Source organism: Primulina tabacum, chromosome 14 (assembly GCF_025594145.1).
Source record: "Primulina tabacum isolate GXHZ01 chromosome 14, ASM2559414v2, whole genome shotgun sequence".
Lineage (NCBI taxonomy): Eukaryota > Viridiplantae > Streptophyta > Magnoliopsida > Lamiales > Gesneriaceae > Primulina > Primulina tabacum.
Window position 1 is genome coordinate 28,098,769 of NC_134563.1, and position 72,089 is coordinate 28,170,857.

The 72,089-nt window shown below is 36.8% G+C and overlaps 2 protein-coding genes across 2 annotated transcripts; both read left to right on the forward strand.

Moving 5' to 3' along the window:
* Positions 1-10,679: 10,679 nt before the first annotated feature.
* On the forward strand, positions 10,680-13,780 carry LOC142523896 (uncharacterized). Its single transcript, XM_075627630.1, has 3 exons — positions 10,680-12,492; positions 12,997-13,134; positions 13,482-13,780. The coding sequence occupies exons 1-3, from the start codon at positions 10,680-10,682 to the stop codon at positions 13,778-13,780; spliced, it is 2,250 nt and encodes a 749-aa protein (XP_075483745.1).
* Positions 13,781-41,452: 27,672 nt separating this feature from the next.
* On the forward strand, positions 41,453-42,430 carry LOC142524744 (ATP synthase subunit b', chloroplastic-like). Its single transcript, XM_075628828.1, has one exon. It carries the CDS (start codon positions 41,575-41,577, stop codon positions 42,220-42,222), a length of 648 nt encoding a protein of 215 aa, XP_075484943.1. The 5' UTR covers positions 41,453-41,574; the 3' UTR covers positions 42,223-42,430.
* The last annotated feature ends 29,659 nt before the right edge of the window (positions 42,431-72,089 follow it).

Below are 72,089 nucleotides of genomic sequence, written 5' to 3' on the forward strand. Positions count from 1 at the left end.
ATGAAGCAAATGCTCACAATCAGCCAAGAAACCACTTGCTTTCTTCATAGAAGAACCAAAATTACCCTCAAGTTTACCACTAGGGACTTCAATATGTGAGGCTCCCTTTTCGGGTGTAGTAGATCTACAATCAACTTCAGTGGATTAATCACCATCGGAATCCTCTGTACAATAATTTTATTACTAGGTTTTTTAGGAAAAGGAGACGATGACCCGAGGATAATCAGATCATTAAGTATTGGTAGAATGAGAAATTATCCTGGCCGAAAGCTGGGTAAGGCATCGACGATTGAAAATTTGAAATCTTAGTGCGCACTTCTTTGTCGAGGTAGCTTTATGTACAACTTTCACCATAGGAGAATTGAGATTCGGTGGCACAATGACTGGATCCTGCTTATTTTTCACACTTTTTGGGGATTCCCAAAGCTTCGGGCATTTTTGGTATCAACATTCACAAGTTTATTAGTAGGGGGTATCCTCTTTCTTAAATCAAATCTTGCTTACGAGCACCAGAAAAACACCAAGGTAATATGGAAACAATGAACATGGGCGACATTTAAGCTACTTAGACATAAGGTCATGTGGAAAGATACATGACAATACCAGGGTGTCGAAATACTGATGGAATCATATCAAGGTATTGAGACCTCCACCAGACAACGAATGAGTCAACCACTTTCTGGTTCAGTTTTACAATTTGACTCACAAATCTTTGGGGCAACGTAGAGAGTAGTTGCACATTGGCCTTAGAAAATTTCTTGGATACAATCTATGAGGCTATATGTGTTAAATCCACCTGAAAAACTAAAGTAGCGTGAGATTGTTGGCGAAAACCAAAACTAGTATTCGTACAAAGAAGGGTTGTAAAACTCGAAGGACCAACTTGATTTGTTCTTGTTTGGCGAACGGGTTGTAGAAAAATCCACTATTATCAATCAATTATGGATATATTGAGTTAAGAGCAAGACTGAAACCTCATCAACGGATCGGCCATGAAAATGAAGGTAAGAACAACCCAGAAAGGCTGTGTCAAGCAAGAAATACTAGGCCATGGGGGTAGGTTGAGTAAATCAATTGTAAGCTGCTGTAAGTAGTTCATTAACTCAAAGGCCGAGAGAATAAAATAGCTTCTCATCAGGGAAGTGGTACGCAACATAGTGTGAGGACTTGCAATAACGTCTATCAATCTAGTAAAATAGGAGAAATATCATATTTGAAAAACCATGAGATTCCCCCAAGTTTGGGAATGAGGTCATGTCAGACACATTAGTTTAGGCTATGATATACAGACCACAGAAGAACAACCGCCAAGTTATACACTCGGTCAATGCTAAGAGAGTAGGCTAATAGAAAATATTCGGAAGACAGCTTGACAGAGGAGGGACAAAATATGTAATGACATATTAATTCCCAAAAGACATGGTATACTAGATAACAGAAGGAATACCAGAACGTGAGGACCACTTTTCAATCACAACCCGATAGGAAGGATATCAATAACAAGTATGAGCCAGGGGAGGGGCCACAAGATCATCAACAAAGTAAGGGGAGCTAGTCCCTACTACAGGCAAGCCGAAGAACATAGATATAGCATAGAGAGTTATATACAATGAACTAAAATGGAAGATAAAATCCTTGTAAGTGGGTGACTAAAACCTGAGAAGTGAGCCAAATAAGACAGTTTGTTTAGTAATTTTCATCTTGAAAATCATGATTAGTGGCCATAAGCCCTGTTGGCACCATTGTCATCCAAAATGTGGTTCTAAACGATCTACCCATTCGACCCAATCTTCAATGTTCCTAAAACAAGATTTAAATTGAGAGGGATCACTATGCGGCAATAAGGGCCGAGAAAGTAACAAGTTCCTATAATGTAGCAAGGGCAGAGGAAAGAGCAAGTTGTGGATCGATGGGGGAAATTGGTTGTCAGAATATAAAGTATGTCACACGGGGCCAATGGTGGCAGAAGCGAGGAAACTTGAAGCTTTTGTCCTGCAGTCCAAACAACATATAGATAAGAACAGAGCAATACAACAAAAAACCAGACATCCATGAATCAAAAAGAGTTTATACCCATACTTTGTACTAGCAGGAGATTTGTAAGAAGCTCCTGACCCGATTAAAGGTTGGCTAGAACTGAGTACACCTACAATAAATACATTGGCATATCAAATTCCCTTGTCAGATAAATGAACTAGAAGCCAAAGACATACCCGTTACAGTAGGTGTGAGAGGGTGAGCCATGGGAGTGGCTTAAACCAAGGTAGGGATAGAGGTTGGGACATCGGGAGTACAAATAGGAACAATGGCAGGTACATATGGAGCAACTGAGGATGGAGTCGGCATATCAGATGTGGTCAAAGACGGGAAAATTGCAGTAACTGGCAAACTGTAAGCCAATAAAACCATAAGCAAAGCCATTCTCCAAACTTTCTTAGGGCTAAGAAACCACAGACCTGTTCTCTTCACTACCCGTAGAGATGATGTAAGGTTTAGGAAATTCAAATTACGTAACCCGACTGCATGCAATCTATGATTTTATAAAATATGTGTTTAATGATTTTTATGAATTTCATGCATGATTATTGCATGGTTAGGGTTTATTTCATGATTATTGTTAAGTTTCACGCATTAGGGTATTTGAATGCATTTCGCGCTAGAACGAGTAACAGAGACCGTGGGATAATCAGGAAAATATTTTTATTAAATAATTATTTTTTAATTATTTACTATGGGGTGTTTTTTTAAATATGATTTTGAGAATGGGCCTTGGTTGGGTATTTTTACTCGTCGGGTCATATTTTTAACGAGTACACAATTTTTTACGATTCGGAGGACTTTTTGAGGTTTCGTGCAATATTTTCAGAAGCGTACCAAAAAAAAATATTTTTCATGAGCGTTATTGGGCTTGATGAGTTTGTTTTAATGCTTAATGGGCTCAAAACCCTTTAAATTTTAATTAGGGCTCATTAGTACATGTTTTATTAACTTAAACCTAACCTAATAAAATCCTAAACCTAATACACCCCTTGGCCGCCCCCTCCCCGTATTCAGCAGCCTCCATCCCCATGTTTTACAGCAGAAATCCAGTAGTAAGCTTTGGACCTCATAGTTCTTTCAAGCAAGCATCTTCCCCGCCTCTCCGTTTCACGTCCCACACGCGTATCTTCGAGTATTTGAACTCTTAAACGCTAAGGCACACCATGTATCTTTATTTTTGCATCATTCATACTGTATTTGTGCTGATATTTGTGCTATATATGTATAATGCTCGGTCCTTACATGGTTTTATGATTATGCTTTCGGTTGGGGGTCGAGAACAAGCGAAAGTCATAGGGTTGGTCTTGTATGCGTGAGTCAAGGGTGGCTGGATCGGAGGATTGGAGCGAGCCGGCGGTGCAAGGGATGTTACTAGCCTTAGACCAGACCCTGGTGGGTCTGAGTCATGGTATAAGATGGCTCGAATGCTGTTGGACTTGACCACAAATCCGATCGAGCGAGTAGCCGTCAAGTTTGGTCGTGGTTGGGACTCTTTCGGTGATTCTCGGGTGTGTGTGACTTACAGCGTGCATGATGCTAGGGTTCTTGGTTAGATTGGTCCAGGAGGTTCCTAGGGTGGTCTAGGAACTGTTGGTTCTAGGCTGGCTCGGGTTAGTTGGGAGTAGGATAGAAGGTGGCATCAAAGTGTTTGGACGTTTTTCTGTCGCAGGGTTAGCGTCGTGGCGCTGCCCTTTAGGCGCAGCAACGCTTGGTCTTCGAACATGTAGCGCTGCAGCACTGATGCCAGGCGCCTAGGCGCTAACCAAGCGCCACAGCCCCACAATGTCAATGTCTAGGCGCTAGTCCAGGGTTTGAGGGGCTTTGGTTTTTAGCGCTATTGTCTAATTAGGACGTTTATACGTTGTTATGACTAAGCTTAGTGAGGATTAGGTTGGATCATATGAGGCTTGATTAGGAAACTTTGAATTATGATTTAAGCGCGGTCATCTTCGGGTTGAGTTAGTAGTCTTGGCAGCGCCTTGAACACAAGTTTTCATTTTTTAAATGTTTATGTTATCACATATATGACTTTATATATAATTATGAAACAAATACATTGCATGCTTGATTTTAAGAAAAATTTACATATATGCATAGTTTTATTAAGTGATGAATATGATGACATGTTTTGAAGGATGAGAGTTGGTTGTGACTAATACGATGACACGATGACATGTAAGGCCAAGGCTCAGTGGATGGGTAATGCTGTCGCTGATGTCCCCGTCGTCGGGCACCATGTTTACACGTAGATAGATCCATCGATTGATACGATGATACGAAGTCACAACTAATGAACGGAATTCAAATTAAGAAAACGAACACGTATATGCGGATATGATGTGATATGTCATGAAAATATTTATGCTTCGACATGTTATTATTATGCGTGTGACTTTTACGATCATGAAATGTATTTTCATTACAGTACTTTTCACTATTGCTTGTTATGTATATGTAATTGCTATAACGTTACAGGTGTGTTGAGTCTTTATACTCACTAGGTGTGAATGATGCAAGTGAGCATATCGGTGAGGAGACTGGAGGCACCGAAGACTGAGTAGGCGAATATGCGCCGCTAACCCGAGGACCTTATGTTATTTCTTCCACACATCATGTTTATGAGATAAGAATTATTTGGATACTTTTACGCTATCGTTTTATATGTTGATGGTTGGCAGGAACTTTACACATATTTCATATTTGATTTATTTTTGAAACGTAAGCTTAGGGATGACGATTTGTTATGGATTTTTTGAACTGCAGTATTTTTCTTGCTAGTTAATTACTGGTATTTTAAAAAATGTGAATTTTCAGCAGTATTGCATGCATGCATTTAAATAAATATTACGAGTATTAGCTTTTTTAAAAAAAATTCTTGTATTATAATAGGCAGTAGACGTTTCAGATGATGTCAGCGGAAAGTTTAAAACTAGTAATTTAGTTGGGATTAAAAACCACTGCATGTATACAAGAAATATTCAAGGCGTCAGGTCTCCGCAAATAGATAAAGTGAGGCTAAACAATGGTCATACCATCACAATCACAAAGAAAAATTCAACCAATAGCTATCTTTTCACCACCACATCAATGAACAAAGCCAAGGAACAATGAAATTGGCACACATAAACATACAATTTCAAGGAAAGCAATACAAAAAACTACCGCAATTGAAGCAAGACAGAGACTTGATGGTCCTAGGCAATCAAGACGAACCAAAATATGGCCAAGACTGTTCTGAGATCCGAGTGGAGCGAGATTGAAATTAGAAAAGCAAGAACTATGAAGCACACAAAGCATATCATTGAGTATGTTTCCGGTTGGTCAAGAATTACAAAACACCACTTGATTAGATAACCTACCGTGCATTCATATTTTACATATAGTTAGAAATACAAAGAACCGAGACAGGGAGCACCCAACTCCACTCAAAGTACCAAATGACTCCATATAAACTCATTGACCAAGGGATCAAATACTAAGATAGAGTCCAGAGAGGGACATGGAATTTACCGAGGGACGTAGAGGATAAAGAACTCGCATTGGCATTGGGTTGAATAGAAACAGCTGGGGGAAGATCTAGACTTGCCATGGTAGCAATAAAACTGTAGCTCTCACTGAGGGCAGTGGCCATTTCTGTTGCAAGAGGCGAATGGAAACCCGATTGAAATCTGGTAAAAAATCCAGAAATAACAATAAAAGGGTTGGGAACAGAAGCAGAACTAACAAACACCACTGATGGAGGAACTGAAACGACAAATTGGGTGGAAGAACCGCACACGTATTCGATTCAAAGAGGTGCGCTGGCGAAGGATCTTGGGCTATAATGTTTTTTTATAAAAGAAATCATGGATTTCTACAGAGATGGAACCACCGGTTTCTGACGAAGGTGGCCGGGAACGCAAGAGCGGCGAACGTCGTTGGGTAGTAAAGTGCTATGATGTCTGACAACGGTTAGCAAAGATGGAGAAGAGAACAAGGACACGAAGACCAGGAAGTTATGTGGAAGGTTGAGAATTAGGACGTTGGATTTGGGGAATGAGGGCTTGGATTTGCATAAGAAAGAAAAGGAGGAGACAAATGATGAGGGGGAGACTGCTTTCGGCTTAAATTTCAATGGGGGTAGAATTTGCCTACTCGGCCCACAACAAATTGCCCAACTCACAAAAATCAATTTTGGGGTTCTACAAATGGATAGATTTATAGGGCCTATATGCAAGCATCTTGTCCCTACGGACCAATGGTTGCTGAGACATATGTTGGGGCTATGTTTTAATTAGGCCCAAGTATGGTCGAGCCCAAATCCCAGAAGAAAGAGGTGAGAAGATTGGATAAGAGCCGATCAGTAATTTGAATTTTTTTTGAATGAATCAAAGTGCGTACAAACAGGTGGAGATTGTGGAGAGATAATGGGCAAAATCATGCAGCAGTGAGGGAGTGGGAAGAACTGCCCAAAAAATCAGAAGAAAATAAGGAGATCGGGAGAAATAGGGCTCAACACAAAATTCTACAAATTCTCTACAAATATTTTCATAGCTTTACTCTCAAAATTTCAGCGTTATTTAGATTTTAGTGTTTATCAAATTCCATAATTCAACATATTTATTATATTATGTTCATGTTTTAATGAATTCCTATAGTTTTGTAAATTCAAAATCATGTTGAGGATTTGTTTTCATCAATTTCCAGCATTTTTTTCACAAATTATCTTTATTTTGGTGCATAATAGTTGAGGAGATTAGAACTAATGATCAAATTTAGGATTCAATTTTATTTTATTCTAGAAGTTAAATTTTTGCGTTTTTTTTTACTCATATTGGTGTATCTTTTCACCTGACACGACCGCATCATAGAAATATTGTGCAAACATATACATAACCTTTAAGATGAATTACTAAGTGTATTTAGTATAAAGCTATTAGTTTAAGCCTAAAAATAACAATTTTAGCCAACGTAACAGATGTGCTGTCATTGTGATGCGACTCTGAAGGCGTGTGAAATGATGTTGCTGAAGATGTAATGAGTTGTAAGTTTATTTCCATTTGTTGTTGCAACCACTTCAATCGATTCTCATTTTTTTATGGTTAGTTGAAATGATGTTCAGAAATAATTTCAACCACTTCAACCATTTGATGCGACTCCGAAGGCGTGTTGAAATGATGTTCAGAAATAATCGAGTAGTGTACATCCACAAATTATCCCCTTCTTAAATTCCAAACATGTTGTCTAACACCTGTAAACATTCCTGGATTATGAATTGCCATGCGCCACCAGTAAAAGCTCGAAATGATGCAGATTCATTTTCTATTGTATCAACATACGCTCTAGTCACTTAGCAATATTCTCAGCTACTGACATCTTCTTAAATTTCTTATGAGAAATACATGCGGAAAACATTTCATGTATCCTCCTAGACCCTCCAATTGGTACAATTTTTGTTTCATTTTGTGGGATTTCAGAAGTTCCAGTTGTTGGACTAATGTCGGGATGGTTAAAATCATTGTGTTGAACGTGAGAATCATCCATTGGCTCATCTTGCAAATGTGGTTGAAACAATCCAGATCTTGGGACCCATGCACTTTCCCCGGTTGCTAAAACATCCGAAAATAAAATTTCCTGCTCATTAGCAACAAATGTCCTTGTTCTCTAAAAGTTGGCTGCTTCGGGCAATGCCTACAAAGTAAAAATAATTAAGCACGAGTTTTTATCATATTATGAAATATTCTGCAATTATTATGTAAAATCCAAGAATTTTAAGTTTTATCACGATAGTATATTTTGGATACCAGGATTTATCTCATTTTAGGGTGTGAGATTTGTAAGATTTTACCAAGATTGAGTGAATAATATTATTGTGTATATTATTTGAAATTGAGCAGATAAAAATCCAAGAATTGAGTTGATATTGAGATACCGGGATAAAAGATCAAGCAAGAGATAATAAAATCCCTAGAATTCGAATTAAACGGTGTTTATATTTGCAAATTTCGAAATTGAGGGGGGATAAAGATTTAAATTTCGAACAATATCACGAATAGATCATGATTTTAGATGAAGATTTGATTCAGAGTTCAAATGCAACTATAAATCTTGATCACGATAGCAGCCAACCCCTATAAATAGGAGGACCCTATAAGCTCAAAAATCACACCTCATATCACACAAAATTTCGAAATTCTCCCTCTAGTCTCCTTAGGAATTTTCGAGCACATCGAAACCCTGCCGCCGTCCAGCCAGTGAAGTAAGAATTTCGAAGAACCCTAGCATTTTTCACGTTTTTTCATGAATTTAAGGTAAGTGGGCAAATTTTAAAATTTCTTAAATTTTCGGTTATGTGTTTTTTCAAAAGAAAAATTCGATCGAACACCGTCTACGTTGTTTTTTTTTTAAAAATCTTGTTGCGTTTATACGTTGGCACTGTGAGAATTCCCTGAAAATGGGTGGAATTCCAACATATGGCCCTTAACAGTGGGATAGAACTGTTTTATGGCCTCGCCCCCTTAGAGGATTAAAACTTAGGGACTGATATCAGTAAACCATGAAAGGTGAAAAATCGCAGTGTTACAATGATATGAATACGATTTTACGATTATGAAAAGCATGCTGTAATTTTGTGTTATTTTCGATAATATTGAAAAATTTTATGTTGTGTTCGATATCCTCCACTTGCGGAGTATTCCCAAAATACTCACCCTTTATACCCTTCCCCAGATAAATCCGAAGAACAGGTCGAGGAAGAAGAATCTGAACAATTTTGTGGCTGGTGAATAAGTGTTATTTTCGAGATTGGCTAGTGAAGGATTTTCGAATTTTAGCATCTTTAAATTTTATGTTAGACGTTTCCGCAAATTTATTTTAATTCAATTGTAAAGACATTGGTTTTGAGAAATTATGATTAATAAACTGGTTTTCGGTTTATACTATACTACGATGCTAATTGTTTTCAATTGTGTGATTGTTAAACGACGCCGGTGTCAATCCCGAGTTTCGGGCATGACATTTTAGTGGTATCAGAGCCGCCAGGTTCATAATCCGAGTCGGAAAAATCGATTTTCAAAAAAAAAAAAAAATTCGGGAAATTCCGGCCAAACAGGGCCTTCGCGCGCGCGCCTCGTTTTCTCCGATTCCGGCCGCTTCCGGTACTTTTTCTTCGATCGGCGACCAGATCTAGGACCGCCTCGATGAGACGAACAAAAGCCCTCAAACAATTTCGGATTTCGTCTTCGGGTGCAACCGGAATTTCGGATCTACGGATTTAGCGTACGAACCCTAACGCCGAATTGTATTTTGTCCAATTACCCTAACAATCCTACTCCGATTTTCAATTCCTTATACCCAAACAATCTATGATCCATGGGTAACTTTTTCCAACAATCAATTTTGAGTTCGGATCACCCAATCGGAAACGCCCAATTTCATTGAGTTAACCGAGTTGCGCGAGTTCCCCGCCAAATTAGGTAGTTTTCCGACCGATTCTGGCCGTGCCACCACCGGTTCCGTGATCCTGACCCCTTCGCCGACACACGCCTTTGCTCCGACCTTACTCCGGCGAGTCAACCCGGCGAGTCAACTCAGTCGATTCAACGAGTCAACCCGCCACCATGCACCCTCTCGACACGTGTCTATCTCAAAACTTTCCATTTTTGGAAATTTTCAAAAATTTTTAATTTTCAGTATCTTACTCTATCCTGATATTTTATTCTGTCATATTGATGATATTCTGAGCATTTTCCTTTTTATTATTTTTTTCCAGGAAATGTCTCCCCGATTCCGCACTCGTGCCCAAGCTGCCATCCACATGAAGCAGCTTGCCATTGATAATCAGTCGCGCCTAATAAAGCCCCTTAGAGCCAGACTAGGTGAGAGAAGACGGGAGAATGCGACCTTAGCCACAGAGAAAGAGGAAATTCGGACCCAACTTAACAATGCAATCTATCAGGGAGAGTTGGTAAGAGGAGATAACATGGATTTGAGGGATGGCATATAGCACGGCTTGTATCGAGAGAAAAAGATGCAAGAAGATATCGACCGATACCGTACAGAATTGGAGGAAGAAAAACAGCATAGTGCCAGGAACAAGAAGCGACTAGAGAATTTAAGTGAGGCTATAAGCAGTATTGCAAGGGTGAACCAGCATCTGGCTCATCAGGGTGAAGCGCTGAAGAACAAGATCAAGCAGAATAAGAGGGATTACGAACTGCGCTACCAGCTTACCATTGATATGTTGGACGAGGCAGAGGCAGACGTTCAGGGGTGGAAGACACAAGTGGCCCAACTTAATACAGAGAAGGCCCAGCTCACTCATATGGTAGAGCTACTTCAGGAAGAAGAGCCGGAGGAGGAGCCGGAATAGGAAGAGCCCATAGAGATTGAGGAGCCGATAGCAGCCATTGGGGATGGAGAGATAGAGGATTAGACTAGGATATCTTAGTGAATTTGTTCTAAGAGTTTTATTTTACTTTTTCCGTTGTTGCTATTTTATTCAGTACGACTTTTGTTTCCTTTAGATTGGTCATGTTCTTTCTTTTAGAAATCAATAAAAATTTGTTCTATTTGGTTCATTGATTTCAATTTATTTCAGCACAATCTATTGTATGAACTCTACTCGTACAACAAATTCTTAAAACTTGCAATTGTAGAAAATGACCGGTAGACCCCCAAGACAAAACCGCAACCCGCGTTACGCTAATGCCAACCGTGAAGGCGGACAGGAGAACGAGCAAGGGAATGGACCCTCTCCTGCAGTCAACTTAAGCCAAGCTGATCTTATGGTCATAGCCACCATTGTGGCGACAACACTGCAAGGATTGGGAAACCAGAACGCCAATCAGCCACCACCACCTCCACCACCTAATGGAATTAGGTTCCACTATGAATCGCTTCGCAAGAACAGGTGTCCAACCTTCAGTGGAGCTGCAGACCCTGAAGTTAGCCAGAGTTGGCTGAAAAGTGTAGAGACGCAGCTGCGACTATTGGAAGTCCCCAAGGCACTGAAAGTGGACGTGACCGTGCCGTTCCTGGAAGATAAAGCAGGAAAATGGTGGGAAGCAATCTCGCCAGCCATGACAGCTGCAGGACCAATGACTTGGCAGCGATTTCGAGAAGCCTTTCTGAAACAGTATTATCCAGCCGAGGTCAGACTGCAGAAACTGAGTGAGTTTGAAAACTTCACTCAAACTCCGGATATGTCGGTTGTGGAATACACCTCCCAGTTTAATGCCCTTGGATCTTATGCTCCGGCAATCATGGGGGACGAAGTTTTGAAATTGCACCGTTTTAAAAAGGGATTGAACAGCAGGATCCAATCAGCCCTAGCAGTCTACCAACCCGCGAATTTTTCAGATCTAATGGGTGCAGCTATCCGAGCTGAAACTGACATCCAGCGCAGGGGGAAGGAATTTAAGAACAAAAGGCCCATGAATAGTCAATCCACACGTAGCAATCAGAATTTCAAGAAGCCTAACCAGTTCGGTGGACCATCTAAAGGGCCTTCGCCTACCTCAAGCTACCAGGATATTAAGCCTTGCCCAATTTGTCACTTACGACACCTGGGAGAATGCCGAAGAAACAGTGGTGTATGCTTCGGATGTGGGAAAGCGGGACACCGAATTGCCGAATGCCCTACTGCCGCCAACCAAGCAGCCGGGCCCAATAAGGGAACTGGGACAAATTCAGGAGCTAACCCCAACAAGCCAAAGGAAAGCAAGCCTAACGCCAGGATCTTTCCTATTACTCAAGAAGAGGCCGACGACGTCAATGAAGTCGTGTTAGGTACCATCTTAATTCAAAAAATGCCTGCGTATGCGTTATTTGATTGTGGTGCTACGCATTCTTTTGTATCTAAGAGATTGGCTAAGAAACTAGGACTTAAGCCTGAATTATTAGCCGAACCTTTTCGAATAGTCACACCTACAAATAAGGCCATCGAAACTCACGAGATTCACAGGGACTGTTTAATCAGTATCGGTAATCAGACTTTCAGTGCAGACTTGATACAATTAGTTATGGCCGACTTCGACATCATTTTAGGAATGGATTGGTTAGCTAGAAACAATGCAATAGTGGATTGTAAAAGGAAAAGAGTTAAGCTCCGAACCCCAAATCAGGAAGAGATCGTGTATCATGGTAAATCCAAGGAACGGAAATCACTTCTTTCCGCTTCCCAAGCATGGAAGGCCATGAAATCCGGAGAAGATATCTGCCTGGCCATTATCAGCGAAGTACAAGGAGAAGTCGAACTGAAGATAGAAGACATCCCAGTAGTATGCGAATTCCCGGATGTTTTTCCAGAAGAACTCCCAGGGATAGTCCCGGACCGCGAAGTTGAGTTCGAAATTAATCTGGTCCCTGGTGCAGCACCAATTTCGAAAGCGCCTTACAGGATGGCGCCAGCTGAACTCAAGGAGTTAAAGGAACAACTCCAAGAATTGCTGGACAAAAAGCAAGTGCGACCCAGTGTGTCACCATGGGGAGCACCAGTACTCTTCGTAAAGAAGAAAGATGGGAGTATGAGATTGTGCATCGACTATAGAGAACTGAACAAGATCACCATCAAGAACAAGTACCCCCTCCCGAGGATTGACGACCTATTTGATCAGCTTAAGGGAGCCGCAGTATTTTCTAAACTGGATCTAAGGACAGGATACCACCAACTGAAGGTCAGGGCGGAAAATATCCCCAAAACATCCTTTTCGGACAAGATATGGCCATTATGAGTTCACAGTGATGCCGTTTGGGTTGACCAACGCGCTTGCAGCCTTCATGGACCTAATGAACAGAGTCTTCAAGCCATTCCTGGATCAGTTCATAGTGGTATTTATTGACGACATCCTCGTCTATTCTTCTAACGAACATGATCACGAAGAGCATCTCCGCATTGCACTTCAGACTTTGAGAGAGAAGAACTCTATGCTAAGTTTAAGAAATGTGAGTTCTGGTTAAAGAGTGTATCCTTTTTAGGACACGTAATCTCTGAAGCAGGAGTATCAGTGGATCCCAAGAAAGTCGAGGCAATTACAGAGTGGCCAAAACCTGAGAACGCCACAGACATCAGGAGCTTTCTTGGACTGGCAGGGTATTACAGAAAGTTTGTCGAAGGTTTTTCCTCAATCGCCATACCACTGACTAAACTCAGAAGAATTCCAAGTTCGTCTGGGACGAAGGCTGCGAGAAAAGTTTTCAGACATTAAAAGAAAAGCTCCCATCCACGCTAGTACTAATCTTACCCACTGAAGATAAGGAATTCACCATCTACAGCGACGCATCTAAGGAAGGTTTGGGATTCGTACTCATGCAAGAGGGAAGAGTAATAGCCTACGCATCAAGGCAGTTGAAACCACACGAGCAAAACTACCCTACGCATGATCTAGAGCTAGCAGCAGTTGTCTTTGCCTTAAAAATTTGGAGGCACTATCTCTACGGTGCCAAGTGTGAAATTTTCACAGATCACCAGAGTCTCAAGAACCTGTTCACCCAAAAAGAACTGAACATGAGGCAAAGGCGGTGGATCGAACTGCTGAAGGATTACGACCTGACTATCAGTTACTATCCGGGTAAAGCGAACAAGGTGGCCGATGCTCTGAGTCGGAAAAGTGAGAGCAAGATTACTCTGGCCTCACTCTCCGCGAGACTATGTCTGCAAGAGACCGTCAAAATAAACCAGGATCGAGACCCTGAGCTAAAGAAACTTAAGGGACAAGTCGAAAGCGGGAAGTCTCAAGATCTACAAATTGATGACAAATGAGTCCTCTGAATGAAAGGACGACTGTGTGTACCAGACAGCGATAACCTTCGCCAAGAAATATTGTCAGAAGCACACAAGTCCAAATTTTCAGTCCATCCAGGGAGTACAAAAATGTACAGGGACCTTAAGATGAATTTTTGGTGGAATGGAATGAAAAGAGACGTGGCAGAATTTGTCTCTAAATGCCAAGTGTGTCAACAGGTCAAAGCAGAGCACCAATGACCTGGAGGATTATTGCAACCTTTGGAAATACCTGAATGGAAATGGGAGCATATCTTCATGGACTTTGTGGTAGGGTTACCAAAGTCGAGGCAAGGTCAAGACGGAATATGGGTAATTGTAGATAGACTTACAAAATCTGCACACTTCCTACCCGTCCGTATGAACTACAATCTGGACAAGTTGGCGACACTATATATGGACAATATTGTACGACTTCATGGAGTACCAGTGAGCATCCTGTCTGACAGAGACCCAAGATTCGTCTCACGTTTTTGGAAGAGCTTTCAAGGGGCCATGGGAACTAAAGTGACTCTTAGTACGGCCTATCACCCACAAACCGATGGTCAAACCGAGAGAACAATTCAAACCCTGGAAGACATGCTGCGAGCCTGCGCCCTAGAATTCAGTAGCAATTGGAGCAATCATCTACCATTGATCGAGTTTGCTTATAATAACAGCTATCACGGCAGTATTGGGATGGCTCCATACGAAGCCCTGTATGGGAGGAAATGCCGATCACCTTTATATTGGGATGAAGTGGGAGAAAAAGCAATAGTAGGACCCGAGCTCGTGCAGATAACAATAGACAAGGTTACCGTAGTTCGAGAAAAACTCAAGGCAGCTCAAGATCGACAAATGAGTTGGGCAGATCTGAAAAGAAGGCCAGTGGAATCCAACGTTGGTGAGAACGCCTACGTAAAAGTGTCACCTATGAAAGGAGTTCTCCTCGTAAAAGTCCTTTCCAATGTCCCCATTCCCTTCTCAAGTTATCCCGACGATTCTTTGATTTCATTCTGGTGCACTTCCGATTTGTAGTCGTCATGAAATCATGCAAAATGCTCTCCCAACCAAGTCTAATGAATTGTTTGTCTGGCCTATTTCCAGCCTGAAGTTCCTCGATACATATCGTAATAAATAACTCTATAGTTGTAGGATCCCAACTTACCTTCTCCAAATCATTATTTCTAACTGGTTTTCTTCTACCACCGTCAAAGCTTTGAGTAGGTTGTGAATGCCTTTCTGCAATTTTAAGGTCACAACTTGTCCTCTTTAGAGAATCATTGCTTCTAACCATTTGTCATCTACTATTATCCATGCTTTAAGAAAGTTGCGAGTATTTTAACCAAGGCATTCATGAATCCATAACTACATAAATACAAGTAACCAATGAAACAATATAATGGAAATATTTGTACACATTATCAACTCTACAATCACAAGAACACTTAAAAAATTTGGAGCTACTGTAAGAAACAAATTAATAAAAATCACTCTCAACTATATCTCTCACTTCATCGACCAAAATCGATTCAATTTACCAACAATCATGTTGTCTTGTATCGGTCAGATTCATATCAAAAAAGATATATACAAAAGGACCCATGTCAAAGCAATTGTGTGCTACTGTGGTTACCACATCTGATCATAATCATCACATAACACAACTATATTCACATTTAAATTGTTGTTACACTTCTTTCTTTTACTATATTTTCCATCCGATCCCCAACTTCGAAAGAATAATAGGAAAGGTATGCCCAAATGTTATAATGAGATTGATGAGCATGAATATATCATACCTTTAATTGATGAAGAACCTAAAAAAACATAGACGATGTGCTCTATCATGTCCTTCGAGTAACAAATGATTGAATGGAATGGAAGAATGAATGGAATCAATGAAGTCAAACAAATTTTGGGAATTAATCGAATTTCCACATGTGCGTAAAGATATTGTGAACAAATGGGTTCTCAAAATTAAGCGAAAGTCTGATGAAACTATAGAGAGGTATAAGGCTTGACTAGTGGCCAAAGGTTAAATTTTTTATATTATTAATAATTGGTTCATTTAATATCCCGACAAAGTCCAGAACTGGAACTGGTCCTTACTGGAAGACAATCGCCTTGCTCTATTTATTAATGGATTCGGGGCAGTTCTGGTACCGGTTCTTCGATACCAGTCCAATTCCAGACTTTTCGAGATTGTTTGGATTTTGTTTCGGGCTGAATCGGCCCATTAAGCATGCCTAGCTTTAGACACAATTTTGTGTATATCAATGTACATTCATCCATGTCAATCTACGATGGCAAGCCACAGAGCAAATGGATCCCTACAATCTTTGAGTTCGAATCCGTGTATAATACCGAATATCTATTGGACGTGAAAAGGTAGACCTGGCCGAGGGCCGGGTCTGACCCAAACCCAAACCGGCCCATTGTCAATTGTTCGGTTAACCGAGTTTTAATTTGAAGATCAACGGTCATAGTTTAGTCACCGGCCCGTCGGATTGACCATTTGATAATTTATTTATTTTATTTTCGACTTTGAATCAACGATCCACGATTTTTTATCCATTGATGATCAATGGCCATGACTACATGGTCGTTGAAAAACCCGAACTCAGATCGGCTGGTTGATCGTTGAATTTTTTTTCTAATTTTTTCCCTATAAATACCCCCCACCACTTCCTTTTTCATAACAACTTTCTCTCAATATCTAAGTTTCAACTCTTTTTTGATTATCAAAACATCAAGTCTCGATTATTGGTTTATTGTCTATTGTTAATTTATTTTCATAATTACTTCAATTTCATATTTATACAAGTGACCGAAGCCAAATCAAATCGTAGAGTTTGAAAAGGAAAGTGAAAGAGCATCATGCCACCCGAGTTCGAGCGTCGCAATTTCCCTTCATTCAACGTTGACGCTATGATATTGATTTTTCCTATGAGGAACCTCAAAAACAAGAATAAGAGGCTCAACAAACACATCATCATCAAAGTCAAGAAAAGTATGAGCAATTTGACGGCACCTAAAAGTAAAACTAGAGTGGTGCCTCGCCCGACATCCGATATCTCCACCAAAAATTTCAAAAAAATGACACATCTCTCCGGTGATTTGCAAGACAAATGCAAATACTATTCAAAAAGTTACAAATATCAACAAAGAGGTGTTCATAGAACTTTAATACAGTACGACAAGAAAGATCATCAGAAAAATAATCCAATATGAATTGGTATCGATCTTTCTCAAAATCAAATTTAGACGCCATCTTCTCTATCGACTAACTATTCTCAACTTTTTAAATTTTTCGAAGCTAAATTTAGAGAAGAAACGACTTAATTTTTTGCGGTTAAATAATTTTTTTTAGTTTTAATAATAAATTATCTTTTGAATATTAACTTTCTACATGTACAAATTTTTTTTATACGTATCGCACAAAATACACTCAAACGCACACTTGAAAATTATCCCTTGAACAAAAAAAATTAATAAAAGAATTTGCAAGTTTAAATAATAAAGTTTCTTTGTGTTCGAATATTTAGATTGATTATTGATAAAGTTGTTCATATGTGGTACTACATATAATTGGGTTAATAGTTCTTAGTGTTAGAGTAGGTGTCCGTCGAGCCAAGTGTTGGCCGAGTGTTTACAATGAAACTCTATGTATAAGTAATCTTTATTTTAATAATATTTGAAATTATTGTTTTGGCACATCTTTATCTGTATACCCATGCTAGTTGCATAGATAAGGCTCTTGAATATACAAATAGTAGAAAGAATATGAGATGCTCATATGATGAGTATCATGAAACTCATATTTGGAATACTGTATTATTCTAAACAGTTCCTAGTCGATTCAGGCCGCCGCTAAGAAGGATATAGGCCGCTCGAGTTAGAGACTAGTATCTGCGATATGAGTACCATGTTTCATTGGTAGGGGACATTGTGATGTCCGAGCATGCAGATAGGTGCTCCTGGTAGAATGCACTGAACAACCCTCCATAAAGGACTTTCCAAGTGGTTCTCACTTATCGAGTGGAAAAGTCCTAGTTTATGGTTGTACACCATTAGTCCTTATGACCCGGGACAACATTGAGACTCTATGTGCTAGAATTACACTTTGACTTGTTTACCGACTCTCATGGGGTCATCAGGTGGCAAGGTTGGGTGTTCTGTCGAAACATATAGGAGTCGATGCATTGTAGTCGGGGATTCACCGCTTACCTTCGGGTATGGATATCCTATGTGTTCTCATGTGTATGTAGGTTGAAATCTCTGATCAAGAGTATGGTGGTAATTATGAAAGGGGTTTCATAGATTACACCATCGATGCAACTACAACATGACACATAGTATCGATTCATTGACAACTCTCGATAAACCAATGGTTGTCGAATCGGTCGGGATATATGAGTTGAAATGACCGTACTGTACGCTAACCATAATTGAATGGTTCTTGCAGGACACTATCATTTGATACCTAGGGAATCATGTAAGCGATGCTGCTAGGCGTTTAACATGATTCGTTGGGTACTATCAGACTTGAGTTCTGACATTCTTATTATCAAGGAGTTGATAATTAAGAATGGAGCAATTGGGGTATGCTCATATAAGGACATGTTTAGTCTGAATCACATGGAGATGTGAACCCACGGCTAGTTGTATCAATGAACCATTGAGGGCCACACAAGTACTAGCTTTCTAGATCCCGTTGAGAAGTTAAAATAGTTCAAAGTGTTGAACTGGATTATAAATGAGTTTATAAGCGTAAGGAAAAATAGAAGTATGACTACTATGAGAGAATATAACTTTTAATTTGAGGAAGTGTTTCTAAATTAAAAGTTGGCCAAACAAGTAATGTATTTGAAAATTGTGATTTTCATAAACATTATTATGGACTAAAATTAAATTAATTCAAGTATTGAATTAATTAAACACTAGTGAACCTAGTAGAGTCCAAATAATTAATTTAATTCAAGTGTTGGATTAATTAAACTACATTGGGTCTAGTAGAGCCCAATTAGAAATAATTATTAAACTAGTGGGCTTGAGTAAAATCAAGTAATGTTTAATTGGGCTCAAATATGTTTGAGACAATTAAATTAAAGTCCATGGGCCTTGTACTTGTTACAAGCCCAAATAGATTTGCATGCATGGGGGGTGAAAAGTTGGGAGACTAATTTTTGACAACATCCAAGGCATGGCATGCCTTTGGAATACACAACATCTTTTCCCACAACCTTTTTGCACTACCAAGAAACCTCTCCTCTTTTCTCCATGCATATGGCCAAAATCTTCCATGACAACTCTCTCCAATTTTTCTCTTCATTTTGGTAGAGGAAACAATACACTTCTCAAATAAAAATGCCCTAATTTTTCTAGTGCAAAATTAGAGTGGTTCTAGCTTGTTGGTGGTGGGCTTAATATTTGAGCAAGGTGGGCTCAAAGGGAAGCTTGAAGATTGTCTTGCCATTCAAGAGCTAAGGTGTTTACACCTTAGTTGGAGCCATCATTAATCTTTTAAGATTGATAGGTAAATCTTTAAAACACCCTATGTATGTCATAGTTTGTGTTTTTGTATATGCTACACCCTAGTACACAAGGTGGCCGAAAATTTCATGCTAGAAAATATGATTTCCGAATTTTTGTTGCTTCCGTCGTGCTTTCGGTCACCTAAAATCGATCCCTTTGAAGTGGTATCAGAGCTAAGGGTACTAGTTTTTGTAGCATATACATAATATTATATTGAGGTCGATCTCTAACCGCATGAGATGAAATTTTTGCAACAAAATCAAGGCATTTTGGGGGCAAGTTTCGTGCAGCATGTTGCTGCCCATTTCGGGCCGCTCTGGCTGCCCGAGGGGCTGCCCATTTCGGGCAGCAAGGGCAGCACGAGGGGCTGCCCGAACGGCCCCCTTCGAAAAATTAAAAAAAATAAAATTTGGGCATGTTGGCCGGAATCCGGCGACGGAGCTCCGACGACAGCGATGACGACTAGGGTTTCCAAAAGTGTTTTGGATTATCAAACTGTCATGGGCCTTGAAGTTGTTGGGCCATGAGATGGCTAACACATTTGTGAAATTTAAATGGGCCAAAATGTTTTTTGGTGACAAATGATATTTTGGGCCCTTAAGTTTAAATTTACAAAAGTTGCAAATATTTTCTCATGAAATAAATAATTGAAAGTTGGACTTTAATTATTTATAGTAAATTGTGATTTACAAGAAATTCGGTTATAAATAAATTAATTAGAAAGTAGACAAAGGTGTTTGTATACTTTGTTAATTTAGTTTATAATCGTGGCGGTTAGTGATTGGATCAAGATATATAATATTGGATCAATTAATTATTGTGATAATTAATTGATGGTGTATGATATGTGATATTATGCATGAAGGATGATCAAAAGCCCAAGCCCAATTTGCTAGGTGTATGCTAGGATATTTTGTATTGAATGATTGTAATAATTATCAATTTATAAAGTGGGCTTGGTTTATGGCCCGTTCCCACCCCCATGAGATGTATCCCTATTTGCCATGAATATTTATTTGTAAATATTAGTATAGTGGAAGATCAAGATTGGAAGATGGTGGCCTTGGTGATTATGAAGATCGAAGACATGTAAATATTGGAAGCTAATGTAATAGTTGCATTTGCATCCCATGCATTTCCCTAGGATTGGACCTAGGCCCGTGTTTAGCTCACATGGGCCATTAGTATTGGGGCGATTGATCATCCTTGTTTTGTTTACTGTTTATAATATATGCATGATATGTTATAAATAATGAGTATGTGCGTTATTATTATGATAATAAAAAAGTTGCATGAATCCGGCAAACATACGATCAAACATGACGAGCTTTTAAATAAAATTAATGATGAGACCTTTCAAAATTAAAAACCCTCATTTTGAATAAGATTCAAAATTAATATCAAGCCCGAAAAGGGGAATTATAAATTTGTTTATAATTTCCATGTCTTCCATCGACAATGGGTGCATGATGAACGCTACCCGTGCTCGGGGCTCGGCTCATATTATTGGGGGGGCCCTGGGTGCCGGAAAGCTGTGACATCCATTGACATGGTGATGTGAACTACGTGGAACTCCCATGATTTCGGCTCATATTATTGAGGGAACTCATGGCGACCGTCCATTAAGGTTCAACATCGATGGGTAAGGCTTGACACGTGAAGATGAACGACGTCATATTATTGGGTCCTAATCAAACGTGAGACAAAGTTTACGTAAAGGGTTGCATGGTGATGCAATTGGAAACTACCTTTTAGGAATTGTGATTGGCTGATATTATTCGGGATCATGATTTGCTAATTGGACCTTGCGTACCTACTGAGGAAAGGAGTTTCCCTGTTTTCACTAGAGGGTAGTGAAAGATGTCAAAACAGTGGGAGTAAACATTTATTAAGTAAAAGTCCATACTTTATATCTTACTAAATATTTTAAAATAGTCATTAACATTTATCTGTTATACTTTTCAGTACAATTTTTTGACAATGTCTTCGATTCTCAATCCGCTATCTGCAATACTCGACAAACACGTATTAACCGGACCTAACTACCTCAATTGGCTAAGAAACCTAAATATTATCTTGAATTTGGAAAGGATAGCATATACACTGACTGAGTCGCCCCCTGTTGAGGCTCCGACTGACTGCACTCTTGAGGAATTGCAGACTTACAAGGAATGGTGTGACCATGACTTGAAATCCAGGTGTTATATGCAGGCTTCTATGAATGATGAGCTGCAGAGGCGTTTTGAGGATGCAAAGAGTGCTGCTGACATTCATTTGCATCTCAAGGAGCTCTTTGGTGAGCAAACACGGCCTCTTAGGCATGCTACCGTCAAGGAGCTGATCAATTTGCGTATGCGAGATGGGGCCTCGGTCCATGAGCATGGCCTGAAATTGATTGGGCTCGTGGACAAGCTCGTTGGCATGGATCTGATGTTGCCTTCGGAATTGACCACCGACGTGTTGCTCTTATCGCTGCCTAGCTCATTTGATCCTTTTGTGGTGAACTTCAACATGAATAAGATGGAGCCGACCCTTGAGGAGTTGGTGAACATGCTTGTGACCTTTGAGTCCACTATCAAGAAAGAGAAGCTGGTTCTTTATGTGGGTTCTTCATCTGGTACGAAGATTGATCCACATGGGAAGGGAAAGAAGCGTTCTTTCCAACATCCCAAGAAGAACGTGCCGTTGTTGAGGCAATCTCCGAATCCCGTCGTGGCAGCCACACCAATTAAGGCTGACAAGACTAGTGATGTTTGTCATCACTGCAAGAAGCCTGGACATTGGAGGCGTAATTGCAAAGAATATCTTGCTCAGAAAAGTTCTGAAAATGGTATGTTCTACATTGAAGTAAACATTTCAATTAACTCTACTTCTTGGGTATTGGATACCGGTTGTGGCTCACATCTCTGTAATGAGTTACAGGTGATGGGAAAAAGTAGAAGGCTTACAGAAGATGAGACCTTCTTAAGGATGGGCAATGGAGCAAGAGTTGCTGCCAAGGCCGTGGGAGATGTTTACTTATTGTTGAAACAATAATTTTTAGTTAATTTTTAAGAGATGTTTTGTTTGTACCTGATTTGATGAAAAAACATTGTTTCCATTTCTATGTTGATAAAGATGGATATTCTTGTTTCTTTAGCAAAGGTGTTAGCAATATTTACAAGAATGAATGTTTAATTGGTACTGGTGAACTTGAAAACGATCTCTATAATTTAAAATTGAAAGATATTCCACTAAATGTCCATTCAAAGGCAGACACCATATGAGATATGGATGAGTAAACCTCCCAAGTATTCTTATCTTAGAATATGGGGGTGCCCTGCTTATATGAAGCTGGCAGTGGGAGATAAATTGGATAGTCGATCCATTTTATGCTACTTTGTGGGATATCCAAGGAATTCAGTTGGATATAATTTCTATCATCCCCAAGAAACAAAGGTGTTTGTTTCTAGGAATGCAACCTTTTTGGAAAAGAAATTTCTATTGGATAGAAAAGGGGAGATGATAGAACTCGAAGAGGTTCGAGAGACACCCACAATTATAGAACCCACACCCGAAGAGCCAAGAGAGGAGATACAAGCTCCTAGAAGATCCAAGAGAGTCTCGAGACCACCTATGAGGTATGGTCTGCTTCTTGAAGAGGGCCATGATGAGCCTAACCATGGATGTGATCCAAGGACCTTCAAGGAAGCCTTATCTGATGCCGATTCATCCAAGTGGCTTTAAGCGATGGAATCTGAGATGAATTCCCATTCGAACCAAGTGTGGAATCTCGTGGATCCACCTGAGGGAATTGTTCTTTATAGGGTGTAAATGGATTTACAAGAGGAAACTTGGGGCGGATGGGAAGGTATTGACCTTCAAGGCGTGATTGGTGGCAAAAGGATATAATCAAAGACAAGGAGTTGACTTTGAGGAAACCTTTTCTCCAGTTGCAATGTTCAAGTCCATTAGGATATTTCTAGCCATAGCTTCATGGTATGACTATGAGATATGGCAGATGGATGTCAAGACAGCCTTTCTTAATGGGGATATTAAGGAAGAGATTTACATGTCTCAAACCGAAGAGTTTACATCTGTCGGAAGTGAGCATATGGTATGCAAACTTCAGAGATCTATTTATGGTCTAAAGCAGGCATCCAGGAGTTGGAACCTTAGATTCGATAGTACAATCAAAGAGTTTGGTTTTACTAAGAATCCTGAGGAACCCTGTGTGTATGAGAAGGTCAGTGGGAGTGTTGTGACATTCCTGGTGCTGTATGTTGATGATACTCTACTCATTGGGAATGATGTAGGAATGTGCAATCAACTAAGATATGGTTAGCGAGTAAGTTCTCGATGCAGGACTTGGGATGAAGCATCTTTTGTATTGGGAATACAGATCTATAGAGATAGATCAAGAAGATTGCTTGGTCTCACCCAGTCAACATACATTGATACCATCGTGAAGCGGTTCTCGATGGATGAGTCCAAGAGAGGACATCTACCAATGTGTCATGGCATGTCCCTATCCAAGTCTATGTCTCCCAAGACTGATGCAGAGATAGAGGCGATGACAAGCATTCCTTATGCATCTGCGATTGGTAGCATCATGTATGGGATGATATCTACACGTCCTGACGTGGCTTTCGCACTAAGTGTAGTGAGTAGATATCAATCGAACCCTGGTCTTCCACATTGGAAACCTGTGAAAGACATCCTCAAGTATTTGAGAAGGACCAATAAGTTGTTCTTGGTCTATGGGATGGAGAACAGAAATTGGAAGGCTATACCGACTCTAGCTTCCAAAGCGATATCGATGACTCGAAGTCAACCTCTGGTTCGTATTCATGCTCAATGGTGCTGCTGTCTCTTGGAAGTGTTCCAAGCAAGACAATACTGCGGATTCCACCACTGAGGCCGAATATATTGCTGCATCAGATGCAACAAAGGAGACTGTTTGGATAAGGAATTTCATCCAAGAGTTGGACGTCATTCCTAATAGAGTTGCTCTTGTCCCGGTGTTGTGTGACAACACGGGAGCTATAGCTCAAGCAAAGGAGCCAAAGTCTCATCAGAAATCCAAACACATATTGAGAAAGTACCACATCCTCTGAGAGATTGTGGAAAGAGGAGAAGTGTCGATTGACAAAGTCGGCTCCGCAGATTATGTTGTTGATCCACTAGCTAAGCCTTTACCTGGACCATTATTCGAGATGCATCGCGAATCAATGGGTTTGAGGCATATGGGTAGTTAGCTCTAGTGCAAGTGGGAGATTGTTAGAGTAGGTGCCCGTCGAGCCAAATGTTGGCCGAGTGTTCACAATGAAACTCTATGTATAAGCAATCTTTATTTTAATAATATTTGAAATTATTGTTTTGGCACATCTTTATCTGTATACCCATGCTAGTTGCATAGATAAAGCCCTTGAATATACAAATAGTAGAAAGAATATGAGATGCTCATATGATGAGTATCATGAAACTCATATTTGGAATACTATATATTCTAAACAGTTTCTAGTCGATTCAGCCGCCGCTAAGAAGGATATAGGCCGCTCGAGTTAGAGACTAGTATCTGCAATGTGAGTACCATGTTTCATTGGTAGGGGACATTGTGATGTCCGAGCATGCAGATAGGTGCTCCTGGTAGAATGCACTGAACAACCCTCCATAATAGACTTTCCAAGTGGTTCTCACTTATCGAGTGGAATAGTCCTAATTTATGGTTGTACACCATTAGTCCTTATGACCCGGGACAACATTGAGACTCTATGTGCTAGAATTACACTTTGACTTGTTTACCGATTCTCATGGGGTCATCAGGTGGCAAGGTTGGGTATTCTGTCGAAACATATAGGAGTCGATGCATTGTAGTCGGGGATTCACCGCTTACCTTCGGGTATGGATATCCTATGTGTTCTCATGTGTATGTAGGTTGAAATCTCTGATCAAGAGTATGATGGTAATTATGAAAGGGGTTTCATAGATTACACCATCGATGCAACTACAACATGACACATAGTATCGATTCATTGACAACTCTCGATAAATCAATGGTTGTCGAATCGGTCGGGATATATGAGTTGAAATGACCGTACTGTACGCTAACCATAATTGAATGGTTCTTGCAGGCACTATCATTTGATACCTAGGGAATCATGCAAGCGATACTGCTAGGCGTTTAACATGATTCGTTGGGTACTATCAGACTTGAGTCTTGACGTTCTTATTATCAAGGAGTTGATAATTAAGAATGGAGCAATTGGGGTATGCTCATATAAGGACATGTTTAGTCTGAATCACATGGAGATGTGAACCCACGGCTAGTTGTATCAATGAACCATTGAGGGCCACACAAGTACTAGCTTTCTAGATCCCGTTGAGAAGTTAAAATAGTTCAAAGTGTTGAACGGATTATAAATGAGTTTATAAGCGTAAGGAAAAATAGAAGTATGACTACTATGAGAGAATATAACTTTTAATTTGAGGAAGTGTTTCTAAATTAAAAGTTGGCCAAACAAGTAATGTATTTGAAAATTGTGATTTTCATAAACATTATTATGGACTAAAATTAAATTAATTCAAGTGTTGAATTAATTAAACACTAGTGAACCTAGTAGAGTCCAAATAATTAATTTAATTCAAGTGTTGGATTAATTAAACTACATTGGGTCTAGTAGAGCCCAATTAGAAATAATTATTAAACTAGTGGGCTTGAGTAAAATCAAGTAATGTTTAATTGGGCTCAAATATGTTTGAGACAATCAAATTAAAGTCCATGGGCCTTGTACTTGTTACAAGCCCAAATAGATTTGCATGCATGGGGGGTGAAAAGTTGGGAGACAATTTTTGCAACATCCAAGGCATGGCATACCTTTGGAATACACAACATCTTTTCCCACAACCTTTTTGCACTACCAAGAAACCTCTCCCCTTTTCTCCATGCATATGGCCGAAATCTTCCATGACAACTCTCTCCAATTTTTCTCTTCATTTTGGTAGAGGAAACAATACACTTCTCAAAGAAAAATGCTCTAATTTTTCTAGTGCAAAATTAGAGTGGTTCTAGCTTGTTGGTGGTGGGCTTAATATTTGAGCAAGGTGGGCTCAAAGGGAAGCTTGAAGATTGTCTTGTCATTCAAGAGCTAAGGTGTTACACCTTAGTTGGAGTCATCATCAATCTTTTAAGATTGATAGGTAAATCTTTAAAACACCCTATGTATGTCATAGTTTGTGTTTTTGTATATGCTACACCCTAGTACACAAGGTGGCCGAAAATTTCATGCTAGAAAATATGATTTCCGAATTTTTGTTGCTTCCGTCGTGCTTTCGGTCACCTAAAATCGATCCCTTTCACTTAGAACAATCAAAAAGATTATTTATATATAGATGTTTTAACGAACTACACACGACGGAAAAATATTTTTCAACTTATATTTGTTATTTAGAAGAAAAAGTTCTAACTTCTCAATTTTTTTCAATTTCTTTTAATAACACTAGTGCAAATACTTCTAGTATTAGCGAACTTATTCAAGTATGTAAACCATCACTATGTAGTAAAAAAATTTCATATTAGATGCATATGTCGTATTTAAAATTTGTGAGTTCAATTGGACTAAAAAATTAGAATCACATATTCAACCAATTTATCTATGTATTAATCTAAGATATGAAAAAATGGGGCAAATTTTGCAAAATAAATGGTATTATGAGTCCTAAATGTTTTGCTCGATATGTTTCAATTCATTGGAATTCAACATATAAATTGCTATCATTGTTTTTTGAATATAAAGATTTATTATGTGTAATTTTCATCAACATGTTCAAGCCCGTGATATTTATTGTTTTCAATCAATTGAACATATGCACTAATATTTGTGAAATTTTAAAAGTTTTTAATGATGATAATGACCAATTATCAAATGCTTATTATCATACTTCTAATTTAGTTTCAACACATTATTGTAACATTGCCATGTATTTTTAGTGAACATATTAATTATAGTGATGGTGCTTGAAGGATCGTTTGTTGGACATCTTTGGGATGCTTCAAACAAAATATTCTTCCAATGAGCTGCAATAGCTCGTGTTCTAAGAATATTAACACTGATGAATTAAATCGAGTTTGGTTAAAAACCAAGCGGAAGAAACTCGAAGTAATCCTTCGTGAAGAAGACTGTTATATTAGAAAACATTTTATATTATGTAAACTGAATAACCGAAAAAGGACAGATTAGTTTTTGCATTCATCAGTTCAGTTATGGTGACAACTGAACTGACGGATACTCTAACTGATCCAAACAGTTTGAAAACAATATTTAAACAGTTAAATACACAAGATATGTTTATGGATGTTCAGAGACTTCAAATGCTCCTACGTCACCCCTTCTACCGCCTCGGGTAGGATCCACTAGAAGACTTTGATTTATACAACTCTTTGTACAAACCCACTCAGCTAGGACTTATACTACATCCTAAACTGAACTCCTAGACTAGAATGAAGGCAGCACCTTCCAGTCAACACTTCTTTAACGTCTATGTGAGTAAGACTACATACACAAATTTAATGTCTTTGTGCAAGACTATATTTGAGTGAATGAGATTGTTTGTGTGAGAGAAATGAACAAGGATGTTCTCACACAATGAGGGAAATAAGCTTCTAATCTAAGCTTATATAACTGTGAAGAGTTTCCTCTGGGCTGATTGCTTCTGAAAGCTGATGTGCAATTAGCGTGCCCTTTCTTCTCTCGTATATGCTTAAAAGCTTTTTCACTTCTTATTCTTCTTCTTGTTATGGTGTTTTTGTCGTTGAATCTTCACTGATCTTCTATTTATATAGGCGGGAAAACTGATCGTACAGTGAGACTCATTGGTTGTATTCGTTGCAACTTGAATTCGTTTCTTGGACTTTGTGTCTCGACTTTTCGACTGCCCTTCTGAAACGTTTTGTCTTTAATGCTCTAATGCAACGTCCATTATTATCCTTTGACTGGATAATGGCTTTGTACCTTCACGTACAGCTGGATTCCACTTGAGAGAGTTTGTCTTCATCCATAACTGAAAGATTCTGACTGATGCTTCGAACTGGTCAATTGAACTGATCTTTCAGTTGGGCTGGTGAAATCAGTTGACTCGTCAGTGGAACTGATTTCACTCTTGTTCAGTTGGAATGATCAGCTGGGTTTTTTCATCAGTTGAACACTCCTTCGGCTGGCCAGGCTTATGAGGTTCTCCTGCTGAACCACCTATCAACTGGACAATCAGCTGGACTACTCAATTGACGCAATCAGTTAGACTGATTCATTTTGTGCGATCAGTTGGGTCTTCAGTTTGCGATGTAAACATCTCGTGAGTGATTCTAGATGCTGCACACTATGATAGATTAATAGTAACACAATTAACAAGTTTTGTTATCATCAAAATCAAGATTGCGAACTTGAAAAGTTCCAACAATCTCCCCCTTTTCGATGATTACAAAACCTGAGCTGTTAAACGCAATATATTCAGTTCAAGGGTTAGTATATTCAAACAAAGAAAACTCCCCCTTTATAACTGAATTTAAGGAATTTTGAAAGCAAAAAAAATTTTAAGAGAGATGGACAGAATTAAAAAACTACTTTTCAGTTGATGAAGAGGAAAGAGTTTTTCTCAACAATTGAATTTTAAAACTGATTGATAATACTTTTAGTTTGAGAGAAAAAAAAAAGATCCCCCTCAAAAACTGAATAAAACCCGTATCTGAAAGATATTTATATAGTAATTCATTCAGAGATTATAATCATTCAAGCAATATAGACAGGAGATTTGAAAATATCCATTCAGTCACAATGAAACACAGTTGGACAAATATGATGTTCATTTAAATAAATTTCCTTGTATTTACATTTGAGTACATACATCAGTTGAACAAAAAAAATTACTACAACAGTAGCATATATTAAACTACATCAGATATCAGTTGGTTTATGTGACAGAACTGGATATACCACCAACTGAATGCTTGACTGCTTGACTGCTTGAACTGCTGCATCGGTTGTGAGTTCAATTTGCTAAAGAAACGAGTTAAACTGCTTGAACTTGACTTCTTCGCAGACTAATTGGTCGAGCAGACTCTGGTTAGGCTCAATTGGAATGCAGCTGGTGATTTAATCATCCAGCATCCCAGAATGAATGAGTTTCGTCTGAAGAATATCTGACCTGATAAGCTTGCAACTGAAGACTTGTTCAAGGAGCAATTTAGCTGTGCATATTTGCAGATGATTCTCAGTCCCCTGCAGGCTGATTAGAACCCTTATGTAAAGAGTCTAAAGAATTGGCTACAATATTAGTTGCAGAGCCAATCCTCTCAACTCTTTACCAAAGAGCGACATATATATATTTTCAAATAGTTTTTGAAAAGAGTATGCAATACTTTTCAATAGATTTTAACACTATTTTAAAGTAAGATTTTAAAACACAGTTTTGTTCAAATGTTCTTCTTAGAACAACGTGGCTCTGATACAAATTGAAGGATCGTTTTCTGGGCATATTTGGGATACTTCAAACAAAATATTCTCCAATGAGCTGCAATTGCTCGTGTTCTAAGAATATTAACACCGATGAATTAAATCGAGTTTGGTTAAAAACCAAGCGGAAGAAACTCGAAGTAATCCTTCGTGAAGAAGACTGTTATATTAGAAAACATATTATCTTATGTAAACTGAATAACCGAAAAAGGACAGATTATTTTATGTATTCATCAATTCAGTTATGGTGACAACTGAACTGACAGATACTCTAACTGATCCAAACAGTTTGAAAACAATATTTAAACAGTTAAATACACAAGATATGTTTATGGATGTTCAGAGACTTCAAATGCTCCTACGTCACCCCTTCTACCGCCTCGGGTAGGATCCACTAGAAGACTTTGATTTATACAACTCTTTGTACAAACCCACTCAGCTAGGACTTATACTACTGCCTAAACTGAACTCCTAGACTAGATTGAAGGCAGCACCTTCCAGTCAACATTTCTTTAACGTCTATGTGAGAAAGACTACATACACAAATTTAATGTCTTTGTGCAAGACATTATTTGAGTGAATGCGAGTGTTTGTGTGAGAGAAATGAACAAGGATGTTCTCACACAATGAGGGAAATAAGCTTCTAATCTAAGCTGATATAACTGTGAAAAGTTTTCTCTGGGCTGATTGCTTCTGAAAGCTGATGTGCAATGAGCGTGCCCTTTCTTTTCTCTCGTATATGCTTAAAAGCTTTTTCACTTCTTATTCTTCTTCTTGTTATGGTGGTGTTGTTATTGAGTCTTCACTGATCTTCTCTTTATATAGGCGGGAAAACTGATCGTACATTGAGACTCATTGGTTGTATCCGTTGCATGTTGAATTCGTTTCTTGGACTTTGTGTCTCGACCTTTCGACTGCCCTTCTGAAACGTTTTGTCTTTAATGCTCTGATGCAACGTCCATTATTATCCTTTGACTGGATAATGGCTTTGTACCTTCACGTACAGCTGGATTCCACTTGAGAGAGTTTGTCTTCATCCATAACTGAAAGATTCTGACTTATGTTTCGAACTGGTCTCAGTTGGGCTGGTGAAATCAGTTGACTCGTCAGTGGAATTGATTTCACTCTTGTTCATTTGGACTGATCAGCTGGGTTTCTTCATCAGTTGAACACTCTTTCGGCTGGCCATGTTGAGCCCAAATTCAGTACACGTATAACTCATGCATTTATTTAATTGTTAATTCATCTATTTAATTTAAAATGAGTTTAGTGATGCTTAATTTGTGAAAGTTGCATTATTTTAAATTAATTATGTTTATGTGATGCACGTTAAATATTTTTCGAGTTTCATGTTGCAGGCGATTATTCGATGCGGGATCGAGGAAAAGAGACCGGTGACGATTTCGGCAATTTTTAAATGTGGTATTTTATTTTTAATTGAGAATGGGGCATTTTGAAAGAATTATTAAGTTTTTAGCATTTTTGAAAGTCTAATTTATTTATTAGTGATTTTAGAATTTTAATTCTTTTAAAGTTAGCATTGTGTATTTTATTTTGCTAATTAGAGATTTTTGTTATAGTTAAGGGAGAGTTGGTATTTTAAATTAGTTGCTAATTAATAATTAAGCAAATTATTATCCTCCCTAATTATCACCTAAACACATGCACACACACACTTTTACACACACCATTACACATATAACACACACACATTTCTCTTGTTACCATATGATCATTTTAAAAGAAAACCTAGGGTTCCTTGAGTTCATAGCAGCCGCCCCCTCCCTCTCCGATTTCCAGCAAATTTTCGTGTATTTTCTTCAAAGAAAATCGAGCCACCATCGTCCCGGATCAATCCTCGCGTCATCTCCGTTTCGGTATCGTCGGTTCAGTAAACTTTAACATCATAAGGCACATATATTCTATTTTTTTCTGCGTCGATCATGTCATAGTAGGTGTTGCGTTGTTTTAAGCGTAAAAATACATGTGTGATGTGTAAATTTTGAGCGAAAATTTTTTAGATCGCATTTTGAACTTTTCTGGATCTGAAAATCTCGTTTTTGCTGTTCTTTTAAAAACTGCGATTTTTCAGTCGCAATTTTGAGAAAACTTTCTCTTGAAAATCGTAGAACTTTTTGATACCTTCGATTTGATATAAAATTCGAAATATTTGGATAAAAATTGCGCGAGTTATGACATTTTTCGTGGGACTGCTCAAACTGCATTTTCTGAAAATATATGCTAGTGATGTGTTCTTGAAGTTTTTTTGATTGCAGGCTTCGTTGGGGATTGACGGGTGATCGCAGCTGCGTTTAGGTATGTGGTTAATGATGTTGGGAAGGTCATTGAAATTTTGTTTCGTGTCGTTGGGCATTTGGGAGAAGGAGTAGTCGTGAAAACTATTTTGGTGTTAAAATTTGAGTTTATGGGTTTTATAACGTTGCGTGTGGTGTGTCGTTTCTTTGGGAACGTTTGGGACATTTTATGGAGTCGAGTCAGTGTCATAGTGTCCTAGGATGAGTCTCGATGGATTGGTTCACGAATCGTATTTTTGGTTAAGGGTATTAAGAGGCAAATCGCGAGTTCAGTACACTTGACGCTCGAGCGGTAATTTCTTACCGCCCGAGCGCCACTCATTCTGTCCAAGAGTAGAGCTTCAGAAAACTTGGCACCCGAGCGGTAACATTTTACCGCCCGAGCGCCACCCTCACTGTCGAGAATTTAATTTTTTTGCTCGGCGCCCGAGCGATAATTTCTTACCGCCCGAGCGCCATTCCTTCTGTCAGAATATTTGGTTTCCCCTTCTTTTCAAATTCAAATAGTGAGTTCATGTCTTTTATGGTTGGGAAATGTTAGCACGTCATCTTAGAGTTTGTTTCGGGGTTCAATGTCATGGTTAGTACGATTAAACGAGGTCAAGTCCCGAGCGATCTAGAATGTCATAAGCCGTTTAATTACTTCGGTGGTGAGTGCGCATACCTACGTCTAAGTTATGCAAGTTAAGTGTTGAAATTCATGTTAGTGTGTGTAGTAGTGGCCCCAAGCGAGATCCAACGAATCCCTCAACGCCAAGTAAGTATGTTTGACGTGCAAAGAAAATATTTTAAGTTTTTGAGGTATGCTAAATGTCTTGTGACCAATTATGTATGGGATTGGAAAGCGGTAAAGCATGACCAGGGACCAATCCACCCGTTAAAGCACGAAGTTTAAGTATGTTCAAGTATGTACAAGTATGCAAGCACGTTTAAGAAAAGTTTCATATTATGGCACGTCTATGTATGTATGTACGTATGTTCAAGTTTATTTATGCAAGTTCAAGTTCCCGTATGTATGTTCTATTTTAAAGCTGCATGTGATTTTATTACGTATTACTCGTTACTTCCAGTTTATACGTGTTGAGTCTTTAGACTAACTAAACTTGATCGATGCAGGTGAGGATGATTTCGAGGAGACTAGGGGTGGGGACCAAGGAGCTGGCTTGGACTGAGCAGGAGGCTAGACCCGAGGACCGCCCTAGTTTTCCAGTTTTTATGAAATGTCAAACACTCTGATTTCACGCTACTGGTTATGAGATTTTAAACAAATACTTTTGTCAAACTTTATTTTCTTAGATCTTTAGTTGCATCTACTTTTGAGACGTACGGTTTATTTTAAATCGAAATCGAGAGTTATTTTAAAATTTAGAAAATTTTTAATATTTCCGCAAATTTTAAGTAGTAAAAAGTACGGTACGTTACAAGCCAGGCTTATGGGGTTCTCATGCTGAACCAACTATCAACTGGACAATCAGCTGGACTGCTCAATTGACGTAATCAGTTAGACTGATTCATTTTGTGCGATCAGTTGGGTCTTCAGTTTGCGATGTAAACATCTCGTGAGTGATCCTAGATGCTGCACACTAAGATAGATTATTAGTAACACAATTAACAAGTTTTGATATCATCAAAATCAAGATTGCGAACTTGAAAAGTTCCAACAATCTCCCACTTTTTGATGATTACAAAACCTGAGCTGTTAAGCGCAATATATTCAGTTCAAGGGTTAGTATATTCAAACAAAGAAAACTCCCCCTTTATAATTGAATTTAAGGAATTTTGAAAACAAAAAAAATTTTAAGAGAGATGGACAAAATTAAGAAACTACTTTTCAGTTGATGAAGAGGAAAAAGTTTTTCTCAACAACTGAATTTAAAACTGATTGATAATACTTTTAGTTTGAGAGAAAAAAAAAGCTCCCCCTCAAAAACTGAATAAAACCCGTATCTGAAAGATATTTATATAGTAATTCATTCAGAGATTATAATCATTCAAGCAATATAGACATGAGATTGGGAAATATCCATTCAGTCACAATGAAACACAGTTGAACAAATATGATGTTCATTTAAATAAATTTCCTTGTATTTACATTTGAGTACATACATCAGTTGAACAAGAAAAATTACTACAACAGTAGCATATATTAAACTACATCAGATATCAGTTGGTTTATGTGACAGAACTGGATATACCATCAACTGATTGCTGACTGCTTGAACTGCTGCATCGGTTGTGAGTTCAATTTGCTAGAGAAACGTGTTAAACTGCTTGAATTTGATTTTTCGCAGACTAACTGGTCATCAGACTCTGACTAGGCACAACTGGAATGCAGCTGGTGATTTAATCATCCAACATCCCAGAATGAATGAGTTTCGTCTGAAGAACAGCTGACCTAATAAGCTTGCAACTGAAGACTTGTTCAAGGAGCAATTTAGCTGTGCATATTTGCAGATGATTCTCAGTCCCCTGCAGGCTGATTAGAACCCCTAAGTAAAGAGTCTAAAGAAGTGGCTACAATATTAGTTGCAGAGCCAATCCTCTCAACTCTTTACCAAAGAACAACATATAAATATTTTCAAATAGTTTTTGAAAAGAGTATGCAATACTTTTCAATAGCTTTTAACACTATTTTAAAATAAGATTTTAAAACACAGTTTTACTTCAAATGTTCTTCTTAGAACAATGTGGCTCTGATACAAATTAAAGGATCGTTTTCTGGGCATATTTGGGATACATCAAACAAAATATTCTCCAATGAGCTGCAATAGCTCGTGTTCTAAGAATATTAACATCGATGAATTAAATCGAGTTTGGTTAAAAACCAAACGGAAGAAACTCGAAGTAATCCTTCGTGAAGAATACTTTTATATTAGAAAACATTTTATCTTATATAAACTGAATAACCGAAAAGAGACAGATTAGTTTTTGCATAATCAGTTCAGTTATGGTGACAACTGAACTGACGGATACTCTAACTGATTCAAACAGTTTGAAAACAATAGTTAAACAGTTAAATACACAAGATATGTTTATGGATGTTCGGAGACTTCAAATGCTCCTACTTCACCCCTTCTACCTGTCTCGGGTAGGATCCACTAGAAGACTTTGATTTATACAACTCTTTGTACAAACCCACTCAGCTAGGACTTACACTACTGCCTAAACTGAACTCCTAAACTAGACTGAAGGCAACACCTTCCTAGTCAACACTTCTTTAACATCTATGTGGGAAAGACTACATACACAAGTTTAACGTCTTTGTGAAAGACTGTATTTGAGTGAATGAGAATGTTTGTGTGTGAGAACTGAACAAGGATGTTCTCACACACTGAGGGAAATAAGCTTCTAATCTAAGCTGATATAACTGTGAAGCGATCCCTCTAGGCTGATTGCTTTTGAAAGCTGATGTGCAATGAGCGTGCCCTTTCTTTTCTCTCGTATATGCTTAAAAGCTTTTTCACTTCTTATTTTTCTTCTTGTTATGGTATTGTTGTTGTTGAATCTTCACTGATCTTTTATTTATATAGGCGGGAAAACTGATCGTTCAGTGCGACTCATTGGTTGTATTCGTTGCATCTTGAATTCGTTTCTTGGACTTTGTGTCTCGACTTTTCGACTGCCCTCCTGAAACATTTTGTCTTTAATGCTCTGATGCAACGTCCATTATTGTCCTTTGACTGAATAATGCGTACAGCTGGATTCCACTTGAGAGAGTTTGTCTTCATCCATAACTGAAAGATTCTGACTGATGCTTCGAACTGGTCAGTTGAACTGATCTTTCAGTTGGGCTGGTGAAATCAGTTGACTCGTCAGTGAAACTGATTTCACTCTTGTTCAATTGGACTGATCAGCTGGGTTTCTTCATCAGTTGAACACTCCTTCGGCTGGCCAGGCTTATGAGGTTCTCCTGCTGAACCACCTATCAACTGGACAATAAGCTGGACTGCTCAATTGACGCAATCAGTTAGACTGATTCATTTTGTGCGATCATTTGGGTCTTCAGTTTGCGATGTAAACATCTCGTGAGTGATCCTAGATACTGCACACTAAGATAGATTATTAGTAACACAATTAACAAGTTTTGTTATCATCAAAATCAAGATTGCAAACTTGAAAAGTTCCAACAATCTCTCCCTTTTTGATGATTACAAAACCTGAGCTGTTAAGCGCAATATATTCAGTTCAAGGGTTAGTATATTCAAACAAAGAAAACTCCCCCTTTATAACTGAATTTAAGGAATTTTGAAAACAAAAAAATTTTTAAGACAGATTGACAGAATTAAGAAACTACTTTTCAGTTGATGAAGAGGAAAGAGTTTTTCTCAACAACTGAATTTTAAAACTGATTGATAATACTTTTAGTTTGAGAGAAAAAAAAAAGCTCCCCCTTCAAAAACTGAATAAAACCCGTATCTGAAAGATATTTATATAGTATTCATTCAGAGATTATAATCATTCAAGCAATATAGACATGAGATTTGGAAATATCCATTCATGTCACAATGAAACACAGTTGAACAAATATGATGTTCATTTAAATAAATTTCCTTGTATTTACATTTGAGTACAAACATCAGTTGAACAAAAAAAATTACTACAACAGTAGCATATATTAAACTACATCAGATATCAGTTGGTTTATGCGACAGAACTGGATATACCATCAACTGATTGCTTGACTGCTTGAACTGCGGCGTCGGTTGTGAGTTCAATTTGCTAGAGAAACGTGTTAAACTGCTTGAATTTGACTTCTTCGCAGACTAACTGGTCGAGCAGACTCTGACTAGGCACAACTGGAATGCAACTGGTGATTTAATCATCCAACGTCCCAGAATGAATGAGTTTTGTCTGAAGAACAGCTGACCTGATAAGCTTGCAACTGAAGACTTGTTCAAGGAGCAATTTAGCTGTGCATATTTGCAGATGATTCTCAGTCCCCTGCAGGCTGATTAGAACCCCTAAGTAAAGAGTCTAAAGAAGTGGCTACAATATTAGTTGCAGAGCCAATCCTCTCAACTCTTTACCAAAGAGCGACATATATATATTTTCAAATAGTTTTTGAAAAGAGTATGCAATACTTTTCAATAGATTTTTAACACTATTTTAAAGTAAGATTTTAAAACACAGTTTTGTTCAAATGTTCTTCTTAGAACAACGTGGCTCTGATACAAATTGAAGGATCGTTTTCTGGGCATATTTGGGATACTTCAAACAAAATATTCTCCAATGAGCTGCAATTGCTCGTGTTCTAAGAATATTAACACCGATGAATTAAATCGAGTTTGGTTAAAAACCAAGCGGAAGAAACTCGAAGTAATCCTTCGTGAAGAAGACTGTTATATTAGAAAACATTTTATCTTATTTAAACTGAATAACCAAAAAAGGACAGATTAGTTTTTGCATTCATCAGTTCAGTTATGGTGACAACTGAATTGACGGATACTCTAACTGATTCAAACAGTTTGAAAACAATAGTTAAACAGTTAAATACACAAGATATGTTTATGGATGTTCGGAGACTTCAAATGCTCCTACGTCACCCCTTCTACCGTCTCGGGTAGGATCCACTAGAAGACTTTGGTTTATACAACTCTTTGTACAAACCCACTCAGCTAGGACTTATACTACTTCCTAAACTGAACTCCTAGACTTAGACTGAAGGCAGCAATCTTTCAGTCAACACTTCTTTAACATCTATGTGAGAAAGATTACATACACTAGTTTAACGTCTTTGTGAAAGACTGTATTTGAGTGAATGCGAGTGTTTGTGTGTGAGAATTGAACATGGATGTTCTCACACACTGAGGGAAATAAGCTTCTAATCTAAGCTGATATAACTGTGAAGCGATCCCTCTCGGGCTGATTGCTTCTGAAAGCTGATGTGCAATGAGCGTGCCCTTTCTTTTATCTCGTATATGCTTAAAAGCTTTTTCACTTCTTATTTTTCTTCTTGTTATGGTATTGTTGTTGTTGAGTCTTCACTGATCTTCTCTTTATATAGGCGGAAGAACTGATCGTACAGTGTGACTCATTGGTTGTATCTGTTGCATCTTGAATTCGTTTCTTGGACTTTGTGTCTCGATTTTTCGACTGTCCTTTCTGAAACATTTTGTCTTTAATGCTCTGATACAACGTTCATTATTGTCCTTTGACTGGATAATGGCTTTGTACCTTCACGTACAGCTGGATTCCATTTGAGAGAGTTCGTCTTCATCCATAACTGAAAGATTCTGACTGATGCTTCGAACTGGTCAATTGAACTGATATTTCAGTTGGGCTGGTGAAATCAGTTGACTCGTCAGTGAATTGATTTCACTCTTGTTCAGTTGGACTGATCAGCTGGTTTTCTTCATCAGCTGAACAGTCTTTCGGCTGGCCAGGCTTCTGAGGTTCTCCTGCTGAACCACCTATCAACTGGACAATCAGCTGGACTGCTCAATTGACGTAATCAGTTATAATGATTCATTTTGTGCGATCAGTTGGGTCTTCAGTTTGCGATGTAAACATCTCGTGAGTGATCATAGATGCTGCACACTAAGATAGATTAATTAGTAACACAATTAACAAGTTTTGTTATCATCAAAATCAAGATTGCGAACTTGAAAAGTTCTTACAGTGCTTTAGTTCAATATTTTTATGTAATGAACGAAAAATGGGAAAATATTTTTTTGAAATTCCTGAAATATTTTTACTATTGTTTTATATCTTAATTTATATTTTGATTCTTTAGACCCTATTACAAAAACGATTCTATCTATCTCGTTGATTTTGTTTAATATGATAACTCATTTATATGATATTTATAATGTATAACATCAAATATGATGGACAAATTGTTCCACATTAAGAACAATCCACTATTACTAGTAATATTATTTCTAAGATTACTAAAGGACAACTTTTTTGAGGGAACTGACAAAACATCAACGATGATCCTTAAGTTTCAGTCAAGAACTTGAGAATTATTTTACCACTATTTTTTATTTTAGTGATGCAGATTGAGAAATTTCTGACATATTGTAGTGGTGGTCGCAAAAAACACAAATATATACAATTTTGTTTATAATAACATAATAAATTATAGTATGTCATGTTTCAACGGTTGCAGTGGAGCAAAATTTTAGTATTTGAGGAAATACATTGGATGAGAGATATTATAGCTTAAGACTGAAAATTTGGAAGCTAAATACTTGCTCAATGATTGGTCAAAAGCCGCTATTTCAACAAGACATTTTAAAAATGATGAAAAAACCATGTCGAAACTGAGAGAACATCCAACTACAAGAGGAAATTCGAGTGATTGTGCAAGATGGAGTCTTGAGAAAACATGGGCATGTCTTGTGATTATAGATGCCTTATAGATTTTTTTACTGAGATATATGTTTTTTATTTTAGAACATATTTGATAAGAGTTTTTATATGTTAAAGTCATCTTTTATTAATTTTTATTTTTTATTCTTTAATGTTTATTAACAAACAATAACTTTTGTTTTAAAAAAAATAAAAAAATAAAGGTTGAATCGGACCCGGACCGCTGGGTTCACAACTCGGAACCGACCACGAGGGGGTGGTTAAGGTCAGGATTTTTCCTAGACCGAACCCGACCCATGACCAGGTCTATGAAAAGGAAGCAGGTACGGAGCTAAATACTTTGATGAAGGGGGCATAAAGTTTTTTTTTAACAAAATAATTCATCATTAAAAACATTTAAAAGATAATTATAGTAAATGAAGTAGATCTCTTGTGAGACGGTCTCACGAATCTTTATCTGCGAGATGGTCTCACGAATCTTTGTCTGTGAGATGAGTCAACTCTACATGTTCACAATAAAAAGTAATACTTTTAGCATAAAAAGTAATACTTTTTCATGGATTATCTAAATAAGATATTCGTCTCACAAAATACAACCCGTGAGACCGTCTCACACAAGTTTTTGCCCTATAGTTTTCTTTTAAAAAAAATTTCGCAATAAATATTTCAAAATTCCCATATCTTATCATAAAAAATTCCAAGAACCAACATTCTCATCAAAACACTATTTTTGAAAGGAGAATCGATTATCTCGTTACTCAAAATAAACTCATGTATAAACACAATCCGGTTGAAGGAAGAAATTCGTTCGCACCTACAAAATATGAAAATCAGGAAACGACATAGTGTCATGCTTTGTCAACAACCGTTCAAAGCATCTACAAAAAAATCTGGAATATATTTTGAATTAAGAATTATAAAATAAATTTGAAATGGGGCATTTTGAAATATTAGATATGTTTTTAATGACCAAATATCAATATATATATCTTTATTGACTGTGGTATGGTAAGATAACTTAGAACTATTCGGAATTATGGATTGGGCAGCGTGGGTTGAATCTTGCAACAGAACTCGTGCACATCATCGAAAGCGAGGGACTATCAAAATTGATTGGGCGATTTCTGTGTGTGAAGTATTCCGGAATGGAAGTCGATTGCGTATTATTCCGAATCTCTCAAGCTGGAGTACCACAGAGCAGGTAGTGGAAAGCACCATTAGCTTACCAGTTCAGATATGTTGATGCGGGCTTCGATGGGTACAAGAACTTGTTCAGTGTTGGACAGTGACCCGAAATCATTTAGGTGATTTGGTGGGAGCTAAAACCAGTGCACATAAGGCATTCAAGTTTAGTCGAAAGAGCGGAGCTAGTCGCTATTCGATTCGACTTGGATTTCTGTTTAAATCTTGTGTTCATAAATCAGTTGTCTACATATATTCGGATTCTCTCGTTTAAGAAATAACTCAACCTATAGATGATCTTAGTCCGAATGACATTTAATCTTGGAAATTCGACAACTTATTAACGCTCCAGATTTTTTAATCTCTTAAACATATGTAGAGGACGACTAATAAAATTGTTCTTCTTTGATGAACATAGTCTTAAAGGCTTCAGACGACGGTTGCAGTCAGAAACCTATAAATCAGAGACACGCAATAAATGACACAAACATCAATTTTTCGTAGGGGTATTGAATAGTTACAGGTGTCTTATTTGTTCACCCTAAAAATTTTCTATCTTTGGCTCAAATTGAAATTCAAATAGAGTAAATCCCTTTACTTTGGCTAATTTATATGCTTACACTGTAACTATGGCTCACAGGGAGGCTCTGGTCCGGAGTAAGGAATGGGATCCCCGTACTTTTCTTATTATTATCTTCTTTTTAATAAATTTGTTTTATTTAAAAAAAATAATAATCAATACATCTGTTTGTGTTTGTCAAGTTAATATGATACTAAATAGTGGTTTAACGGTGTCTATAAAATGAGAGAAAAATCATTGAAAAAATACGAAGTTTATCTTTATACAAATGTGTGGCATGGGGAGGAGATAGCCTCCCAGCCTCCCTTCCATACATATCATTCGTTCATACTACCACAGACCTCCAAAATTTGCAGAGCAGAGCAGAGCAGAGCAGCCATGGCCAACATGATAATGGCCTCCTCCAAAGCCTTTGTCAACAGCATCTCCCCCATCCCCACCCCAAAACTCACTCCTCTTCCCAAAATACCCCTGCCCGCATCCCCTAAACCCCTTCAACTCCCCACCTCTCTCAAGTCTGTCCCTTCCCTCCTCGCCGCCGCTGCCTCCTTCACGCTCGCCAACGTGCCTCCCTCACTGGCCGAGGAAATGGAAAAGTCCCAGCTTTTCGACTTCAATTTGACACTCCCTATCATAGCCGTGGAATTCTTGATCCTCATGGTCGCGTTGGACAAGGTATACTACGGCCCTCTGGGGAAATTCATGGATGAGAGAGACGCCTCCATCAGAGAGAAGCTGAGCAGCGTTAAAGATACTTCAGCGGAGGTGAAGGCGCTGGAGGAGAAAACTGCGGCGGTGATGAAGGCGGCGAGAGCGGAAATATCCGCCGCCCTTAACAAGATGAAGAAGGAAACTCAGCTTGAGGTGGAGCAGAAGCTGGCAGAGGGGAGGAAGAAAGTGGAGCTAGAGCTGCAAGAGGCTCTGGCCAGCTTGGAGAAGCAGAAGGAAGACACCATCAAAGCTCTTGATTCCCAGATTACTGCACTTAGCGACGAAATTGTCAAGAAGGTCCTCCCTGTTTCTTGAATTGCCTTAACAAAAAAAAGTGATCTTGACCGTGGAGGATCGTACTGAATGTATCATTTATAGTTAATTTAATCCTTTTCTTTTTGTTTATATTGATTAATACTCAAAGATGTCCAAGATTTCCCTTCCCTATTACTAATCGATGACAAAACCTTGTAAACTTATGGTATTGGTTATTTAGTACTTTCAATCAAGTTTTCTTCAGCAAGTTCTTGAGTTAGCTTATGCTAGCAGCTGTAGATAGTTGGAGCCTATCCTGACTCCAGAAAAGATAGGGGAATCAAAGAGAAGAAATTGGGTAACTTTTCTGAATGTTTAATGTTGCCGCTTGTAAACTAGATATAACCAAGAATTGAACTAGTGGATTGAAGAAACTAAGGTTAGCTACTGGTGACAAACTTTTTAGGTGCACTGGGCACAGCTATGTCAGCGGTTGGACTATATCAGTGTATAGTCTATGGTAGTGATTAAAGTTCAGTTACTCTTTTATGAACTTAGGAATTAGAATTGTTATACAGCACTTGAAAGTAGCAGCTATCTACTTCTTCATCTGCATATTTAAGAACTGCACTTTTTCTTCATTTACTTGTTTGGAACTACTAGTTTATGTTAGCATTATAAAAGATGAAGAAGATTATATCTACAACGATTATGTACCACACAAATAGGTTGATTTTCTTTCATCCACAAATCAAGAAAAACTGAAAGTCAATGTTATCGTTGCAAACAAGTAAAGCATGGATCAACTCTTTTCTTGATTTCTTGAGAAATTTGGAACAAGGGTTCTGCCAAATTTTGTGAACAACATTAATATTGAGTAGAGAATACAATTGAGATCACACCTTTTCTTTTCTATTTGAACTTCTATTCCATGTTCACCAACATCTATCTGATCCTTATATTTAGTCGTCTAAGCCATACGGAAAGTAGAATCATATGAAACACATCAAACACCTGGGCTGGCTGGTTCAAAACAGAACGTCTCCTCACTGCAAAGCAATATCTCTTTCAGTCGTGGAATTTCCATAATATCGACCTGTATAGAGAAAGCTTCCCACCTTAGAACATCACTAAAATAGAGTGATCAGATGATATAACAGAGATGCATTCAGCATGAATGGCCTCCACGATCCTTGGCCTAGCTCTACTTCATATCCACTAGGACACAAGCAAAATTTGGACCTTAACATAAAGTCATAATAATCTCGATCTTCATGAAGGTATAATAAAATATTATTAGGTTAGTTTTTATCTCAATCTAAACAATATAAGAATAATTATATTTATCAAAATATAAAATATGTGAAATTTTGGAATACAACTTGAAACCCCGGCTCTCAAAAAATATGAAATTTCGGAATACAAAAGAATTTTTACAAATTTTTTATTTAAAAAAAAAAATTGTTTGTCACTTTAGTAAATTTATTTATTTTTTTGTATTTTTTAAATATAACTATCAAAAGAAATAAATAATGAAGTTAATATATGGTCGTATATATCATTCCCCGCTTTTTCGTTCCCTCCCTATGTGAAATTCAACCGAAGTGCTCATCCATGCAACACACACACAAAGCATATGAGTCATTCTATTTCCCGCAGTTATTGTAGCATCAATCACAATTGTATTTTTCGTCGAGGATAAAACAGTTGATCAGTTCGGGTAGTTCGATTAGGCTCAAGACTCAGGAAATTTGAAGGTATATACAAAACAACCTTCCTTTTGCAACAACTTCAATGCGCTTTCGTATATCGTTGGTACTACTTGATCGGACTTTTAATGAATTGGCGATGGTGATTGAACTTTTACTTGGCTATGTAATTGCATGGGAAGCAGATATTCCTAATCTGGAGCTAGGACTAGCCAAAACTAGATCAGTAATCAGAAAGCAGCTAGTTCCATCACACAAGTGTTGGCATTATCTACACCAAAATTTACCGACGTCCGGAGGCATTTTATCAGTGAGTAGTTCTGGTTTTCATTCTCTATTAGAAGCATTCAAAAATAAATATCACTTACTACATAAAACATTACAAGACCAAGATTCGACTAGTTTGAGGACTAAAAGATCAGAAAACAAGTAAAGTTAGAAATGAGACGAAAATGACTTCTTGTCCAATGTTACTGAATTTTTAATGTATTGCCACATATATTTCATGCGTTAAGTATCAAGATTTGAGTTTACCGTGGAGGATACATCCACCCAACACTTGACTGTAAGAGTTTATGATAACGAAGGAGTTCAAGCTTCAGAATTCATTGGTTGTGATCGAATGGCACTTAATGAAACGAGGTATTCCTTGGCTCCCACACTCATCATCAAGACGTGGACATACAATGTATAGGTTATCAGAGCCCGCAGGTCCCGTCGGATATTGTAGCTCTCGATGCCCCATCGTCTACAATACAGAATAGGTCTAAGCGACCCCAACAAACGAGGTATATCTCAAAAGATATCAGGCTCAACATGATATGTCATGCATAATATGTCAAAGTAGTAAAACTCATGCAACAGATAAATATGCCGCATATAAGTGTGTATACTACGCTTGGATATCTCAGTCAGTACATCACGTATCTCACTAAAACAATCTGACAGAAAGCTCTGAACCTAGACAATATCAACATAATGAAATCACTATTAAACCAGATACTTAATTACCAAACATGCTACAAGGTTCTCCCTAATGATCTTTAAATCACTATTTAAGGCTTTAGGATTATACATGCGTCCGTCGTCAACCCGCTGATGATGTCTCGATCTCAGTTCACCGACCCCTCCTCGAATCGACACTAGCTCCGAAACTTCCCGACACCAAAGTGCCCTAGAAACTGGCTAGAAAATCTAAGATATATTGCTAGAACTTTTTCTGAAGAATTCGGTGTAGGAAACAAAAGAAATCATCTTTCATTTATAGGCTGCATCAGGACTAGTTCAGAAAATCCGAATCAATCTTATCTGCCACGTGTCAGAATCTCATTTGTCTAGTTGGATTTCTCGGGATAATGTAATTTGAAGTAGATCATGTTGTCTATTTTAAATTGGGTGGATCCCAACATCTTGATCCCGAATTATCAATTCTTTAATAATACTTAATTAACAACTCTTTAATTATCTTTTAATTTGTACTTCATTTAAAATAAGGATTCAAGTCATTACATGAGCAGTCCCAAGCATAGTTAAATTTAATCTATTTCCTCGAATATATCATAATTTGCACGACCTAAAGCTCATCCAACCTTTGTTTCATGAATTTCTTCCTGGTTCATATTTTGTTGTGCCAAGCCAACTCCAAGCATCACTTGGGAATTCCAATGATGGACTCATCAACACTACTTTGTCTATCAACTTTCTCTCTTCATTTATCATTGAGATTGACAATCAAAATATTTTAGGACCCGGTGAGCTATTCTCGGTCTTATATACACTCTTTGTAAATTGTTATAATATTGGGTCTGTATTCCACCGATAAGTGAGAACTACTTGGATAGTCCGAGGGAGGGTTGTTCACTGCATCATCATAAGATCACCCATCTGTGTAATGGGCATCTCTATGCCCTTGCCAATGAACATGACGTTTACGTCACAGATGCTAGTTTCAAGCTCGAGCGATCTTTATCCTTGTTTTAGGCGGCTGATTCGACTAGGAACCTGTTTAGAATATACGGTACACTTCCTAATGGGTTTAATGATCTTACATTGTGACGCTGACCTCATGGTACCTATTGTATATTCAAGGACTTCATCTATGAAGCTTGCAGATGTATACAGATAAAATATAATGTCATAATCAAATAAAATCTTAAAATATTATTAAAATAAAGATTGTTTTGCATTAGAGTCAATAAAAACTCGAGCTACAAGTCGATTTGCTGGACACCTATTGTAACATATTGATTGTTGATATTTGTCAGGTGAGATTTGCTTATATATTTATGATCTCTATGTTCAGCAAGGTCTGCACCCAAGAAGTTTAGAACCTAGAAAAGATGGACCATGCATAGAAGTAACGGAACATTGTTGAAGGATCATGGGAAAAATTCTTGTATCCTCTGAATTGGCTTCCTCCTCTCATTCAATATCTTTCGGATTGCAATCTCACTGTCTGTCATTTTTGTTGTGCTATATATTTGATTTGTAGAGCAGTTTGATAGTCAAATGGTGTTATAGTTTATGTAACTAAAGTATATAGTTGATTCATAGAGCAGTTCGATAGCCAGAAGCTTACTTGCTATATACGCTCCAGAAGTCCACAATATGGTTCGTGTATAGAGTAGAGAGTTGCCAAAATCTTGATGTTTAAGCTGTAATTCTTTTAATTTGTTATTTTACCAAAATAAAATGCCAGAAGCCTCTGCCATATCTTTTTTGTGTTGCTTGAATTTGTCCCAACTTGATGGATTCAATGTTTTTATTTATTTTTAATAGAGGCACTCTTTTGACTGTCAGACATAGCTGAATTTCCAGTTTACAGACTGCTTTCAGGTTCGTGTGGCTCTAAATCGAATTACATCAACACATGTTTAAAACATGAAAGATGTATTGGGTAATTGCATCATCATCTTCGGCAAAAAAAAAATAAAAATAAAAATCTTATGTAAAAATTGTTTTAAGATTTTGTGTTTTTAAAAATTTGGCATAAAATCTTCAAATTGAGTAAATGTGCTTGAATTTTATAATAGTAGGGTGAAATGTGTGTTATTTTTAGAGAATGAAGAATATTTTACAAGGAGTGGTGATATGTAAATAGATTAAACATCATGTATAAAATAAATGATCATTTATAATCTTGTATTTTTAAAATCTTAGGATAAAATCCTATAATTTTTTTTTAAAATTTAGTTTTTTTTACTGGAGTGATAATAAAATATCAAAAAACGATAATTAGCAAAATATGGAAGTTATAAGATAAAAAAATATACCACGAAAAACAATGCTTTCAACAAAATTATCTTTTGATTTCAACTTTAATAATAGAGTTATTTCATATACGTTGATCAATACAGGAATTTTCGAGAGTATATTATATTAAAACTCATAAAAAAGAATAATTGCATATTAGGCATATGCATATATAAATAAAAATAGTAGGGGGTTTTATGCTAAATTTTTTAAAATATGATACTATAAATGACCATTTCTTTTACATAAAGATTTTATGCTTTCTCAATCATTTCTTGTGTTCTAAAATGTCTCTAGGGATGAAAATGTGGTGGAGGCGAGTTTTCCGTCCTCATCTCAGTCCCCGAATTATATCTCCATGACCATACCCGCTTATTGTTAAGTAATCAAGCAAAGTTTGAATTCAAATAATACCATTTTTAATTATAAACACATGTGCTGATTAGTAAAAATTTATTAAGTTTGATTATGTATGCTATAATGTATAATTTTTTGTTTTCTTCTCTAAGCTTCACCTGTAAATACCCATTCATTCTTCATTTCAAAAATCACACCAAACACAAAATCATCACATTACAATTACTGTGAGAGTTCTTAATGAGTGTTTTATCATTGGAAAAAATATGATTAATAGAGAGAAATTGAGTATTAAAATCAGAGTATTATGAGTGAAATACTTTATATTCTCTATTCTCTTGTATTTTTTGTTATTAATAAAGAAGTGATCTCCTTGATATATTTAGAATAGACGTATCCCAATTTTGGGGTGAATCACTATAAATATCAATGTTCATTTTATTCAACTGTTGATATTACTTGTGATGTTCTTCTGCGATGCTACCTCATTTATTTCGCTGATATCCCAACAACTGGTACCAGAGCGAGGTTCTTAAATACTATAAGAAGTTTTGTATGCTCTGTGGTTGTAGCTTAGTCTGATCTTCTACATCAGAAAATGCTTTGTAGATAGTATTAGGGAAGCAGTTCTTTTGTATTCAGGCTATGATGATTAATTCATTAGTAGCAGTCACAAAAGATAGAGGTACACAAAAGCAAGATGATTAGCATTAAAGACTCTAATTATCAACTTTGAAAAAGTAAGATGAAATATATTCTATTCGTCACCAAGATGCACCGGTGTTCAGTGAGTCTAAACAAGATGATAAATCAGATGATGAATGGAACTTTACGCGTGAGCAAGTATATGGGTAAATCCGACAATTTGTCATGACAACTAGTATAATCACATTTGTAACGAGACACATGCTCGTATGCTTTATACAAAGTTGGAGACACTATATACCTCCAAAAGTGGCAACAACAGATTATTCTATTTGAGAAAGTTTGTCGAGGTTGTATACAAAGAAGGAACTCTGATCGTAGATCATCTGAACAAAATTCAAGGATTCGTGGAGCAGTTATCAAGTATGAGCATAAAACTTGATGATGAAGTGATAGCTCTGATTGTTCTAGCTTCATTACCAGAGTCTCCCAAGACTCTGAATGTATCACTCACGAACACAACATCAGGAGGAGTCGTGATATGAACTTCATTAAGAGTGACATCTTGAATGAAGAAATGAGGCGGAGAATTCAATGAACCTTTGCCTTACAGTTAGATGTTTTGTCTGCTGAGTCAAGAGGGAGAATCAAGATCAAGAAAAATCACAAATCATATGCCAAGTATAAGTAAGTCCTCGGAGATATATGACAACATAAAGTGTTATCGCTGTGGAGAAAACAAGCATATTAAAAAATATTTTCGGCAACTTAAAAACAAACAAGAAACCAATGATGCGCAAACAAATGTCATTGACGAATTCACTTTTATTCAAGAGCTAGAGAAGGAGTCCATAAATATGTGAACTCAAGTAACTAGTTGAGTGATCGATAGTGGAACAATAGTCCACGTCACATCTCGAAGAGAATGCTTTACATCATACACACAAGGGAACTTTGGTGTGGTCAGGATGGAGAATAGCGGCTTATCGAGAGTCGTGGGAAAGGGAGATATGAGCTTGACTACCGTGGATGACTCTACACTGATCCTAAAAGACTTTAGGCATGTGCCAGATATGCATTTGAGTCTAATATCAGTCGAGAGACTCGATGAAGGAGGTTTTTGCACAAATTTACGAAACGGGGTATGTAAGATTTCATGAGGATCAATTTTTGTGTCAAAGTTATTAAAGATGTCAAAGCTGTATGTAGTTCAGGAAAATAATTCTGAAGGTGTGAACTATGCAGGGGTAGAAAACACAACAGAGCTGTGGCACCGACGGCTCGGCCACATAAGTTAAAAAAGTCTTACACGCCTTATGAGCAAGAAAATTATGCTCGGTATTAAGTAGGTTCATATGAAACAATGCACGAACTGCTTAGCCGGAAAACAAAACAGGATATCATTCAAAAGTTCACCTGCTAAAAAATTCGATAAAATTCTAGATATGGTGCACTCATATCTATGTGGACAGATTCCATTCTCACTCGGAGGAACGAGATACTGGGTAAATTTTATCTATGATAATTCTCGGAAATTTGGGATTGGACACTCAAAACCAGGACCAAGTAGCGGAACCATTCAACAATTTTCAAAACTTGGTTGAACGACAAAAATGCATAAAACTCAAATGTATTCGAACAAATAATGGAGAAAAATACACTAGAACCTTTGATGAGATATGTATATAATTTTCATTTCATGGTTTCGTTTTACTTTATCTGTATACTCATGCTAAAAACATAGATAAAGATCTTGATTATACTTTAATACAAATGAATCGTACTTCGAACTTAAAACTCATTTGAAAACAATCTATATTCTAATTCGTTCCTGGTCGATTTAGCCGCCTAAAAACAAGGATTAAGGCCACTTGAGCTTGAGACTATCCACTGTGATGTTGTGTGCAGTGTTTCATAGTAAGGGTATATATATGTCCAATCATGCAGATGGTTAATCATATGATCATTGTACCGAACAATCCTCCCTCGGACTTTTCAAGTGGTTATTCATCGCGAGGAAAATTCTGTGGTTGTGATTGTATATCATTAGTCCTTATGACCCGGGACAACACCGAGGCTCTACATATTAGGATTGTTCTTTGATTCGTTTACCAACTCCGCGAAGGTCACAAGATGGCGAAGTTGGGTGCAATTGCGACATGTGTAGGAGCCAGTGCATTGTAGTCGGGAATTCACTGCTTAAGTACGGGTGTGGATATTTCATGTGATATAATGAAATGATAGTGCATGAAATCTCTGGCCAGAGTGTAATAAGATGTACATTAGGGACAAGAGTTCTCTAGTTGTAAATGCAATGATAGATATGAATATTTCTTTAATGTATCACATATATATCAAATCTAATATGCAACCCTCGATGAACCAATGGTTGTAGATTCGATCGGGATAAATGAGATGTAGGGATCATATTGTACGTTAATAATAACCGATTGGTTTTTGCAGGCACTATAAGTGATACCTAAGGAATCATGGGCTGATGTTACTAGACGCTCTTACCATGATTATATGGATTTAATCAAAAAATGATTTTTGACATTCCCATGATTAAATGTTGGTACATAGAATGTTGCAAATAAAGATAAACCCGAATAAATGACAATGTTCTGAATCATAAAGAGTTGTGAACTCACGGCTAGCTGTATCATTAAACCATTGAGGGTCAAGCAAGAACTGGATCATTTGTTCCCGTTGAGAAAATAAATTTGAAGAATTTAATTTATATAAAATTATAAGATAGTACATTCAAGGAATTGAATTTATGAAAAATTGAGAGTTTAAAAAATTAAACTCAAAGGTTGAGTTTATGAAAATTTAAATTAAATGTAATGAGAGTATGCATAATGGGCTTGTAGGAGTACAAGTCCAACATACTAATTAATTAAAGCTCTTAGTGGACTTTGAAGTATTAATTAATTAAAATAGTTGGACTAGTCAAATTAATTAACTAAGCCCATAATGTTTTGTTTAATTAAGGAAACTTAAACATATAATTAAGGAAACTCGGTTAAGAACTCATTTTTAAAAAGTGCACAAACCCTAGCCTCCATTGAATGAAATTTTTGAAAATTCTCTCCTCCTACCTCTTCAAAATTTCGGTCATCTCAAAATATTTTTAGGGTTTGAGCCGTCATTTTGTTTTTGATCTCAACGTTAAATCTTTTTTTAAATTTTCTAGTGGTATTTAAAGAAAGAATAAATATTCTAGTCGTGGACTTGATTAGAGATTGAAAATTTCAAGAAGATCGTACATAAGGATTACTACAAGAGTTATCTCCGCCAATCCCGGAATAGTTGGTGCCAAATGATTTATTCACTAAAGGTTTATTAATAAACGCCATATGAATGTTTATTTTTGTTCAAACAACAGGAGTTTCTAAAGACGTTATTGAATGTCAAATTAAAAATTTTAAAACCTCTACGGCGTTTTGGACATGAGAAAACCGATTTCCAATATTGGTATGCCCGCAATTGCCCGATCTAATCGGGCAGCACAGGCAAGTTCCCGAGAACGTCTCGGGCATCATGCCGTGTTCATCGGCTTGAATTTCTTTGGCCAAGGGTGCAATTTTCTTATTTTACAAATTTTTGGATAAAATTGATATTTTATGAAAATTTGTTTAATTTTTCCTTAAAAATCAAATTTTGGTAAATTATTAATTTTATTATAAAATAAATAATTAGAATATGATTTAAATTATTTATGGTGAAAATAATTTTTATAAGAAATCAACTATTATTTAATAAATTGGAAATTAAATAAAAGATGTTTATTTAATTTATTATCTTCTTCAATAATTGTAGTGATTGATAATAAAATTACTAGATACATGATTTAATATGTTAATTAAATTTATTTAATTAATTGATGTTAATATGTGATATTAAATGCCTGAAGGATGATCGAGAGTCTTGAACAATATGATATGTGTATGTTAGAATATTTTACTGTTTTATTCATTTTTTTAATATTTGATGTTATTAAAGTGATCCTGGTTTATGGGTCGTTCCCACTCTGATAGGATCGATTAACTGGTGAAAGAGTGTTTAGAAGGAGGGGGGTTTGAATAAACACTCACGATTTTCACAATCTTTTCGAATGTTGATTCAATTTAGTGACAAACTGAAACTCGGAATCTTGTTAGTCGATATCAATCAGTTGAAAATAAAGTGCGGAAATAAACTGACTGATAGATAGAACGAAAACTGAAATAAGAACGCATGAGATTTTATGGATGTTCGGAGATTTTAATCATTCCTACGTCACCCCTTCTATCACAGGGATATGATATCCACTAAAAGACTTTGATCGATACAAACACTTGTACAGACCCACTTCAGTTTGGACTTAACAATGCCAAAACTGAAACTCTTCATTTACAATATGTTTCACAGTGCTCAACTGGACTTAGCACAACTTATTCCTTTAAAGATCGAATATACAACAAAACGATTTGTGCTAGTAAGCTCGAAAATTAGCCTAGAATGCTATGAGTAAATCTGATAAGTGTGAGCTTCTAATTTTTGATATGAGCGAGAATTTCAGCAGAGTAACAACAAGATTGATAGAATAGTGAATCGTTGTTTTTCAACTGCTCTTCCCTGCTATTTATAGGCTTCTCTTCAACAATAATAATCAATGTAATTTGAATCTTTATATTCGTTGGTTGCCACGTCAATATCTTTCTGACATTCGTACACTGCAGCTTTTCTGATATGCGGCGTTCCCACTGTTAGTTGTAGTCTGCTTTGTACTGTTGTCGGTTGAATGTCCTTTTAGTTAACTGATGACGTGTTCAGCTGAATAGCTGATAAGATCACAACTCAATGTAGTAACTGGGAAACTGATCAGTCAGTTGTCTGCGTAAGTTCAGTTCAGCTGGTTCAGTTGCCTTTGCGCATTAATCTTCAGTTATAGACAACTGTCAGTTTGAGTATTTGTTCAGTTACTTTCGATCTTCTTGATCGGTTAATTATATCGATTTAAGCACTTAGTTTGTCAAACTACCGAAATTTAGTTTCCAACAATTTCTCCCTATTTGGTGTTTGACAGAACTTGAAATATATGAACTGATCAACTGCAACCGAAAAAAGAACTTCGATTTATTGTAGATAAAATAATTCTTCCAATGTACAGATTCGTACAAATAAAAGAATCCAATGTACAGATTCATACAAAGAATAAAAGAATGAAATAATCTTCAAGAATATTAAAAAATCTGCCATAATCTTCAACCTTTAACTGAAATCAATTGATTACTTCTGTTGATCTTCATCTTTTCCCTTTTCCTTTGTCTCCTTTTTGAACTTTTTCTTCTCCTTTTTCCTCCTTTTTGTCAAATGCATCAACCTTTTTGGATAATATACGAACATCCGAGGCGATGTCTGACACAACATTCATCACAATATCTTGTAGCAAATCTATCTTTTTAGTGACAGTCTTCTCCAGAAAGTCAAAGCGTCTTCCGACTAAGGCTTGAGTTTGGAAGTGGGTTTCAGTCAACACTCTGTCCTTTTTAATTTCTTCCATCTGGAGAAATATTGAAGTCACATTCTCTTGGATTTGCTGTAGTCTTCCCGTAGTAAACTCATTTGAAGAGTTGATCTTCAAGGTATGCGCAAGCCGGGTTGACTGTATGTTTGAAATGACATTCATCATATTGACGAGATTGTTCTGAACAGATTGGATTTCGTCGAATAAGGATTCAGAACCCCTTGATATACAAGGAGACTTGTCTCCAGAGGTTTCTGATATCTGCTCCCTTTCTTCTTGATTAAAGATTACCAAAGATCTGTCAGTTGTATTAGTTTCAAGCATCACCATTTCTGAAACATCTTCATGAAATACTTCCTGTTGAAGTTGTGGAGGAGGAGAAGGATTCAGATAAACAGAGGTACTCGACGGCTCTTCAGTTTGTTGATCAGCTGAAACAGTAGAAGGTTGTTCAGTTTGTTGCGTAGCTGATTCGCAAACTGATTCTTAGTTGGTTGTACGACTGAGGCTTCGACTACCTCTTCAGCTTGCACTTCTTCACTTTCAACTAAGTGCAGCTGAGCCTCTTCAGTTTCTTCAAGAACTGTATGTTCAATCATGGCAGTTGACTGAACTGTCTCTATAGACTCTTCAAAAATTGCCTGCTCAGTCATGAGAGCTGACTGAACTGGATATTCAGTTTCTTCAAAAATAGCATGTTCGGCTGGTTCTTCAGTCTGAATGACTGGTTCTTTATTTCCAAAAATTTCTTCAACTGCTCTATTTGTATCCAGCTGAATATCAGTGGTTACCGATTTGATAACCTCATCAAGATTTGCCAATGATAGCTCATCATCTGAATAAAGTTTAAGATCAGCAGTTGAGGATGGAGGTGTAGGCGAAGTTGGTTAAGCATCAATTGTAGAAGGAGCAGCTGCTTGCTGAGAAGATTCAGCAACTGGGTCCTTGGTTGGCTCTTGAGCTGATTGTTCAGCTTGCTCTGCTGATGAAAGAACTTGGGAATCTGATGGAAGAATTAGTTCTTGGTCCAGTTCCCAGTGTTTAATCTCCGTATGCAGCCTGATAAGATCCATTTCCAGTTGGTTATAGACATCTCTGTCATTGTAGGCAGTTGGACTGGTGGGATCATAATTCAAGCGCAACTAAGAAACCATTTTTGATAACTGCTTGGCTCGGATTTGATCGAAGAAATACTGCTCACGTTGCAAGGCCTGTTCAATCGAAGCAGCTTTGACCACCCTCAGAACAGCTCTTTCTAGATTAACAAATTTCTTCAGAACTGATTTCTTCTGAAGTTGTTTTGCAAAAACTTCAGTTCTGAATTTAACACATTCCTTGTAGACTCTGAGCTTGTATGTGGAAAATCATTGATCTCTTTCCAGATGAGATCAATGTGAGTCTGGACTGTGTTGGTTGGTCGGGGCTTTCCTCGCAACTTCCCCTTGCCTTTAGGATCAGTTAGGACGTGAGGGAGACTCAGTCCTAACGTTGTTGCATCAATTTTCTCTGCAATGATAACCCCTTTGGGTCTGGTAAAAGGTAGAGTGGAGAAGCCAGAAATGGTGATTAATGGAGCCTTAACTCCAGTTGATTTCTTCTTATCACCGGATTCGGTGATCTTCTTCTTGCACTGTTCATCAGAAAAAGGTAACTGAACCTCAATTGATGGTTCAGATGGTACAGCTCTCATAGGTGTAGCTTGAATAGGCAGTTGAGCTCCTGACTGAATCAATCTTTCAGTTGGGATGGTTCCAACTGCAGCAGCAGGTTTTGTCTTCTGAGTCCTGGGTCTCTTGGTGATTTTGGGTGAAGGAGTCTTATCAGAATTAGACTCACTAACAATCAGTTTTTGCTTGATTGTCTTCTTGTGAACTATCTTCTTGGTCTTCTAAGTAGATTTGGGAGCCTCCTGCATCCCGATTTCCTTCTTCACTTTCAAGAATTGCTTAGGAGACATATCTAGTTTAGTCTTTGGCAACTGAACATTCTTGGCATTGAAGATTTTGAGCTTGGATGATCTTTCAGAATCATCACCCACCAACCCCTTGACTTTTAGCAAATAGCTGAGCTCCACTGCATATCCCTTTGATTGCTTGGATGACTGAAACATGTTCTTTAAAATGTTAAATATGATATTCTTCCAGTTCAGTCTCTAGTCAGCCATGATAGCAGTCATAGCCTGAAATTTTTTCAGCGTGAGAGCAGCAAAGGATCCTGCCTTCGCTAATAGCCCCTTGGCTACAATATCAGCCAGCAACTGAACCTCTGGCTTTAATTCCTTCTTTGGATCAGAAACTTTTATTTTCCGTCCATCAGCAGAGAGTGCAGTTTGCATTTCCTCAACATCAGCAGTTTTGATATCAGAAATGTCAGCTATCCCATCAGTAGGCAGCTGAAATAGATTGCTGAAGTAGTCCTCATCAATGATCAGCAGCTGACCATTGACAATAGATGCGATGTTGCTGGTAGAAGTGACGTAGCCATTTGCGTAAAGCTCTTGAATCTCTTTAGGGTAAATCTCCTGGGAAGATAATCCCAAAAATGGTTTGAGTACAGCTGCTTACAGTTTGTTAAAGATGTTCTTCACAGCTTCATCAGGAACAATCATAACTGAGGCAAAATTGATTGTCATAGCATTCAGAAAGTGAGTTGGAACTTGAGTTGCCATTTGATGAAATGATTTTCTGCGAGAAAGAATGCTTTGCGATTGGATTTGCTATGTAAATCTGAATAAGCGTAAAGAAAAACTAAATAGGCGGGGTATAGAACATATGTATGTGATGGTTCAAATTTTGGACACGTGTCAGTCCAAGAGAATTTGAATAAAAGCGTGTGTACGTGTGTAGAATATAAATGGATCACGTGGGTCCACGTTTCAAAGTGCTATTCATTGAAAGACAACAATTAAATGCGTAATCAATCAGTCATATTACTTAATATGGAATATTATTTTATTTATTAGTTAACTTATTGGAGAATATCAGTTAGGACAGCAACTGAATGATCAGTTATGAACTGAATCAATTCAGTTAAGGGGCTACTGACCATTGTCTTCTCAGTTAACCAATTATTTTCGACATTCCCCCTCAACAAATGAATAAAAATTAACAGATGGGTAAGAGAAACTTAGTCTGGATCAATTAAGTTTATTTGGTAATTGATGACTCTTCGTCTTCCTCCTGTCTCTTTAAGGGCTGTCTATAAATAAGACCAATGTTAGTTGATGACAATATCTAAACATTGATGGATTGCTCAAGCAGTTCCAACGTCCTCATCCTTCATGGACACCTGATCGTTTGGAAAGATTAAAGAATGCTCTTGAGAAGTTCATCTTTTCAAAGGTTATGTCCGAATGGACCACGATTCATGATCTCCAATCAATTCATAGTGGTGAATTTCCTGCTACTGCTAAACAGAGATCAATTGCAAGGAAATACAAAAGCCGTTTTGAAGTCGACCACATTTCAGAGCTAGTCACTGATCAAGTTCTATTGCATGTGATGCTGTGGAAGGAGTGGCACTTGCTTGAAAGTATTTCTACAACAGAAGCCTTCAGGAGTATCAACAGTCATGATTTGACTAATTGGTTGACTGTTTCGCAAGAGTGAAATGAGTCGTGTAGTTTGGCTTAGATTTTATTCGCAATAAAATCATGTTTCGATTCATTGTTCTTTCATTTTATCATTTGCAAAACTAACTGGCATCATTTAACAAACAAAGAGCTAACTGAATAAGGTAAATGATAAGTGATTAACTGAATGAACAACAACTGACATATCAATAATAAAACTGATAAAATTAAGACAAGTCAAATAAACCAAGATATTGCGAAAGTGAGAAAACTTAGTCTCTGATAAAGGTTTGGTGAAGATGTCAGCAGCTTGTTGTTCAGTTGGCACATATTCCAGAATTAAATGGTTTTAATAAACTCCCTACAGTAGTTCGTCTTTCAAATAGTTAAATAAGTCGTATCTTGCTCAGACCCCTTCAATTGTTCTATAGAGTCATTGTAGAGAATTCCTGTCTTGTTTTCCAATCTTCTCATTTACGATCAACATCTTGTGAAGTCACTACAATAAATTTCAGAATAAACAACACACATACGACAACGGTTTTAACTAAAACCTTTGTTAAAAAATTTTTAACAACGGTTACCGTTGGCGTAGATCATTTTTTAAGCAAAAGACAATGGTTTTTATAAAACCATTGTCTTTTGGGGGGTCAAAGACAACGGTTTTTAGGGTTAATGACAACGGTTCTATAAAACCATTGTCTTTGAACGTTTATGACAACGGTTTCATGAACCGTTGTCTATTAGCGTGTTTTTTTGGATAATCGACAACGGTCTAAAACCGTTGTCGATTAGCATGAGTTTAGAATAAAACACAACGGTATTTAGCGACGGTTTTCCTACAACCATCGCTATTGTTAGCGACGGTTATAGCTAACCCGTCTCTAATTTCACATTAGCGACGCTTAAATTTCAACCGTCGCTAACGTTAGCAACAGAATCAAGTAAAATCGTCGCTAATTTGATATTAGAAACGATTCAGCTATAACCGTCGCTAATATTAGCGACGGTTGTCGGAAAACCGTCGCTAATTTCAAAAATTCGATTTCGCCTAAAATTCCCTCAATTTTATTCCACCACTCTCTATAAATACCTGCAAATTCGCTCCATTTTCTTCCACTTCACTTCACAACATTTAAAATTTTTCTCACTTACACGATTTTACAACTTCACAACACTTAAAATTTTTATCTCTTACACGATTTTACCACTTCACAACACTTAAAATATTAATCTCTTACACGATTTTACCACTTCAAAACAATTAAAATTTTTATCTCTTACACGATTTTATCACTTGACTACACTTAAATTTTTTATCTCTTACACGATTGTACCAATTCACAACACAGATTTATTAAATTAATAATTTTTTTTTATTTTACCTAAAATATTAGCGACAAAATTCATGTATAAACCGTCGCTAAATAGCGAATTTAGCGACGGTTTTGCACATGAATGCCATCGCTACATTTAGCGACGGTTTATATATGCATTCCGTCGCAAATATCATTTGAAAACCGTCGCAAAATGTAGCTACGACAACGGTGAAAAACCGTTGTCTTTGAGCGAACCATTTAACAACAGTGGTTTTAACAACAGTTTTAAAAGAGCTACGACAACGGTTTTTAACCGTTGTCGTATGACATTTTTCTTGTAGTGAGTTCTTCTTGAACGAATCTATTTATATGTAAAAATAGAACGTCTTGTGAACATCTTTGTTAAGGTTAACTATTTTCAGACGAACCTATGGTTGGTGAAGGAATCTAACATGCCTTATGTAAGGTATCAAAGAAAATTCATTTTTGCTTCACCGGAAAAAATCGAAGAATTTATTAGGAATCCTACAAGATCCACTTTAGCCTTAATGACTAAGATAGATTGTGGGGTTGACTTGCAAATTGAAGCCCCGCTTATGGGGTCAAATCGATACGTTCTAAGAAGAAATATTTGAATATCAATCTCATCTATTGCGTAGGCCTACTGGACAAGGATGTTAGAGGTCTGATTGCTTTCTTCAGAGCATGATCTTTGATGAAATGATGTCTGACATCAATGTGCTTGGTCATTGAGTGAAGAACTGGATTGTATGTGATCGCAATTGTACTTGTATTGTCACAAAATATTGGAGATTCTTTTGCATCAACTTCATAATCTTTCAGTTGTTGCTGAATCCAGAGCAATTGGGCACAGCAGCTTCCAGCAACAATATATTTTGCTTCAGTTGCGGAAGTAGCTATGGATGTTTGCTTCTTGTTGAACCATGAGATCAGTCTGTCTCCAAGAAACTGACAAGATCCACTGGTGCTTTTCAATCTAGCTTACATCCTGCATAATCTGCATCTGAATATCCAACTAAAATTAAAGAAGAGTCTTTAGCATACCATAATCCCACATTTTGTGTGCCTTTAAGATACTTTAAAATACGTTTGACAGCTCAAAAATGCAATTCTTAGGATTTGCCTGAAATCTAGCACACATACAAAAATCAAATACAATATCAGGACGAATAGCAATTAGGTATAATAATGAACCTATTAAACCTCTGTAGAGTGTCGTCTCAACTGATATTCCCCCTTGATCATTGTCCAGTTTGACCGATGAACTCAAGAGAGTACTTTCAGTTGAACATGTTTCCATGCCAAATTTCTTGAGCAACTCCTTCGTATATTTGGTCTGACTGATAAAAATACCAGTTTCCAGTTGCTTCACTTGCACACCGAGGAAAAATTTCAGTTCACCCATCATACTCATATCAAATTTGTCCTGCATTAACTTGGCAAAATTCTCACATAATTTGGGGTTAGTTGACCCAAATATAATATCATCAACATAAATTTGCACAAGTAAAATGTGATCATTCTTAGAGAGTTTGAACAAAGTCTTATAACCTGATCCAACAATAAAATCATGATAAGTTAGAAAATTTGGAAGTGTTTCATACCAAGCTCTTGGAACTTGTTTAAGACAATACAAAGCTTTGTTCAGATGATAAACATGATTAGGAAAAAAATGATTGATAAACCTTGGTGGTTTTTCAACATAAATGTCTTCATGTAATTGACCATTCAGAAAGGCACACTTCACATCTATCTGGTAGACTTTAAAATTCTTGAATGATGCATAGGCAAGGAACATTCTGATTGCTTCCAGTCTTGCAACTGGTGCATAACTTTCATCGTAGTCAATTCCTTCTTCTTGCCTATATCCTTGAGCTACAAGTCTTGCTTTGTTGCGTATAACTAAATCATCTTCGTTCAGTTTATTTTTGAATACCCATTTTGTACCTATAACAGTTTTAGAAAATGGTCTTGGAACTAAGTTCCAGACATTGTTATGGGTAAACTGATTTAACTCTTCTTGCATAGCATTTATCCAGTTGGGATTAGCAAGAGCTTCATCAGTTTTCTTCTGTTCCAGTTGTGAAACAAAAGCTGAATGAATAAATAAATTAAGCATTTGATTTCTAGTTCTTACCGGGTGAGATGGATCACCTATCACTAACTCTAGAGGATGTGATTTCTTCCATCTGAGCTCAGTATTTGTTGCGTCTATATCAGCAACTGCTTCAGTTGGCAACTGAATGTTTTCTTCAGTTTCAGTTGGAGTTGTATCGGTTGGTAACTGAATATTATCAATATACTCCACAAATTTATTATCAAGAACAACTTCCTGTACAACTGATTGATCCAGTACTTCTGGTTCAGGTGTTTGAAGGATGTTTCGATTCATATGATTCTCTTCTTCATTATTATCCTCCAAACTGATATCTGTAAATCGATCAACTATCTCAACTAGATCAGTTGGCCTATCAGTTAGTACATATTCATCAAATACAACATGTATTGATTCTTTAACATTTAAAGAGCTTTTATTAAAAACTCTATAAGTTTTACTCACTGAAGAATATCCAAGAAATATTCCCTCTGCAGATTTAGCATCAAAATCTTTTAAATGATTTTTGCCATTATTAAAATAAAACATCTGCAGCCGAATATTTTGAAGTAGGAAACCACACTTTTCGTTCATGCCAGATCTCATATGATGTTTTCAAATGATTCTTATTAATCATTGATCTGTTCTGAGTGTAACATGCAGTGTTTACTGCTTCTGCCCAAAACCTTTGAGAAATATCAGAATCAGCAAGCATTGATCTAGCAGCTTCTTTAAGGGTCCGGTTTCTTCTCTTAGCTACACCATTTTGCTGAGGAGTTCTAACTGCTGAGAGCTCATGCTTGATCCCTGTATTTTCTAAAAATGTTGAAAGATTTTGATTGATGAATTCAGTCCCTCTATCATACCTTATTCGATCAATCCCAACTGATTTTTCATTTAATAGTATTTTGAAAAGCTTAATCAGTTGTACAGCAGTTTGGTCTTTGGATTTGAGAAATATAACCTAAGTAAATTTTGAAAAATCATCCACAAATAGTAAGGTGTATTTCATTCACCCTAAACTCATGACTGATATTGGACCAAAAAGATCCATATATAACAGTTCTAAGGATCGGGAGGAAGATTTACAACCTCTGTTTTTGAATGAAGATCTTACTTGCTTACCAAACTGACATGATGAACAAATTTTATCTTTTGAGAAATCTAGTTTGGGCAAACCAATTACAAGATCATGGTTACTCAGATAGGCAATAGATTTAAAGTTTAAGTGGTTCAATCTCTTATGCCACAACCAGTTTTTAGAAGATTTGGAAGCAATGAAACAAACTGGTGCATAAGGTTGATCAATCCAACTGAATTTGTAAGTATTTTCACAATGATTGCCAGTTAGGATGACCTCCTCAATTGAGTCTCTAACTGAACAAGTGTGTTTGTCGAACTGAACTGAGAAATTATTGTCGCATAACTGATTGATACTAATCAGGTTATACTTCAAATTCTCAACTAGTAAAAAATCTTTAACAGTGAAGTTACCATGGATAAGCTTATCCTTACCCACAGTTTTACCTTTAGAGTTATCTCCAAAACTGATGTTTGGTCCAGTGTATTTGATTAGTTGAGATAGAAAACTCGAATCCCCTGTCATATGCCATGAGCATCCACTGTCTAGATACCAGGTGGATTCCTTGTTTGGACCTGTCACCTGCAATCACACACAATATATGATCTTGGTACTCATATTCATTTGGGTCCTAAACTGATTAGTCTTTTAGGAACCCAGATTTGGACCAGTCTAACTGACTTTCCAGTTGTTGTGTTCCAAATAGTTTTTCTCGACTTTTGGGTATTAAGTGTGTGGTGTGAAGAAGAAACAGTATGATTTGTACCCTTTTTCAACTGACTGTTCTTTTGATACCGTTTCTGAACTGGCTTACAATTGTTGTAATTGTAATAGTCATTCCTTGAGTGCTGATTTTTGTAACCGAACCGTTTAGGTGACCAGTTTCTTGAATCAGTTGAACTCTCAGAGCTATATCCAATTCCATACCGTTTGGCTCTGTTCTTACTTTCAGTCGATTGAACAGTTGGTTTACTTGGTTCTGAGAATTCATTTAACATAGTTGATTTTACAAAGGTAATGTACTTTTCTTTGTTTCCATTCAACTTTGGCTGTGTATCACTTACAAAATTTTCAACTTGACTATTAAAGCCTAAACCAGTTTTATCATCAACTGATTTTTGCGAATTCTGAATTTCAGTCAATGTAACTGAAGACTTGTTCCAAGCTTGAACCAGTTCAGTGTGTTTTGAAATTTCAGTTTTTAACTGATATATCGAAGCTTGGTTCTCAATCATTTCAGTTTTTTGCTCTGCAATCTCCCTTTTTAAACTCACATTTCAGCTGACTCATCAGTTTCAGTTTTGTCATCATTGTGATCATTTTGCTCAGCTCTGACATTCTCAAATGATCGAGCAAGTTTGTGATACTCATTTACCATGTCATGCAATGTGGTAATGAGTTCCTCACGAGTGAAATCAGTAGAGCTGAAGTCAAATACATGTCCACTTGTTGACTTTAGTTCAGCATCATCTGCCATTAAGCACCCGACTTCTTCTTCATCATCACTTGAACTGATTGGGTTTTCAGGTTCTGACTCCTCACTGTCAGTTTCTGCCCACTTTGACTTACTCTCCTCAGCTAGAAGCACCTCATGTTTCTTTCTGAGAGATTTCTTGTCATCATTTGTTCTTCTTTTGTGCTCATAAGGCTTTTTTTTTTTCAGTTGATCCTCGACTGTCCTTCTTTGTCTTGGGACAGTCAGCAATGAAATGGCCAGTCTTGCCACAGTTGTAGCAAGAATATGGTTCTTCTTTGGAGTGATTTTTCTGATAATGTTTCTGGAAGTTTCCTTGATTTCTCCTCATAAACATCCCAATCTTCTTGACAAACAATGACATTACGTCATCGCTCAGCTGTTCAGCAGATTTGTCAACTGAACCAGTTGGTTCCAGCTTGACAGCAGTTAAAGCAGTTGTGACATTTGATGTAGAAGGTCCCCCTTCTCTGGTTTTTAGTTCAAACTCGTATGCCTTTAGATCAGCAAACAAATCATGAAGTTCAACCTTGTTAAGGTCCTTTGATTCACGCATAGCCATGGTCTTGACGTCCTACTCTTTGGGAAGACCTCTTAACACCTTCAGTGCTATTTCTTTGTTAGAATACACCTTTCCAAGTGCATTTAGCTTGTTTATAAAACCACTGACCCTCTCATCATATTCGTGCTTTGATTCTCAAACCTTCATCTTGATATTATCAAATTTCTGAACAGCAAGTGATAGCTTGTTCTCCTTGGTTTGTTCGTTTCCTTCCTAAAGCTGAATCAGTTTCTCCCATATCTCTTTAGCAGTTTTGCACATTTTGATTTTGTTGAAAGTGACTTTATCCAGCGTTTTATATAAGATGTCCTTAGCCACATTGTCAAGGTTGGCTTTCCTCTTATCTTTAGTGTTCCATTCCTCTCTTGACTTCTCAATGCGATGAGGTGCCCTATCAGTTATTGCAACTGCTGTATTTTCTTTTAAGATTTTCATGGGACCTTCAGTAATGATATACCACATGTCGTCATCTTGTGCAGCTAAATCAGCCTGCATTATGATTTTCCAGTCATCGAAATCTTCTCTGGAAAACATTGGTATTTTATTGAATGAAGACATAATGATCAGTTTTGTGGATAAGAATATTTTGGGACAAGATTCAACTGCTCTGATACCACTTGATAGGATCGATTAACTCGTGAAAATGTGTTTAGAAGGGGGGTTGAATAAATACTCAAGATTTTCATAATCTTTTCGAATTTTGATTCAGTTTAGTGACAAACTGAAACTCGAAATCTTGTCAGTCGATATCAATCAGTTAACAATAAAGTACGGAAATAAACTGACTTATAGATAGAACAAAAACTGAAATAAGAACACATGATATTTTATGGATGTTCGGAGATTTCAATCACTCCTACGTCACCCCTTCTATCACAAGGATAGGATATCCACTGGACATATGATGTGATTTGAGTGGAACTCCCATGACTTTGCCTCATATTATTGATGGAACTTATGACAACTGTCTACTACAATTCAATATTGATGGGTCGGTTTGACACGTGAAAATAAATGACGTCATATTATTGTGTCCTTATTAAATGTGGGGCGAAACACTGAAAGGTTGCATAGGGAGGCAATTTGATTCTATCTTTTAAAAATTATAATTGGCTAATATTATTTTGGATCATAATTGTCTAATAGGATTCTGCGTGCCAGAAATACAATTTTTCTTTTTCATCAAAGGGTGCTGGAAATATCAAAATATTGGGAGGAAATTTATAAAATAAAAATCTATATTTTATATCTTAAAATTATTTTAAAATAATCAGTAACCATTATCTAATTTCGTTTTCAGTATATTTACGATGACGTCTCGTAACCCACTTTCAATCATCCTTGATCAAAACAAGTTGATTGGTCCTAACTATAATGACTAGTTTCAAAATTTAAAAATTGTTTTGAACTCGGAAACGATTGCGTATGTGCTTGATAAGAAGCCACCAAAAGAAGCACCTTCGGACGTCAGTGAGATTGAATTGGCTAAGCTTGAGAAATGGTGGGACCATGATCTTCAAGCTAAAAGCTACATGTTAGCTTCTATGTTGAATGAACTGCATAGGAGGTTTGAGGAGGCGTTGAATTCTGCTGACATTCACCTTCATCTGAAATAATTGTATGGTGTACAAACTTGCTCGGAGAGACATGTTACTGTTCAAGAACTCATGACTACACACCTACGAGATGAGGCTTCGACTGATATTTTATTTCTATCACTATCCTACTCGTTCGATGAATTCATGGTTAATTTTAATAAGAACAAGCTTGAAGTCACCTTTGAAGAATTGGTCAATATGCTTACTACTTATGAGGCCACAATCAAGGAGGAAAACCTGTTCTTTTAGTGAGCTTGTCGTCTGGTACGAAAAAGGGTCTTCAAAATAGAAAGAAGAAGCATTTTGCCCCACTGAAGAAGAACAAACCTAACAAGAATCCATACAAGAAACCTAGTCCAGGGCTAAAAAATCCCGACAAATCAGAACATATGTGTTTTCATTGCAACAAGATTGGACATCGGAGGCATAACTGCACGGAGTATCTTGCCCAAAAGCTTTTTGGTCAAGGTATGTTTTACATAAAGTAAATGTTTAAATTAATTCTTCTTTTTGGATATTGGATACCAGATTTGATTCTCATCTATGCAATGATTTTCAGGTGATGGCAAGAAGCAAGAGACTTAGAGATGGCGAGACGTTTTTGAGATTAAAGAATGGAGCAAAGGTTGCTGAAACTGCTATTGAAGATGTTACTTTGATTTTAAACAATGATTTTAAGTTATTTTTAAGAGATAGTTTTAAATGTTCTTGAGTTGGTTAAAAACATTATTTCAATTTCTGTGCCTGATAGGATGATTATTCTTGTGTTTTTGCTAAATGTGTTTGCAATATTTAAAAGAAAAAATGTTTGATAGGAACCGGCGAATTGATGAACGATCTCTATAACTTTAAATTGAAAAATATTCCTTTGACCAAAATCCAAGCACATATGAAAACAACAACAAATAGAAGAAAATTAGATGATCCAAATCCTGCACAAATATGACACGCTAGACTAGGCCATATTTATCGAAGAATGATGAACAAACTAGTGGGAGAAGACATGTTTGACTTATCAGACATAAATTCTCTACCTACTTGTGAATTTTGTCTAAAAGGAAAAATGACAAAGATTCCTTTAATATAAATGTGAAACGTGCACATGATCTACTGGATTTGATCTATATAGACATTTGTGGTCCAATAAGTGTTAGCACAAAATATGTGCAATCCTACTTCGTTACCTTTACTGTTGACTATTCGAGGTATGAGTATGTATACTTGATGAGACACAAATCTGAAGCATTTGAAAAGTTCAAAAAATTCAGATCAGAAGTGAAAAAACATTTAGAAAGGAGTATTAAGACACTTCGATCTGATTGAGGTAGAGAAAACTTAAGTAAAGAATTCTTGGATTATCGAAAAGAGAATGATATTCTCTCACAGTGTACTCCACCAACAACACCACGATTGAATGGTGTTTCTGAATGTCGTAATCAAACTTTGATGGACATTGTTCGATCTATGATGAGATTCATTGAATTGCCTACATTGTTTGGAGCTTGGCGCTTAAAAATACGGTAATGTTGTTGAATAATGTTCATACAAAACTGTGGATAAAACACCATATGAGATATGAACTGGAAAAACTCCCAAATATTATTACTTAGGAATATGAGGATGTCCTGCTTACGTAATACATGTAGTGAGAGAGAAATAGGATAGTAGATTCATTTAATGCTACCTTTTGGGATATTTAAAAAATTCTGTTGGATACTATTTTTATCATAGCAAGGAAGAAAAATGTTTGATTCAAGAAATGTCACCTTTCTAGAGAAGGAATTTCTATTAGATAAAAGAGGTGAGATGATAGAACTTGTAGAAATTCAAGATACTCCTTCAATTGTAGAAGTTAAACCTAATCCCCAAATAGCCAGTATTTGAAGTACACACACCTAGAAGGTCTGATAGGATTATTAGATCATCTACTAGATATACGCTTCTTTAGGAGCAAGGCCATGATGATCCTTGTGATGGATGTGATTCAATGAACTTCAAAGAAGCAATATCTGACACTGATTCATTCAAATGACTTGAAGCCATGCAGTCTTAAATGGACCCTATGTATTCGAACCAAGTCTGGACATTAGTGGATCCGCCCGAGAGAATCGTTCCCATATGATGCAAATGGATCTAAAAAAGAAATCTTGGGACGGATGGGATGGTATTGACCTTCAAAGAAAGATTGATTATACTCAAAAACAAGGAATTGACTATGAGGAATTTCATCCAAGATCTGGGCATTATTCTTAATGGAGTTGATCCAATCTTGGTGTACTGTGACAACACTAGTGCCGTTGCACAAGCAAAGGAACCAATGTCTCATCAGCGATCCAAATATATATTGAGGAAATTCCACATCATCAAAGAGATTTTGGGAAGATGAGATATTTCAGTCGAGAGAGTTGTCTCTGCAGATAACGTTGCTGATCTACTTACAAAGCGTTTGCCAAGACCATTGTTTGAGAAGCATTGCGAAAAGATGAGATTAAAGTTTATGGGTAGTTGGCTCTAGGACAAGAGGGAGATTGTTAGAGTAGATGTCATGTAAGACAACATTGTAATAAACCGTCTTTATTTTAATATAATTTAATTTAATGGTTTCGTTTTACTTTATCTGTTTATCAATGCTAAAAACATAGATAAAGACATTGATTATAATTTAATACAAATGAATCGTACATCGATCTTGAAACTCATTTGTAAAACAATATATTCTAAATTTGTTACTAGTCGATTCAGCCGCATAAAAACAAGGATAAAGGCATCTTTATTTTGAGACTAGAATCTGTGATATTGTGTACCATGTTTCATGGTAAGGGCACAGAGATGTCCAATCGTGCAGATAGGTAAACATATGATGATTTTACCGAAAAACTATCTATCGGACTTCCAAGTGGTTATCATTCATTGAAAGGAAAACTCTGTGCTTGTGATTGTAAATTATTAGTCCTTAGGACCCAGGACAACACTGAGACTCTAGATACTATGTGCTTTGACTCGTTTACCGACTCAGCGAGGGTCACAACCCGGCGAAGTTGTGTGCAATTGCGACATGTATAGGAGCTAGTGCATTGTAGTCGTGAATTAACAACTCACCTACAACTGTTGATATCCAATGTGATCTAACAAAATATTAGTGCATGAAATCTCTAGCCAAAGTGTAAGAGGTACATTAGGGATAAGAGTTCTTTAGTTATACATGCGATGACACTATGAATATTTCATGAATATATCACATAGCTATCAAATCCAATATGCAACCCTAGATGAACAAATGGTTAGAGATTCGATTGAGATATATTAGATGAGGGGACCCTACTGTATGTTAATTATAACCGATTGGTTCTTGTAGGCTCTATCAGTGATATCTAGGGAATAATGGAGCAATGCCACTAGACGTTCTTATCATGATTCGATGGATTTAATCGGAAAATGATTTCTGACATTGTCATGATCAAATATTAGTACATAGAATGAGGCAAATAAGGGTAAGCCTGAATAAATGACAATGTCCTGAATCACAAAGATTTTGAACCCACAACTAGCTGTATCCGTGAACCATTGATAGTCACAGAAGTAATGGATCATTTGTTCCCGTTGAGACAATAAATTCAAAGAGTTGAATTTATATAAAATTATGATATAGTAAATTCAAGGAGTTGTATTTATTATAATTAAAATTTGGAGAGAATAGATCCAAGTAGTTGAATATATGGTAAATTGAGAGTTTAAAATATTAAACTCAAAGGTTGAGTTTATGAAAGATTAAATTAAATGTAATAAGAGTATGTATAATGGGTTTGTAGGAGTACAAGTCCAACATGCTAATTAATTAAAATTCTTAATGGATTTTGTAATATTAATTAATTAAACTAGTTGGACGGGTCAAATTAATTAACTAAGCCCATTAATGTGTTGTTTAATTAAGGAACTCTAAACCTATAATTAAAAAAAATAGGTTAAGGACTCATTTTTTAAAAGGGGCACAAACCCTAGTCTCCATTGAATGAAATTATCGAAAATTCCCTCCCACATCTCCAAAATTTCGGCAATCTCAAAATATTTTTAGGGCTCGTTTTGTTTTTTATCTCAAAGTTAAATCTTTTCTAAATTTTCTAGTGCAATTTAGAAGATGAACAAATATTTCAGTCGTGGACTTGATTGAAAATTGAATATTTCAAGAAAATCGTTCGTAGGGAATATTATAAGAGTTATCTCCGTCAATCCCGAAATAGTTGGTGCCAAGTGATTTATTCACTCAAGGTATATTCATAGACGCCATATGAATGTTTATTTTCGTTCAAACTATACGAGTGTCCAAATACATTATTTGAATATCAAATTAAAAATTTTAAAACTGCATTTTAAACGCGAGAAAACCGATTTCCAACATTGGCTAGCTAAATAACTTGAACCATGTGATCTCCAATATTGGCTAGCTAAACAAGAAGAATATATTGATTCATAATTTCATATGATCAGCACTCGGTCTTATTCCAACTAAACATAACATACGTGTGTGCGCGCGCTCGCACGGGTGTATATGTACAATCTTCGGGATAAAGCACGCTAAGAAGCACAGGAAATTTTGTTGTCATTATTCACTTCTGGACATGTACACCGTTCACGAGCCTGAGACAATGGGTAAAATATATTCTATTTTATTAAGTTTGAGCACATGATAGTAACTACCTAGGAGGACACCAACTTTTTCTTCCAATTTTACCCTTATATGATACTAATATTACATTTTTGTTTTTTGTTATTTTTTTTTAAATTTCAACACACACTTTTATTTTTATTTTTTTTATTTCAACAATTCAAATATCAATTTAGTCACTCCATAAATTTTCAAATTATACTTTAGTCCATCGATAATGATAAAAAAAAATTGTACACATACGCATCGCGTGTGCAGAGTTACTAGTATGAATAAAATACCAGCCATATGTAAAATTGAAAAAACGGTAGAGATGAAGAACATATCTGGGATAAATCCTACGTATAAATGCTGACAACAAAACCAAATAAATATTATTTACAAATTTCTCAAAAAAATTTATATAAATTATTATATCAGACGATAACATAAAACGATGTACTTTATCAAATCTTTAGGGAAAATTTCAAACTTGGCGATTTTATCATCTATTAGTCAAATTTTAGCTTTGCAATTTTTGTTATTTTTTCAAATTAACCCGACTTACAGGAATAATTTTACTTATATCTCAAATCTTTATTATAATTTTGATAAATTTCATTTATAGCTAAATGCTTTTTCCATGTTCCATAGAAATGCTAATGATATACTTCAGTCAGGAGGATAAATTTGTTATTCTCGGTTTTGAACATGAGACATCGCCTCAGATTTGGAAAAGTCGAACGTATTTGACTTCATGGTAGTTTCGCTAATTTGATTTAATTGCACATTAGGTTGTCTGCTGCAGTTTTTGTGGCTTTTAAACCGATTCAAAAATTGATATATATAAATTTTTTTGAGATTATCTCATTAGTCAATTTGTGATACGAGTCTCCGACACGACACAATCCAACCCATGAAAAAATATGGTTTTTTATACCAAAAATATTACTTTTCATTATAATTATGGAACAGGTCAACGTGTCTCACAAAAAACGCCCTCATATATAATTATATATTGTGCGCGCTGTGATGATGCAGTTATCTTAATAAAAAGTAAATAAAGACAACTCGTATAACCAATTCTGTATTTAACTCTTTATAAATTGTTTGGAACCACTTCTCTATGTATATTGATCATTGTATCATAAAGGTACGTAAATGGTATTAACGCTACAATAATGATAGAAAACAAAGAAATGAAATAAATTTAAAGCTTTTGTAAATAATTATATAATTCATTATTACATACTACATATTGTTGAGATCAGACGAACAAATTCAAACAAGATCAAGGAAGAACCACGAACAAGAAGAAGCGACACGCATTTACTTGGTTCGGATTGAGATCAATCCTATATCCAAGGTTCTGGGAACACCCCAATATAATCCACTAAAACGAACAAGACTGTATATGATTACAACTCTCTATCACAGCCACGCCACTACCAAGTTCTCAATACAATTCTATATATATGTATATAGCCGTTTTGTATATAGTAATCTGTTACTCCCTTTGCATTCAGTAAATCTGGACTCAAGAATTGTATAACGAATGAAGGAAGTTCGAGTGAATTCAGTGCTCTATTTTCAGAGAGTTTCACATCAGGAAGGAGAAGATTGTTTTCTCGGTTAACAGCCCTTTAACCACCTTGTCACGTCCCGGGACGGGGTTGGTCGACATCGGCTGTTGCTCTCAAATTTACATTCGAAAACGACAAGTCTCAGAAGCATAAAATTCAAAAATCAGTTTTTTTATTCATAATACTAAATAATCTATTATCTGTTACAACTCAAATACTAATGTTTTACAGCGGAAATGTAAAATCATACATAACAGTATCTTAAAAGATGCAGCGTAAATAACATAAACTAGAATCAGAACTGAGAAATGGCAGTCTTCTTCACCAGCCCCAAAACTGGATCTGCTCTTCTTCTTCTAATATTTCTTCCTCGTTCTTATCTGAGATGGTTTTGGTGGGTGAGTGATATGATCGTCACTCAATAAGCGGGAGCGGGAATAACTCACAGTTTTCGAAATCATTTTCAACAGAAACTGTAATACAAATAATATACAGAAAACTTCTTA

Coding starts and splice junctions, on each gene's coding strand:
- LOC142523896 (XM_075627630.1), top strand. CDS start 10,680: ATGACCGGTAGACCCCCAAGACAAAACCGCAACCCGCGTTACGCTAAT. Junction 12,493..12,996: donor CAAAAAGCAAGTGCGACCCA/GTGTGTCACCAT, acceptor TATCCTTTTTAG/GACACGTAATCTCTGAAGCA. Junction 13,135..13,481: donor TTACAGAAAGTTTGTCGAAG/GTTTTTCCTCAA, acceptor AAATTTTCACAG/ATCACCAGAGTCTCAAGAAC.
- LOC142524744 (XM_075628828.1), top strand. CDS start 41,575: ATGGCCAACATGATAATGGCCTCCTCCAAAGCCTTTGTCAACAGCATC.